We start from the raw sequence: 61,883 nt of genomic DNA, 5'->3' as shown, positions 1-61,883 counted from the left end.
GACGTCATCTTCTGCGCTGACCTCTCATCCCTTACACCCAGAGGTGGAAAGTAACTTTGTACATTTACCCAAGTACTGTACTTAAGTACAGTCCTCCTGAGGTACTACTTCTTTACATAAGCGTTTCCATTTTTGTATAGTCCACTACATCTCAGAAGCAAATATTCTAGCCTCCTTTTACATTTTTTTTGTTGCAGGCGATCTACAAGCTCACAATGTGTCGCACCGTGGCACTTGTACAGTAGAAACAAAAGTTTGACAAACGTTTTGCTACTTTAAATATATTTTGATGACTCAAGTACTCAAGTAAAGTTTGAATACAGACCTTTTACACTTAACAGACAACAGACAATGTTTAAATTGTGGTATTGCTTCTTTTACTTAAGTAAATAATCTGTCTGAGTCATCACAGAGCCTAGAGGTCGTCTCACAGCAGGACTTGCTCATGAACCTTTACTGGCTTCACTCAGCCCCACCCATAGCAAGCAATGGTGCAAAGCAATCGTGCTTATGAGTTTCAGGCATTACTATTTGTTTACCTACCTACCTGACACACCAGGGTCTAAACCTCTCAGTGGAAGAGTAGGGAGACCACCTCCAACCACTGCAGATGTGCTAGTTATATTGGATTGAAATGCTTTACCATACAAGTTGGTTAAAATAATGTTTAATTCATTCAAACAAGTTCCAGAATGCAGCTTTAATTATGATTAATGCCATTCAATTCTCAGTTTTTGCAAGCAGCAATGACTTTATCTATGATACTGCGCAAGAATAACACTACTTTTAACTGCTGTTAAAGCAGCATTCAATATCAGCATTTTTATAAGAAGCGTTCCATTTAGCATTCCATATTTTGCCATGAACAGTACAGCAAGGGATATTAGCAAAGAATTGGATTCCCTCAGATCCTCAAAGGGCAGGAAAATACTTTCTAAACAGGCTTTGTGCGCCCTCTGCTGTCAAGTTAGACACAGTCCCCCCACAGTTGAAATAAGTTTTCAGTGCCAAGATCCACTCAGCTGTGACATGATTTCAGCCCTTTCACCATGAGCTCACTGTCTCCTACTCCCTCTTTCTCTTCTACTGGATTCTGATTTGTAGTTATTATTCTTTATATATTGTTGCCTGTCTACGTGCTGAATGTCCTCTGAGATTAATAAAGTACGTACAATATGTACCCAATCCCAACACACAGCTCCTTGGCCAAAATAACATGGAATAATCATTTTTTATTGTTTGTACTGAAAAATATTAGCATGCAGTTTATTTTTGTTCAAAGGCACAAAACGGAACAGTGCAAAGACTAAGAATCATTTTGACATATTTATTGTTGGTCCAAGTAAAAGTCTACTATTTTTTGGGTTAAATACATTGTTAAGTGATCTTTATTTGGACTGAAAACATCACACTAAGGACTTGAACGATCCCTCTGTGTGCTTGGTGAAAGCAGAACGTGTGTGTGTGTGTTTTGTGTATGTTAGTGTTAGTTTAGTTCTTCCCCGCCCTCTCTTTGGTTAAGTAGCTGCTATTCTTTTAGATGTCTCTGAGAGGCAAGTGTAGACAGGTGCCACTGGCACGCTGTAGGCACACTGGCACCCTCGCCGCATCTGTACACCTCAGTGCCAGTCTGTGTGGGCACCTGCTGGGACGCCACTTGAAGAGCTGTGTGAGACAGTTGGGACATAAAAATTGGCACTAAATTAACGACATGGACAATCAAATCAATATCGTTGACCCTTACTGTGTAAACACCACAATTATCGTAATGTCACAAATGAGAACGTGTGCAGGTATTAATTCACTTAACACTGCATGTGAAGTCATTGCAAGTGAGAACATCCACTGTCAGAGACCACAGCACAGATGTGATAGAATTACTGTAGTTACATTAACCCATTAAGACCGGGAACGCACGTCATTTGGCTATATATAAAAATAGCAGATATACAAGATATACTAGCTCATAGCGCAGCACTAGCTCATAGAGTGCCACGCTATGAGCTTGTAGATCTGCTATTTTTAGAAAAATCATGAAAATTTGAGCAAATCTTTGAATATATATTTATATATTTTTAAAGCGAACATTTGTAACTCAAATCTTTGCTTCTGGGGATTCTACAAATGTCTAAATCCTAACAGTTTTCTGAAAAATGTATGTTGCTATAATGTCAGTGGTTCTCAAACTTTTTTCCTGTCAAGGACCACCCAAAATGATATGTATTTGGGCGCGGACCCCCATCTCAAAATATTTTGTTCTAGGCCCCCCCCCCCCCTCCAGAAGCAAAGATTTGCTATATATATTCAAATATATATATATATATATATATATATATATATATATATATATATATATATATATATATATATATATATATATATATATATATATGTATATATATGTGAGTCAAGTTGTCATGACAACATGTTTACCTAGAGAAACTATAGTTATTATTTATATTTATTTAGACTCCCAACATCACATATATATATATATATATATATATATATATATATATATATATATATATATATATATATATATATATATATATATATTCAAGAATCTACAAGCTCATCTATGAGCTTGTAGATCTGCTATTTTTGAATAGCCAAAGAAATCTAAAGTGACACTGATGCTTTCCCGAATTGAATGGGTTAATGCTAGATGACAGATACAGTATCAAACATCCCTCACATGAGCTCGGAGCCGCAGAGTCTGAGCTCATGGTCATGGCGAGGTTGCACTGACCCAGGGCCCAGGGCAGGTTGAATAAGGCTTGGGGCGAGAAGAACTGCCATGGACCCCCTGATGGACCGGCCATGGGTGAATAAAGACTATGAGCTCACCGCATGTTATTTAACTTATCTTGACAGCACAAGGGTTGTTACCCAGGAGGATGCTTGCTTTGTTGTGCATGTTTACCTTAAAGGAAGCACTTCACCCATTATCAACCTTATCTTCATATTAAAGGGATAGTTCACCCCCCAAAAAAACTCTTTTTCTATCGATATATTTTTTGTTTTTGTCTAGGGTTAGGGTTATACGCCAATAATTTGATGACCAGCCGACCGATAGGCAGTGGTTCCAGTGGAGACACAAAGGAGACTCTTTTGTGTCTCCTACCGGAACCGCTGCCGGTCATCAAATTATTGGCTTAGGAATTTGACAAAAAACAAAAAAATATCCATGAATTCAAGTCTCCATGGGGTGACTATATAATCGATAGGAAAAAAATAATTTGGGGGTGAACTATCCCTTTAATAGAGTACCGAAGACCTGACGTCAATCACACTACCCCTGGGTCACAGCGTTATTTTTTTGTATTGGATTTTCCATATGCAAATCTTAGATTGCGTCATTTATGATATTGAGTTACATTTGATAACGTCTGTGTTTGTAACGTAATCAAATTATCCAATACTTTGGATACATTTGAACGTTTTCACCGTCAGTTGATGCTTCATATATCCATATGAGTAAAATCGCCGATTTGTTTATTCCTGGAACACAGTTCTTATATGAACGCGATCTAAGATTTGCCAATGGGATTTCCAATACAAAAAATGACGCCGTGACCCAGGGGGATAGTGCCCTCTAGTGGCAGTGATGTCAGACCTCGTGCTCTATTGGTCCTCACTAATGCTCGTTAAAAGATGGCACAATTTCCGTCATCGACGGGGATTCCAGGCTAATGGAAAGTACTGCCTTTCTCCTCCTGGAAAGTTAGCATGCTGAAATAGAAGCCATTGTTCTTGCATTAATAAAATAAAAAGTTTGAAATCTTGTTTGAAATGAGTGGTTCTGAACCTGTGGGTCGGGACCCCCAGGGGTGTCCGCACATGATTTTTTTGGGGGGGTCCCCAGTGAATTGATAATTTAAGGACTTAAAAAACATAAAAAAAAAGAAAGAAAAAAAAAGACCATTACTGCATCAAAGTAATCAACAAACTAAAAACTATAGAAACTGGTCCATTATTGGCCAAATTGTCAAATAATATAAGAAAGAGTCCAACATTGTGAAAATAGCCGATCTACAAGCTCACAACGCTTATGAGTGCTTGTCAGGCTGGCCCAAATATGATTATTTTGGGGGGTCCCCAGCCCAATTATGATTATATTGGGGGGTCCCCAGCTCAAATATGATTATTTTGGGGGTCACAGCCTGAAAAGGTTGAGAACAACTGATGTACAGTATGTTTTGTAAAAATCTTCCAGAACCAGAACTAAACGAAGCACCAAACACAGTAACGCTGAATAGAAGCTCACCAGTGGGCACAGGAAGGATGACAGAGGTGAAGTTGCTGGGTAAACCTTCAAGTCCTAATAGCTGGTCCTGAGTCAGGCTATTATCCGGAGGAAGGGGAACGGTCAGCACATCTGGAGTGGATCCTGGGGGGTAGGCAGAGGAACATTTAACTCATTAATCTAAGGCCTGATTTATAATCGGTTGATTTACAAGCTCAAGTGTCACAGCGTGACATGTTGTGAGCTTTATGCTTCTTTGTCAAATTTGTGACTGTGGTTTTGTAATACTTTAATTCAGTGCTTTAAAAACAATAATATATATATTTGTTTATAAGTCGCTAGCTAGCAGTTTCGATTCCTGGCAGCACTGCCCCCAGCTTGGCCGGGTGCCTCCACAAACACAAATGGGAATTCAACTGACATTCGCTGTGGGAAGCCTTAGATGGAGCATGGCTTTGTTGCTGCAAATCCATGACTAACCAGCAGGGTGCACTAGCCCCCCTGCTAGTTGGTCAAGGTGGCAATTCGGCAAGAGAAACTGGGGGAGACTGAGTGAACCTCCGCACCTGTTCACTGTCCCGGTGAAACCCCTATATTTTCAAATAGCCAAAGTATAAAATAGAGATTAAGTGGTATGTAATCTATGTTTTGTAATAATAATCAAAATCTACAAAGTCTAGTAACTAAAGTTTTCAAATGATAGTGGAGTAGAAAGTACAGTAGCCTATTTGCCTCTGAGATGTCAGTGGAGTTGAAGTATAAAGTATCAAACAATGGAAATACTCAAGTAAAGCCAAAGCACCTCCAAAGTGTGCTTAAGCACAGTGCTTGAATAAATATACTAGGTTACTTTCCACCACTGGAGAGGAGCGACTGGTGACTCCATGTTTATCGGAGCAGAGGAGGCACGTGGTTGTCTACCCCTCCTCAGACCGACAGTAGGTGGGTTGTGCTGCGACAGGGATCACAGCTGGGGGGGAATTGGCAATGGCTAAATTGGGAGAAAATAGGGAAAATGCAGAAAAGGAAAAAAGAAGAAAGAAGTAGCTGACAGTGATTCCTACCTGTTGGTGGAGCCCGTTCCGCGGCCGCTTCCTCCCCAAGAAGCATCTCCTGGAGCAGGCTGTCTATCCTGGCGTCCCCCAGTAGCCGTGCGAGGTGGAGCGTCTCCACCATCTGCCACGCCACACTCTGTAGGGGGGGCAGCATTAACAGGAGCTCCCCGAAGCGACCCCGTTGCTCAACAGTTGCTTCATCCAGCAACACCTGGGCCTGGAAACGCAGATGCCGTACCGTCTGAGGGCTCTGTAAGCCTGGGCAGTCTGGAATGACATGTACACAACACAACAATACCACAGGGACGAGTGACGTTTTTATTAAGAATCTCACGGTACTAATCTATCTACTGCGGAATGGCAATAGAATGGACAGGAGGAGATGCATGGTGTACATGGATGTCAATGTAGTAAAACTATTATTTACCAATACCTACAAATCCTTAAAGAAAGCTTGGCCAATGTATACTAATATAGTAGACATGATTATCTACTGGGAAAAAAAGAAAGCCTTTGCGAGAAGCTTTTGTTAAACTTTTCTAGAGATACTGTATGGTCTTGGAGGACAGACATGTGTTTGTCTGTATTGTACTGTAGCTTAGGGGTGCAACTATCAATTATTTTCCTATCGGTTACTCTATACATTACCTTTTCGATTAATGAAATCATTGAGAAGCAGGCTTTGTTCGATAATGTCTCTTATTTTTTTATTTAGATAAATATATTTGACTAAATCGATTAGTCTGTGATGAACCACTTAAGGCCTTTTTTATAATTAAGTGTCGCACAAAAATAGCCGATCGATTATCAATTACTTTTTTATAATGGATTAAATGGATTAGTTCTAACTGTTGTACCCCTGCTGTATAGCTGTCATATTATAGCTGTCATGGTGTGATTGTGGGACTGGTTGTGCTGCTGCTGAGTCACATTGACCAGTTAGTTCTCTGGTCCTCCAGCTGTAATCACAGGACCAAGCTAAATAGGCCATAAAGTCCTGCAGGCAGCCACCTCTCCTCTGAAAGCCTGTCATCATCACACCCTCATATTATTATTAGATTCCCCCACAGTGCAGTGAAACTAGACAGCCCAGACTAATGTGCATGTTCCAAGGACAGAAGAAAAGATAGAGACCCAAGAGAAAGCTGGCTATAGCTAAAGATTCCTGGCAAGGTGTCTGCTTTTGTCTGGGAGACAGTCTCAGCCATGACAGTGGAGCATGACAGTCTGACAGTGGTTCTCAAAGTGGGGTCCGGAGCCCCCCCGGGGGTCCTTGAAGGCGTTCCAGGGGGTCCCCAGCAAAATCAGTTGAACCACTTTAACCCTATTTTGTGCTTTGGATATTCAAAAATAGCCGATCTACAAGCTCATATCGCGTCACATAATTCTTTTAAACACTAACCTTTTCCTCTGGGGGTCCCTGGCACAAAAATATTTTTAGATGGGGGTCCGCGGCCAATAACATATACATTTTGGTGTCCTTGACATGAAAATGTCTGAGAAGCACCCCAATATCAGATCAGTGACAGTGACCCGCATGTTGAATTACTGACCGGGGTCAAAGAAGACGATGGTTCTGAGGCAGGCCACCTCTCCGTCAGTGATGTCCAAGTCTCTGAGAGGTTTGACCAGCTCCTCCTGGATACGAACAGCCACTCTGGACACCTCTATCTCCGCACCTCCCACTGGGATTACAAAATCATTACCTGTCCACCAAACATAGAGAAAACATACTCTGTTGGACAATATAACAACAACATATAATTGTAAATTGCAGTATGAACATGGGATATGCAGTACAGTGGTTCCCATGTTACCCTTTCTGATCAGGGTGTACACGCACGCACGCACGCACGCACGCACGCACGCACGCACGCACGCACGCACGCACGCACGCACGCACGCACGCACGCACGCACGCACGCACGCACGCACGCACGCACGCACGCACGCACGCGCGCACGCGCACACACACACACACACACACACACACACACACACACACACACACACACACACACACACACACACACACACACACACACACACACACACACACACACACACACACACACACACACACACACACACACACCGTATATATTACATGCATATAAACCCAAATTATGATAGAACGAAGCCATCGTAAAAAATATCTATGTTACCTAAAAGGATGAGATTATTGTACGGTAGAGAGCGTCTCGCAACTCCTAGGATGAGATGTTCTGCAGAGTGGGCTCGTAACAGGGATACCTGCAAATGCACACATACTGTACAGTCAAATACAGCTGAACACTTTAGAATAGTTCGTGAACCTGAACATCGACTACAGCTGTAAAATGAAAACAAGCGTTCAACCAGAATAAATACAAATAATCTGACTGACTGTTTATGTAATACATGCATGCAGCAAAAAAAAAGCAAGCAAAAACAAATCTCTCAGCTGAGTATTTTTGTTAGGCTGTACCAATCTGTGATTTGTGTGAAAGGAGTCCTCCCGCACTGTGTTTCCCAAACAATATGTAGAATTATGATTTTCTAAACCTATGTTCTTGCTGTTCTACATACAGCCAACCAGTCAATCGCAGATTGAGGCTGTAACTTTTATGAAATCTCAGAGACCATTAGGGTTTCATAGAAGATGCTTCTGAACATCAATTTACCATTTTTAGCAATAGAATATTCGATTGCTAGTTTGACCCATTCTGATACTCTTTAATCTTATTTAACCCTTTAAGACCGGGAAAACATCATGTGTGTCATTTTAAGATTTCTTTAGCTATTCAAAAATTGCAGATACACAAGCTCATACGGTTCTGTCAAATGTCTCAACAAATGTCTTCATTGAAAAACTAGTGTCGCTATATCAGTGGTGCTCAAACTTTTTCTCGTCAAGGACCCCCAACATTATATGTTTTTGGCCGCCGATCCCCATCAAAATATGTTGTTCCAGGGACCCCCCAGAAGCAAAGATTTGAGTTAAAAATTCAGTTTAAAAAAAAGAATTATTCAACACAAATGTTCAAGATTTTTCAATAATAGCATTTACAAGCTCATACCGCTATGAGCTTGTAGATCTGCTATTTTGAATAGCCCAAGGCATAAAATAATGGTTATAGCCAAAAATCTAAAATGACACGGTATGTGTTCCTGGTCTTAATGGGTTAAAAATGGACTGAAATTAGTCCATGTGCATGTTAAGGTGTACAGTCAAATGCATGTTAAGGTTCTACAGTAAGTCGAGGCTTTCATACCCTGTCGTCTATTGGGAGGCTGCAAAACTCTGGGATGCACTTTGCCCATTCGACCAGCAGGAGGAGCTGCTGCTTCATGGACTCGAACACGTCTCCCACGCAGGCTATCTTCTTGGTGTTGATGTCACAAATCACTGGCAAGGCCATGGCTGGGAACTGAAAGTGGCAAATGAGAGCATCTCAGTGGGCCTGGGTGTTGGTGTGATGTGGGAATGAACTGGAGGAGAGGGTGGGCGAGTTGGGGGAATGGCAGGCGAGATAGGTGTGTGATCAGTTGTTGAAGAAGTATTCTCATTTTGGATTTAAGTAAAAGTAGCAGTACCACTGTGTAAAGATACTTTGACGTCAAAATATACAGTACCAAAGTAAAAGTACATTTTCAAACCTGTTCAAAAATAGCCGATCTACAAGTTCACAACGTGACACTTTGTGAACACTTTGGGAACTTGTAGATCGGCTATTTTTGAATAGCCGAAATTGAAAATAGGACTTAACTGTTTAATGCATGTTTTGTATTACTAAACTAAACTGCAAAGTAACTAGAATTATCAAGTATACGAAAAATGTACATACCGTTTCTCAAGTAAAAGTACCTCAAAATGTTACTGTACAGTAAATGGACCTAGTTACTTTCCACCACTGCAAGATGGGAAGGTAATAGTTATGGTGGGAGTGAAGATGGTACTTGGTGTGTGAGGTCGTTCTGTCACAAATAATTGTAACAAAATGTAGCACGTGTAGGAAGGAGAGAGCAGCACTGTCAGACAGTGATCAGAGTGCCTTGCTGACCTCAGGAAACATCACAGGATGGAACGTACCCTGGTCTCATTTACTGGTTCATTTGTCAATCATCCATTTCATTTCTGCGCATTCCTTCCACATGCAAAACGGGATATCTGGTTGTTATTATGCATCTGAAGGTAATTGAACATTGCTGCACAATCCCAGACCTAGCGCTGCAATTAAAGAGTCTCTGATTAGATGGGGTCCCTGGGCAATTTTATACTTTCTAAGGAGTAACTGAATCCAGCCTGGAGCTAGAATCTCCAGGGAATTTAATGGCTTGCCTGTCTAAAGTGCAGCCTGTATCCTCTCGATCTATGGTCCTTTATCTGCATGTTTCTCAGAAACAGATAAGGGCTCTCTCGGCCGGGCTGTGTGGGAAATGGAAGCCTATATGTTTCCAACATAAGACTTTGTATCTAAGAATAAGCCGAGTGTTTTGAAGTGACAGTGTGATACCTGATTCACGGTGGCCTCAGCTTGCAGCAGCACGTTGATGGATAGAGTGCACACCCCCTGTCCCTCTGCTCTGTAGATGCTGATGCGGTCGCGCTCATTCTGCACAGCTGGGAATAAAACAAAGGTAGGGACCATTAGGAAAGTCTCTGGGTACTAGTAGTGAAACAGTTAATCGAACTAATTGATTTAACCTTTATTGAAAAACGTTGATTATAATACAATTTTTAAAAAATGGGGGGGGGGGGGGGGTTCGGGGGGGGGGGGTGGAATATTGTTTGTTCAAAAGTTTTATTTTACAGGTATTTTGGAATTTATCTGTGACACCGTTGTACGACAAAGTATAAAATAGGGCTTAAGTTTTGAAATGGGACTACTGCAGCCCTGCTGGGTACACCCCGAAATGCCAAAGAAAAGCAAAAGTGTCTTTTTCCTCCCATGACCTGGACGGCAGTGTTTGCACAGTACCAACTGTTGGCTGGGCAATAAACCGAACATTATGTAAAAAAAAAGATATTTAGACCCAATAACCGACTTAATGTTGCTCATGTAGGTTAATCGAATATTCGAGAAGCAATTTAATCGTAATAACCGTTAATTAATTAATCTTACGAGGCAAAAGTTTGAAATAATGGTGATATTGATTTGAAGTGATGTTGCCTAGTCTTAGTACCAACGCCATGCTGGGAGCCCAGTCAGTAGTGGAGGAGAGGCAGTGGTGGAAAGTAACAAGTATATTTACTCAAGTACTGTACTAAAGTACTATTTTAATGCAATTTTTTCAATACAGGACTTTTACTTGTAACAGTGTGTCTACATTGTGGTAATCTGAGTACTTCTTGTTCTTCTGCAGATCTGAGTACTTCTTCCACCACTGAGGAGAGGAGGGAAGCTGCTTGCAACATCTCCTGAAAGGTGCATCCCACAAGTCCAAAAATACCTCATCCTCCTGTCCTCCACTCTCACCTTCCATCCTGTGTGACATGGACATTGATGTTTGTGTGACTGTCCCAACAGTGGAGGAGAGACAGAAGCTGCTTAAAAAGCCTCCTGAAGTCTCCATCAGCAGAGGAGGCTGATATGTAGGCTCTCCACCAAGTACAGGTATAACTGTTTAGAGCTGCAACTATTCATTGTTTTCCAAGCGAAAATTCTGTATATATATATTTTTAGGAATCAAATAGTCGAGAAGCAACTTTTTTAATTTATTTTTTACTTATCGCCTATAATCACATGCCCAAAATAATAATCGATAAATCCGATTAACTGTTGCATATAACTGTTTAACTTGCCCTTAGTTTCTTGATCGTTTTATTTGGTGGTGATAGGACATTTAACCGCTTAAAGCCCTTTATACTTATTTGAACAGGGTCACCCAGGGCTCTATACTCTCCTTGCTGAAAATAGCCGATCAACAACGCGTCTAAACTTGGCGCGGTTTGAGCTTGTATATCAGCTGTTTTGGCCAAATATTTGCCTCAGAATATGGACACTAGGCTTCCTGTGGTTAATTAAGAAAAACATTAATTTCACAGTTAAAATATGCCGTCAATATTGAAAAGATGCGTGGTATTGAGATGGGAGGAAATTAAAAGTCAGTAAGTAATTAAAAGTTTAGCAATAGAGCCTCAGTTTTCTTTGCCATTCCCTGCCTTGATTTAAAGTGGAAAAAGTTGAAAGGTGGCTAATGAATTCCCTTCTTTATTGTATTCAGCACATTAACGAACACAAACATTATTGTGAGCAGTATTTTGATTCTGCCGATGATATAATGTTAAATAAAACCTTGTTTACAAGTTGTATCTCCATCTCATGGGAGATAAAGCCTGGAAAAGGACCACCACCGCAAGAGTCTAACCGGAAGTACCCACAAAGTACAGAACGTACAGGGCTGCAGACTAGTACATGTTGTCACTTTTGGCAGTAGTAGTTGTCTAGCCTTTCATTAAAACGTATCACATACATTGACATGTGGAATATGCGTGTGGGGGCAGCTTGATAATGTGGATTGTGCTTCACAGCGGAGACACTCGCATAGTGTTGCTGACGGTGCAGAAACCTCGTATGTAGATCTACTATTTTTAAATTTTATTTTAAGGCAAAGTCAAATTGATGAAGTATGTCTCTGGGTTTTATAAATATTGAACCAACGAAAAGTATTAACGAGAGTGTGTGACTGAATAATAACTACATTGGATCGAATGGAATGCAGATTATTATAATTTTTTTCCCATCTCCTGAAAAGTAACAGCTTTGGACATACATGGTTTCCCCCCCGACAGCCACGATATTTGGTGACCCCTAAAAGAAATTCATTAGAAAGAGAGCAATGTGGATGGCCTCCGTCTGATTCCAATATGCCCCCACAAAGTCAGACAACAAGGCCCGGTCTCTGAGCAATCAGTCATCAGAGCTGTCCTCTCAGCAACCAATCAGGAGCCTATTAACCCATTCAATCCGGGAACGCATCTGTGTCATTTTAGATTTCTTTGGCTATTCAAAAATAGCAGCTATACAAGCTCATAGTGCGGCACTATGAGCTTGTAGATCTGCTATTTTTGAAAAATCGTGAAAATGTTTGCAAATCTTTGAATAGATTTTAAAGCGAACATTTGTAACTCAAATATTTTTTTAGGTCGGGGTCCGTGGCCAAATACACATCTAAAAATGTTTTCTAATCCTAACAGTATGTTGCTATAATCAATCAGTGGTGCTCCAACCTTTCCATGTCATGGACCACCCAAAAGTACGGATCGGAGTTAAAAATGTTCGCTTTAAAACATATATTATATATATTCAAAGATTTGCACAAGATTTCCAAGATTTTTCAAAAAAAATGCAGATCTATAAGCGTGTAGCGCGACTATGAGCTTGTCGATCGGCTATTTTTGAATAGCCAAAGAGATCTTAAAATGACACAGATGCGTTCCGGGTCTTAATGGATTAATCAAACTAGAGCAGCAGCGAGAACAGGAGAGTCCCTTTCTGCTCCAGCGACATGGCCCTGCGTGACAGTGTCACAAATGACTCTTCTATGATACACCAGTTGAGTGATAGATTGAAATAGCCCGATGGTGGTGAGAGAGAAGAGGCTCCAGTCCAGCGATTCCCAACCTGTGGCCATGGGCCCACTGGTGGGCCGCAAGGTCATTGCAAGTGGGCCCCCAGTAAAATTGTATCGATTATATGACATTAATATATTATGTAAAAATATAAAGAAAAAAACTTTTCATTGTGATACCGATAAATAGGAACTTAAAGTATACTATGTTAGTTCCATTGTTCCAAGCCGGAACACAATCGATTGATTGACCATTGAAATAAACATGCTCTGAAAATGCACGCAGCCCACCCATCTGACCATGTGACCATGAACGCTTTCGAGATTTTCAGGTGGGAACCACTGCTCTAATGCTTAATTGTCTCCGCCAGGTCCGAAGGCGTGACCGAGACCATGTTTTCGCCCCTGTCCGTCCGTGCTTCCTTGTGTGTGTGTTCGTCCGTCCGTCCGTGCGTCTGTGGACAGCTAATCTCCGGCACCGTTGACCGTTTGGTGTGAAACTGTGCTCACACACTCCCTGGAGGCCAGATTTTCGGCCTGTTATAGACATCTGATTTTTCATATTTCATCCTGATTGGCTAAGATTGACTTCTACTACCTGGCCTGGCGGAGACCTGTGCTCCAAGAAGCACATTTTTCTAGTTCATAGTCGTTTGATGGTGTCAAAAATAGCAGATTTACAAGCTCACTACACGTTGCATAAATCAGGCTTAAAAGGACTAGCATAAAAGGTCTGTATGTCTGGGGTGGCTTTGTTTCACTGTATGTGTTGTAATATATGATGTAAAACAAAACAGCTATTAAATCAAAGTGGCTGTCATAATTTACATGTGAAATGTCGCTGTGGTATTCAAGCCGCTTGACAAATTAGTGAGGCAGAAATATTCCTGGCCTTCTCTTCAGGGAGTTTAAACTTCGGTTTCTGTTTTATGTAACATTCCCCGGGACAGGGAGCTTGGAGTCGCATGTCTCTATTGAGAACTGCAAAACAAATATTTGCCCATACTCAGCCATGTTAATTATTCATGTGAGGAGGCAATCCATGGTTCCTCTAATCCCATCTCTCTTCCCTGGTTATCTGTGTCAGCTACTGGAAGATAACGCCCAACATGTGCATGGTGCACATGTAGGCAAAACGTGTTAAAAAAAGTATAAATATGTATACAAACTTCACATGTTATTTCCTCATGTGATGGTGTTTTCAGTTTTCACACAGTTAGCCTTTTCACAAGAAAATCAGTTTTGTGTATTTCACATTCCCATGTGATTATTTTCATACACATTGAGTCATCCTCAAACATGTTGAGGATGACTGGCTGGGAATGGCACACACTCCAGTGGAAAGGAACCTTAAAGACCATATGAAATATAAAATATGTTTTTCACACTTTTAGAGCATATCTGTGGTCTAACTAAAACCAGACTAAAAACCAAATCATTTCAGGTGACTAAAATATGACTAAAACTAAATATAATTTTATTCAAAAGACTATGACTAAAACTAAATCAAACCTGGCTGTCAAAATAACACTGTACAGAACCTCTGCAAACCTACTGTAACTTACTGCAGTTTTCTGTGCTGGTAATACAGGACCTCAGTAAAATTACATTCATCATAATGTTATTGGAGATTACTCCAAAATGCTATTTTTAATGGAGCCTTTGGGCACAACAAAATTGTAACCTTGCAAACATTGTAGACGTGACTATTGGCCATAATGGGACTTTTATGTTTATCTTTTTATTTTTAATAGAGCCTTTTATATTTTTATATGAAACTGGAAGTAGAAAGGTTTTTAATGGTTTTGTTAAAAGGACATTTATGGGAGATTGGAAATTGAGATCATTTTCATGATTGAGAATGTGGATTAAATGTTAAAATGGGCCTATGTCCATAAAGTGTTTTGCAAACATTAACCACTTGAACCCTAGCATTCCTATTCTGGGGGGGACATTAGTCGGAAATAGCAGATCTACAAGCTCGCAACACATCACAACGCAGTGAACTCACCGCATTGCGAGCTTGTAGATCGGCTTTTTTCAGCAAAGAGATGTGAGAGAGATGGGCAGGGAGAAAAAATAGTGACCATATACAGAGCTGACCCTGGTCAACTAAGTATTAGTTTACGAGTTTAAAATGTTCACAAACACTGTGAATTGATGTATACTCAGTGGTTGGCAGTAATGAAGCACATTTACCTGAGTACAGTACTTAAGTACATTTTGAGTGCAGTATCTGTACTTTATTTGAGTATTAATATTTTTGGATACTTATGACTTAGCTACAGTACTTTCTACCACTGCTTAAATCCACATGGAAAGATTATTGTTGTTCACATGTGATTCACGTGAAAACCCAACGTGTAAATATCACATATCCCCAAAAAACTTGATTGTTTCCACAAGCATGTGGTTTTTGGACACGTTTTATATGTTGATTTGTCCCATAATCTACATGTGAAAAGTTTTAATTTCTTGTCGTTGCTGTGGGGCAGAAACCTTGTTTTTAATTTTTTTCGACTTTGTTCGACTATGTTTTTTCCCCCCGTACATTTATGCCCTACTTTGTCGACTGTACCGCAAAAGTAATGAAAATCGTCCATCTACAAGCTCACAACGTGTCGTATCTCTATTAAAAAATATATTAATGTGAAAGTGAGAAAGTTTCTCTGTGGGTTTTATAAATATTTAACCAATGAAAAGTATTAACAAGAGCTTGTAAGTAATAACCACATTGGATCCATTGGAACACAGGTTATTTTTTCCATTATACTTGTACAGCATGTATTTTGCACATACTGTACAAGGTTTCCACCACACAGCGACAATGAAATTATAAAACAACATATAAAACACCTGTGTCCAAATATCGCATGTGCTTGTATTTGTTTCGATTTAGACCTCGAACCCACTTACGTAACTATACCTTTCAAGCCGGGAACCCCTTTTGGGCTTATTGTTGCTATGTACAGTATATAACAACATCATTTTTCGGTAATTCTTTTATAAATATTTACATTTTTTCAGAAATCTTAGGTCAGGATTTAGAAGGCGTTTTTAAAATCGGCCTAAGGTCTAAATGGGTTAAGCAAACTCCCCATTCAAAGTAATATAAGTCTTGTCTTGTCACCCGTGGGGGTGAACAGCTTGAAGCAGACTTTGGTGCTTTTAGACCAGTAAATGTGAATTTGCCTCTTACAGACCTGTACTGTAGTACTTGGACCTGCAGAGAATATTAGCTTCAACTGTTGGCTGGGATGGGGGCTAGTTTTGCTAGCATCTTGCTGCTAACATTTATAATTAACACATTATTTGATAATTTTTAGAGTCCACAGCGTTATTTGTGTTATTGAAAAGTGCACACTTACTGAACGGGGAAAATAATCCCTGCCTCGGGAACACCACTGAGGTCTCCTTACAGAAGAATTCCAAAGTGCTTGTCTTATCTTATCCTAAATGGTAGAGATACTGTTGGAGAAGTCCTGTTTTACCCTAAGCTACTGTATGTGAGACAAAGGGCAGTTAACGGTAATTTATTTTCCCACCGGTTCCACTTGTAAGCAGTTGAGCTAAATGATTTATATTAAGGTCCTAGTAAAGTCTATGTAATAATTAATAATAATTATATATATATATATGTATATGTATATGTATATGTATATGTATATGTATATGTATATGTATATATATATATATATATATGTATATATATATATATATATATATATATATATATATATATATATATATATATATATACATACATACATACATACATACATACATACATACATACATATACTTTTACTGTTCCTAGTATTGATGATCTCTTGTATAGTATTGTATGTCTTTATAATATAAAGATGTACAATACTATATCAATCAAGACATATTATGTCTTGATGAATTGAATACACAGGAAACAATTTCCACAAAGGAAACAAGCCCCCTTTTTGTGTTATCCTTTTAGCATTATTGTATAAGTATTCAGTCAATCAATAGGTAAGACGCAATGACGCAAAGTCGGGTACGACACAAGTTGGGAATACAGCCTCACTCAGTTATGCAATACCCATTGTACCCGACTGTCTGTCTGTGTCCCTTTTTATGCCCATATATGAAGATCTCTGTATCTGTCCTTGTCCCTCTTATGCCCATATATAGAGATCCCTGATGTCATCAAGTATATACCCATATATGGGCATATCGGTATGCCTATATATGGGGGGCATAATAACGTTCAAATCAGTGGTTCTGGTGGTCCTCGGCTACACGCATGCCGAGTTTGAAATCCGTCAGTCGGACGAACGGTTCATCCCTGTTGTCATCAGTATATGCCCATATATGGGCATGCCTATAGGTTATTGCTTGGGATGTCGCCACTAGTGGCCCCAACACTACAAGGACCTTAATATACATAATTCATTCCTAAATATTTGCGCAATCTCTAAATCAGAAATGGCAATATTTGCTTATGCCTCATGGTTGGAATAGGCACAAGATAATTTGTGATTCATTAGAATGTGCTTTTTACCACCGGCTATTCATTTTAGCGTCTGCTTTTTTATGGCCATGCTGTGTATTGTTCACAATGGTAAAAGTTACTGCAAAAGTAACTGCCTAAATTAGGACATTCATACATTATGACGCTTATGTAATAGCAAAATGCCTTTCTGTTAGGGATTACTACTCTTTCAAGACCACCAAGGTCAGTAAATATTAGCACAATGAGCCCTGGGCTGTGACCATAAACCTGTGACAGACTGGCTTTTAGGAGTTCCTTTAAAATGCCCCATACTTAGTTAATATTCTCTGTGGATCAAGTACAACAGGAATGTAAGATACTGTAGGAATTATACTATGTATGTCTACAATTGTCAAACTTACAGTACTCTTTCATGCAGTGAGATATTTGTGTTTAACCATTTTGGTTTGTATTTTAGTTTTTTTAGCTTGATCACATTTGGACATTGATAGATTATGTTGATGGACCTAATTTTAAATGGACACCTAGAGGTGTGCATAGAGTATCTGCATTAGCACCCTCTAGTCGACAAATGTATAGACAGACTGACAGTACATATATGCATACATACGTACGTATACATACTGTATACATGCATGCATGCATACATACATACTGTACTGTACCTTACATGCATGCATACATACATACTGTACATACATACATACATACATACATACATACTGTACTGTACCTTACATGCATGCATACATACATACTGTACATACATACATACAGTACATACATACATACTGTACTGTACCTTACATGCATGCATACATACATACTGTACATACATACATACAGTACATACATACATACAGTACGTACATACATACATACATACACGCGCAGGCATACAGCGTCTTATTAGTTGTACTGTATATCGTGTCTTTTTGCTACTTTTGAACATGTTTTGAAATTGTTTTAACATTTCCTTTTCTTTTTGGGAAATTTGGGTAAATGTTGCAGCTATAACGCCAGGTTGACGGTGGTTAAATTCGACTTGTGCGTCTCACCTTCCTTTCTCATCCCCGCTCTGAAACATTTCCGTAGCCTGCAGCAACGACACTGGTTCCTTTTGTCTTTGTCCACGACACATTGCCTGCTGAACCTGACAAAATAGACACACACACACACACACACACACACACACACACACACACACACACACACACACACACACACACACGCACAAAGTTCGTTATACAGTTCCTCTCATGGGAAAGCAAGAGCCCACAGCTATATCTCACCATTGATTTTTCAATCCTCTGTCATTGCATATAGGTTATTGCTTCCATGCCTGGGCAGATCCCAGTGACTATGACCCACAAGTTGTTTTCTTCTGTTCTCCTCTATGATGGATCTTTCACCTACTTGAATCATCACACTGTACAACTTAGTTTTTTGTGAGTGCCCGGGGTCAGTATTGGTTGTGTTTCATTTAGCTTCATAAAGCTATCTGTCATCGTTCAATTCAACCACTAATGGAGTTGTCAATTTGGTGTCACTATCTTGGGCATGTCATTATAGATGAAAATGTTCCAACATTTTCCAGAATCTTTTCTATGGATTTAAAAAAAGAATAATAATAAAAAAAGGAAAATAGCCGATCTATAAGCTCACAATGCGTCACGTTGCAATGCGTTGTGAGCTTGCAGGTCGGATATTTTTTGTGTCGCACGTCAAAGTATATAAGTGGTTCATTTCTTGACATATAATTTCTTGACAGATACAATCTCCCTAACCGATGTCCCTGTGTCGTGTGACATCTTACCTGCAGGTATAGGTGTGGTTTTTGCGGACACTTCTCCTGAAGAAGCCCTTACAGCCATCACAGCTGAATGCTCCATAATGCTTCCCGGTGGCTCTGTCTGCACAGATGGAACACAAGCTCCCACTGGGCTGCAGCAGTAGAGAGGTGCGTGCTGAAACGCTTGACTCTGTCAATTAACACATAATATTAGGGGTGAGACAGTTAATCAAACTAATTGATTGCATTGATTATAAATCACCTCTTTTTTAAGTTTTTGTGACAAAGCTTAAATGGATAATCAGTTTGTTGATATATATTAAAAGATATAACTTTTTTCTATTATTCGATCAATCGGAAAAGTAATCGATATAAAAGTCACTAACAACATAATCGATAGTTGCAACCCTACAAAATAACCACATCAAGACTTACAGTAGAAGTTATGATTTAATTGACACTATTATATTCTCTATGTGCATTTTAGATTGCTGGTTTTGAAGATTACTTACAGATTTTGATATTCCATGCAAGGTTCTTATTGATAGAATCTATTTATTATTATTGTTACGATGATGATGCCATCATGATGAGGATTATTGTTATATAGAGACAAGAAAGGTAGTGTAACAGGGGGTGGGGACACTGTATGACTTTTAAGACACGGGCCCCTTTTGTTTGGCTGCCAATGAATAAATAAACATCTGTGAGGCTGAACTAACAAGCCCCACAAGCATCTGAGACAGATCATTTAACTGAGAGAATGTCAGGATTGTGTGACAGCAGATAAGCACCAACAGTATCACTGGGCAGTTAACTGGAAATATATCGAAACTGATATTTAGAACCAATAACCGACTTAATCTTGCTCGTGTAGGTTAATAGAATAATAGATGTTTTTATAATCAGCTACATTGATTAGCCTGATTAACCGTTTACCTCTGTATTATACTTTGTTGTGGTGGCATACAAAAAATACAAAAATAGTGAAAATAAAAAGTTTGAAATCATGATATTGATTTGAAGTCATATCGTCCAGCCCTAACCTGCACAGTGGCTCTATTATGATCTCCTCTAGGCCAAAGGCCAGTGACAGATTGTGTGTGTGTGTACTGCCCAAGGTAGTTACGTTGATGCTATGCAGATCTGCTTATATTCCCAGTGCATGAAAATCGTGTTGATAGGACAAAAAAGAGTAGGCCTACAAACAACGGAAGTCCCGCCCTATAGACAATTTCTGCCATAGTTCTTTACCAGGCATTTTTTTTTCAGATGAGAAAAAGGAAACGAGGTTAGATTGAAACAACTCCTCATGTAGGCCACACACTAACCCGATTTTCCGCCATTTAGCATTTTCTTCAAAACAAACTTTTTGCTACTACTCTTACAGATTTAGTCTAAAACTCACACAAATCGCTGTACATTATCACTCTGAAGTCATGCGATACGCCATGTTTTTGCCGGCCTCCAAAATTGCTTTCACTTGCCACAAATGTTGAACCGTATGTCGTAAAAACTTTATTTCCCCCGTAATTTCCTCGGGCCCTGACGACTGCAACCCACAACTTACATGCAGCCGTGGGTAGCCTGCCCGGCCTGGCGGAGATATGCAAGATATCCTAGTTCATCACTGCCATGAGGCAGAATAATTAGCAGGCGCACAACATTCTCATATAGAAATGTGTTGGTTGTGAGCCTGTGGTTTACTATAGGAAGCATGAGGGCACTGTTTCACAAGTCTGGCACGGGCTGTACTAGGAGTGATAATAAAAGCAGGGTCATAGGTAGAGATATCTCTGTGGCTGCCAGACTTATAGCCCTCTGAGGAGCCCTGCTACTTATTACTCAGAGAGTAGTAGAGGAAGAGGAAACTCAACATTTAATTAAAGCAGTTAGAGGTCAGTAGTAAGCCAAAGTCCACAACCCTCCTCTGGCTAATTTTACATTGGGAGCTCTTTTTTAATTCAATCTCTCTCCATGTTGCTCTAAATTGCCTCCTGTCAGTATTCGATTGCTACAGGATTGTCTCTCTTATAACCACTGACCATCAAATACACTCCATTGGCGTAATGTTCCCGCACTTGCATGGACAATGGCTCCAGGCTGTAATGTATGTAAATTGCACACTTAGTTTTGGGAGACAGAGCAGCCAGGGATTACAATTTAACAAGGAGAATGCTTTCTGTGCTCAAAGATCGGGTAGATTGAATCAAGAGATTAGAATACATCTGCCTTGCAGTTATCTGCATTTGAAGTGCAGTCTACTGGTAAAGCATCTCCTTTAAAAGTGCCAAAGAAAGGCTCTGATTCAGCACAACAGAGCCTTAATGATAACTGGAAATTAGATTATGAGGGTTAGTAGAGGAGGGAGGAATGAGGTATTTCGAGCGCTCTTGTCCTTCTTGTGGGAATAATGATTGGTACTTTTGCAGCGTTTTGCGGAATGAGAGCTGAGGTCACTGCAAAGGCACATTTTTGTGTCTATGTCATGAGAATGTGGAATATGGCTGCTGTGTAAATTACTGTGTCTGTGAGAGTCCTATGGCAAAGCACCACTGGTCTGCACAACGCTTGCGAGCGGCCAATACAAACACACATAAAAAACAATATTCACCCATTTCAGATTGCTCCATTAAGGCCTGGACTGAGTGGATTTACAGTGCTGAGACAGCCTCGCATCACTTTACTTACTTTATTCATTTATTTGAGAGGGACAGCATATATTAATGAACAATGCAGGAACAGTACAGTACAGTTAAGAAAGCGGTGTGAATACTGCATATAAGGAGTTAGCAAGAATGCTAACCCTACATGTCCCTGACATGCAACAATGACAACAAGCATCATCGTTTGTTGAGTTCTTCCTCAGTTCTTGTTTTGTTACTACTTTTATTGGTACAGTATCTGATTAGGTGACAGTGAATGAGCTGAGAGTGTCACCAACGTACCTGCTATGCTTGTTTCCATGTGCAGCACTGTGAGGTTGTCAAATGCCACCACGGTGCAGGAGCCATCAAGGGAGCTGGTATTATAATCACTAGAGTCTAGTTTCAGCATAGTCCCAGTCAGCTTCATGGCTCTCATCAGTATGTTGACGCAGGCGGAACTAGAGCCAGTTGTGTTGACAGAGTTTTGAGATGGGCCGGCGTACTCCACTGACATTCACAGTGACGTCCAATTCACCTATTCAGTGAAGCTTCCATTTATCAGAGGCCCTCACGTTCTCTTTCTCTCTGTCTCCTCTTCTACACAGCTTTTTGGTAGTTTTCTTCTTTGTCCTCTTGATCTCGTTTCAGTCAGTTAATATAATAAATTCTTCATTTCATCATCTCTTAAACACTGTCATGGTGGATTGACAGACACTCACCGAGGCTCCACTACAGTGACCTTTAGTCTAGATAAGGGGCAGATCCTAAACTGTTCCCCTGAGGAATGAAATGAGGTGTGTGGGGGAGAGAAAAATACTGAGATTTGGCCCGCTGTCTGTTTGTTGGTCTCTTATCACAGCGAAACACAATAAAGGGGAGGGTTGGTAAACATGACTCACTCGCAGTGACCCAATGCAGCTCATATAGTAAGCTAGATCACAGGTTTTCATAGTGAAGGAGCCAGGGGGACCAAGTGTAAAGGAGAGGAAATGTAGATTTTTCTTTTGTTTTCAATTGAAATTGAATTCATAAGATAATTGTGGCAGTTTAGCCAGTTTCAACCTTGTGTCCTTATTTTGAACATGCCATCATTATCAAAATCTAGTGGCGTGTTGTGAGCTTGTAGATCAGAACATTTTGCAAAACTTTGAACAACACAAATCTTTGTGAGAACCACTGATGTAAATGAATGAGGGAAAGTATTGGACATGGCCAAAGGTCACTGATGTTACTGCAATGTGATATCTATAGTGTTTTAATCTCTTAAGCCTAATACGATCAGAGATCCTCTGCCTACTGATAAGTCAGGTGAAATCTAAATTCAATGTAGGGGCTCAAACTGGGTGGAAACAATTGTGAGATTAAGAAAATGGCTGGATTGAAGGTGAGCCAATGGCTAAGTGGTTAAAGCGCGTACCATAACGGCTTTGATGCAGCCTGACAGTGAGTCCTGGGTTCGATTCCTGAGCCCGGTAGACTTTAGCTGTGTGTGTTGCACCCCGACTCTCTCCCTGTTTCCTGTCTCTCTTCACTGTGGCTATCAATGAGGGCAGAAAAATACCCAAAATACTGTACATATTAAAAATATATATGCAAATTTAAAAAAAAATGGTGATTCTGTACAGCACAAAGCAGAGGTGGAGGCTTGTGCAATCATCGGTTCCTAATTAGTAAAGCTTTTAGGTTAGGAGAAACGTGTTATTGCACAGCAGCACTACACCTCATCACAAAAGGCTATGTGACATGTAGTTGAATTGAGAGGCTTAGTCTGTTGCCACAGACGTTGATAAGCACTACTTCTTTCACAATATGTGACGCTTCTTCGTTCACCTTTGCCCATACTGGGAGTGCCATCAGCTGTTTGGTGCTATTGATTAGACCTGAAATGATAATGCATGTTTGCAAACATAACTCTCCTGTGAACTTTTGGTACAGATACTGAACTGCAGCACTGTGGTCGTTCCCAAAACCTGATAGGAGTTCGCTTGAAAATCTCAAAAGTGTTCGCGGCCCACCCACCTGACCACTTAACACGGCAGCTATTTGGCTGGGTGGGCCACGTGGATTTTCAGAGTATGTTTATTTTAATGATCAATCAGTCGATGGAACAATGGAACTAACGTTGTATACTTTTAAGTTCCTATATCGGTATCACAATGAAAACAAAATTTCAAGGTTTCAAAGAAAAAATACCATAACATTTATTTTTACATTCATTTTGTAATAATCTCTGTGTAATTTTTGTCATTTTGCCAATTGATTCCTCCCCACATTTTGTGTGTTATATCCTACTCAGCCCCCACCGGGAGTAGAGCCTTAGTTCTACTTCTCCGACGCAACACTCCCTGCTGACAGGTGCTTCCCCAGCCGGCATGAACACATGCAATGGCAAATATCACCCTCCCTGTCTGGCTACCTTCCCCTGAACACAAGTCAGTTGTGTTCCTATAGACCAGTGGTTCTCAAACTTTTTCATGTCAAGTTCCCAAATTGACACTTATTAGCCCGCGGACCCCCATTTGAAAAGATATGCCAAGGACCCCCATAAGAGAAGATTTTTACGGCTCTATCAGTGCTTTTCAACCATTTTAATTTCAAGGACCCCAGGTTTGACATGCATTAGGCTACGGACCCCCATTTAATGCCATTTCTATCTCTGGGATCTCTGGGACCCCAATTTATGTTGTAACATCAATGTTAATTTAACTCTTAAGAGGGTAAAAATGGAACCAAATCGACAGAGTTACAGACCCATAAGTGTCAATTTCGTTCCTAACTATCTATCATTTAGCTGGGGACCCCCTGGAACTCCCTCAAGGACCCCTGGGGGTCCCCGGACCCCACTTTGGGAACCAATGGTATAGACGCTCGATAAAGCCGGATGCACCACGGTGGATTTGAACCTACACCCTCCGTGGTTGTGGGCACGCACTTTACCACTGCGCCACCCGAAAATCTCCAATAATCATGTTCCTTCGACACTGTATTCTAATAATCTAATGCTGTACAATACAATATAGTTTATATTATATTCAGGTTTAACTGTAACTTAACAAACTGTGCAGGCTGAACAGCACATTTTAGTCAGGGTTCCCCGTAGAGTCTACGGGGAACCCTGACTAAAATGTGCTGTTCAGCCTTCTCAGTAAAAAAATTACAGTATCATCTTTGAGGGTCTACGGCGTAGACCCTCAAAGATGATACTGTAATTTTTTCCAAACATGGGGACAGATGAACAGAATATTCTATGATCATTGTGTTGGGCAGAAGTTTTGAAAGAAGAAAAGAAAAAAAGAATAGTGATAAAGGTGAACGTGGGCACGCCAGTTTTACAAATTATAACAAATTATACGTCAGACCACATATGAGCTTTTCCAGTATGGATATCCATCATACTTTGGAGTAATGGGATTTCCTGGGTGAGCAGCACTCCTTCCTTGAATGTCACGCTAGGCCGCAGGTCAGACCTCCCCTGGCAGTGGCTCTTGCACTCCAGCTTTGTTTAGATGATTGATTGATCATAAAGACCTGTAAGTCATTGCAGGACTGTAGAATGGGCTTCACTGCCCAGTCAGATTATATTAGCTGGAGGATTCAAAATGACCCGCACGTTTTGATTGTGTTTTCTTTCCGATACGCAAGCACTGATCTCAACAAGAGAAATTGAAAGTAGTATTACTGTTATTTGTTGGGTTAATTTATAGATCTGGGTTATACGTTTCTTGATGTTTCTTGCCAAGCAGTTAGGAATTGATAAAGATAAAATAAAATCTAACAGTTAATTTATGGCTTAGGGTCCATGGGTTATTATGGTGCAAGTTATTAAAAAATAAAGAAATGCACAAATGCGCTGAAGCCGATGGTGTGATTTGTGCTGGCACCGTTGTAATTCGTCCATGAGTGTCCATTATAATATATATGCTGATGGCTTGCTGGCCGGCGCCGTGGGAAAAATCTGTGGGTGCTGTATGTAGCAGTGACATCATTCAAGACCAGAATGAACTGGCTAGTATTTTCTCTGTCCACCAGGGAGAGACAGAGTACAGTATTTGTAGCTAAACATGGCTTTAGTGTAGTCTGCAGAATTGACCAGAAGTCCCATGAACAATGAACAGTCCTACAAGCAACATGAGAGCTTAATAACTTAAATGTTTGTTGTGGCTGAGTTATATTAGGAAAAGCATCAAGCTTGTAGTTAAAAAAGAAGAAGAAAAAAAAAGCTCTATTCAAAGCCTGTTGGTGTCCATGTGTGTGTTGGAGGTAGGTTGACCTGCCCGTCTGTCTGTCGAAAGCTCTGATGGATGAGGACTGAGCTCCAGTATTTTAGGGTGAGGGCCTTTGTGATTTTAGAGGGTAGTGTAGTGAGTGCAGCAGAATTGGTCTTGGCCACAAATCAGCACTTCTGACTGTAATGTAGGTTGGGCTATTAACCTAACATAAATAAATAATGTCACTGGCACCTCTAAGAGTGGGAACCGGAAACTTTAGGCAGTGCACATCTAATTTTCTTGTCAGGGTGAGTCAAATGAAATTAACTTTTAATCTGAATCACTTGCATGGAAGGCTTAGTTTTGATGTCCTCTACAGTGCACAGACTAGCACAATAGTCATTGGAGATGCAGGATGCATAATAATAATAATAATAATAATAATAAACTTTATTTGTATAGCACCTTTCATGACATGAAATGCAGCGCAAAGTGCTTTACAGAGCAAGAATACAAATACAGTTACAACCAATTTAACAATAAAGCAAAAAAATAAAAAATAAAATACAGTAACTGATGCTTAAAAAAATAACCTAGGTTTCAGTAATACAGGTGAAATGAAATGTAGTCAGTTTGAGATAGCCCACCCCAAGAGTGTTGTTAAAATCAATGACTGCTTGGTAGAATAACCTGACCTCCACTCAAAATAGGAAAAGTGATTTCCCTGACTTATGTTGCTATGACCTAAGGTGCTCTAAGTAATGTTTCTTTTGTGTTATAAAGTTCAGTCAGTAGGCCTAACAGGGATCTCCCCATCTCTCCAGCTCTTTTGTAAACACAAATTATATTTATCCAATCAGGAGAGAGAACCCATTTCAGCTTCAATATTATATTCCATTTTTTTTACTTTAATAGTCATTGAACAGTAACATTCAACTGCTTAAAATTATACTAAATATTGATGACATTCAGTAAGTCAATATGAATTCTTGAAACATTCAGTTAGCACCACTACTTTGGGAAGAACACATTGTTCAGGTTTTTCTGACTCCTCAGTAACTGCAAATGGTACAATTACTTCTTGAATAATCCTATTTTCACAATGACATATTATTGTAGTGAGCATTAGACTAGGTTTTCAAAGATAAGAGCAACAACAGTGCTTAATTTGAAAAAACAACAACATATTGACGCTAAAATCTTAAAATATCTTGTAAAACTAGTTTTGCGTTGATTGTTGTGTGTAGTGGTACACAAAAGACCATCACTGAATCCATCAGTATTTTCTTGGATTATCAGATACCGTAAGAGATAGCAGGAGTGCAAATAAAGGTTGTGGCATTCGTAAACACTGAGCTACGCCATCCTTTATTACAGCAAGGGAGAAAAATCTGCCATCACTTCTTAAACCTTTTCTCTTCTTCCCCCCGTTCTCCCTAGCCTGTCATTCTGAGTTGACTGTCTGCCATGCTGTCTGCCTGTCAATCTGTGTTCTCTGAGAAACATCAAGTCTGGCCCTCTCTCACATAAATAATTAATATTATTCCAGAATTACAATAGACTTATTTCTGTATGCTACTCCAGTTGTTACTTTATAGGTGAAACAGAGCAGTGCTGCACAGTGGGTACTGGCAAAAAACGAAACTAAACAAAAAACCAACATGAATGAAAGCAAATACTGTAGATATATGAACTGTAGATTTGTTCTTTAGATAGAGCATTTCTCCAGAGCCTTTCTCCAGTCTATCACAATGAGGTATGACATATTTGTCTCAGTAAATCTGATTAATACGGCCAGATCCCAACACTCCATCTGAATACCAATGTGATGCTGTATCCTCAGAGATTACCATGTTCCCCTTTTATGAAAGGAAAACAAAGGGAAAGAGCAGTGTTTTGTAGTTGTAGTCCAAAAATGGAGGTAAAAAAAATAATAAAACAAAGCAGCAAAAATTGGTTATAAAAGCATGGTAAGCGTATGATTTAGAGGGGCAATAAAGAACGGAGAGGTGGTCATTCATCATAGCAGCTAGCTCACCGGGAGAGGGCCTGTCACAGACATGGCCAGGTCTAAGAGGCAGTTTGGAGACAACCTCCAAGAGAGCCTCCAACAGACCCCCGAAACCTACTTTATCCAATGCCTTTTCCAGATGGACATAGATAGACCATGGTTTGTCTTCAGCCAACCATCTCCATCATCACAATGCTACTCAGAACCACATAGTCTGTGCAAGAACCACACTAAAGAACCCACAACAAGGGCTGTAACAAGCCCTCTGCTGGTGATCCGTTTACACTGTATGAATAAGAGAAACATAAAGTGTACAGTACAGAGGATATGCAGCTTAGTGGTTAGAGTGTCCGCCCTGACACTGGGAGGTCGTGGTTCAGTCCCTGTGCCGAGTCATACCAAAGACTAAGAAAAGGGTATTGAATGCCACCCTGCTTAGCACTCAGCATCAAGGGTTGGATTTGGGGGTAAGTCCCTGCGATATAGCGCCATGTCCAGGGGGCGTACATGTACTGTACATCAATCTACCTCACGCTAACGAAATAGGAGATAGGCTCCTGACCTATGGGCCACATGGCTCGGGAACCATGCTGTAGATAGTTGATTGATATATGGAATATAATACAGAAATAATGCGAATACATTGTTCAGCAGATGCCTCAGATCATTTTGGAACATTATTCATGCTCTTCAGTCCATTTCAGCTTGTAGATGTGCGGTTTATAAGATTTTGTTTACATTTTTGAAATCCGAAAAAGTTGGTGCTGGCTGTGAAGGTGGATAACAAATTCCTTAAAGGCTATCAAATGTGTTGTGCCGGTGGGTATATAGCAAGAACAATAAATAATTCATTTTTGACTGGGCATCTGTTTGAGACTGGCATTTATTGAAAGATGTATACAGATAAACAAAGCACATATTTTGTTAAACAAAATCACATTTTTTTTTCATGTTTACATGAAAGCAATTTTATTTTCCAATTAAGATACGTATGATACATTGTCAGAGCTTTTCTGTGTAGTGTTTACACACTGGCAACTAGTGTGATAAAAGCATAAATGATGATTGTATATCTAATTACATAATTTTCTGTAGTTTTCCTGGACAAATTAGCCAGCAAAAAAGAAAATGCTTCAATTTACTCCAGCACCACTGGGCAGACTGTTTAACCACTTGAACCCCAGCATCCCTATTCTGGAGGGGAACATTCTCCAACAGATTCTACACCAGATGTGGTGTAGATGGAAAAAAAAGTGGTCCAACTACAGTTGCAACTCGGGTCCGTTTTACTGAGACTAGAGGGTTTAAGTGGTTAAGATAGCAAACTTTTTGATTGTTTCGATTGTTTATAAAGTTTTATACTGGGGCGCCAGACGGCTGTCAGGCTTCAGCATGTTGTTTAGAGATGCTGTGTTCCAGTGTGAATCCTTGTTGTCTTCCACAGTGACATGTCTATGTTCACTGTACTTCTATGACAACATGACAACACCACCACAGCAACAGAGAATTATACTCCTGTATATTCTACTTTAGGACTAGAATATCGTTGTTGTCAGGCAGAAACCTTGTATCTCCTTTTAATATGTTTTCATAAATGAATGCCCTATTTTATACTTCATTGTATGACGGCGTCGTGCAAAAATAGCCACAAGCTCACTACGCGTTGCATTGCAAAAGTTGTAAGCTTGTAGATCATCTATTTTTGCAAATGTGAAAAAAACGAATACATGGAAATGACAATAAGGGACACAAGGTTGAAAGTGGTTAAAAAAAAGTATTATAAATATTTAATCAATGAAAAGTATTAACAAGAGCTTGTGACTAAATAATAACTACATTAGATCCATTGTAACACAGGTAAAAAAGAAATCATATTTCATAAAAAGTAGCTGTTTTGGCCATACTGTGCAATGTTTACACTCGCCAGTGACGACATCAACCATTATATTTGAATATCAGTCCAAAACATGAGATAACTGTGAAGTACCGTTGACCCCACGAAGACCCTCTGAATTTTCTCACTCAATCATAGTGATGGAACAAATTGGATGTATGAAAACCCATTGTTTCCTCTTGGTGGCTCACAGAGCCGCCCAGCACAAACTCATGTTGACAGGATCTGTTATGGTGATTACGCCCATATGTAATATCCTTTAAAGTTGCCGGGTCACGGTGTCACAGACATATGCTAAAATGTCTGCAAGTGCTGTTCATTAAGTCTCATAATGTTGAGTTCACTACATGTGGGCGGAACAGACTGCTGCCAACAGAAGGTCATGAACGATTCCCCCTCTACCTCTTTCCGTGTCGGAAGTGGGAAAATATGTAATTTTGTGTCTCTCTGAAGATTCTTTCATATGCCACTCATCTGTTTTAGCTATTTCTTCTTTTTCTTTTGTTATGTCCGCAGGAAACGCAACATTCCAAACACTGTTGTTTAGGCCCTGTGTTCCATCTTCATTATCAAGTGCTAATAACTTTCATTTGGAAAACTTCCTTTATGTGCAACTCTCAGAGGAGTCGTTGGGTGAAATGTGGTTTGAATACTGAACTGGTGCAAGCATCTCACTCTTCTCCCTCTTTTTTTGTGAAAATGTACCTTTTGTGAGATCTGAGTGTGCCCATGATTGCTAATAAAAGGGAAAACATATGAAGATTTCTCTGAAGAAGGATAAAAAAAATCCCCTGTCCAAGGTCCTCTGTGAACCAGCGTTTTAATTAAAACCACTTGCTCCCAAACTTGTACTTAATGTTTCCCATTAGTCATGTTTGAGGGATTACAGACAGCTCGAATCAAAGTCAAGGACTAAATGGAAAATGCAGATGTGCGAACAATGTGTCTCATTCAATAGCCATCACAGCTGTTTAGTTCGCAATTATTAAAAAATGTTTTAACCTGGATTGACATGGTTTCCTAATCCCTCTTGCAAATAGAAATGAGTTTTGGTGGAAAAAGCAGAGATTGTGGCAAAACTGTCCTTTGTCCAAGGTTAGCAAGTGAGGAACATGGGAAGTTGACAATGTTGTTTTTGTTTTATATTTTTGTTTCCTACTTTTCCTACTTTTCCACATTAGCTGTATGACTTCATAAACATGGGACAGTCCCAGTCCTTCCTGTTTCATTTAATGTTATCTTCACTTATAATGGAGGTTGACATTATTTTCCTGATGCCCGCATATGCCCACTGATTACGAAACGATGTAAGTGGAAACAGAATATATATTATAGCATATAGCTTTTTATGAAAAGCCACCATGATAAATCTGTTAAAAGTGATCTACAAAACTGAACAATTTATTATTTTAACAAAAAGGCAGATCAACAAACGGAGAACACGTCGCATTGTGACACATTGTGAGCTTGTAGATCGGCTGTAGATTTGTCGTACAAGGAAGTATAGGGCTTAAGTGGTTAAGGTGGCTATTCTGAAACGGCACATGTGCTGGGATGTTTACCAGTTTGACCTAATTCAAGTCAACAGGCAGAGGAACATAAAAGAGAGAAGTGCTAAGCAACACTTTAATTGGATCATCTGGGCAGCGAATCACTTTCATATGGGCCTCATGCATGCATGTGATGGGCCTGCTATCGGGTTCAGCCTTCTGAGTAGATTTTGTCTTATGTGCGTTGTGAATTGTTAGTGTGACCCTTGGCCTGAGGTTATTATCCCTGACATAAAGGCCTCCTAGATTCTTCCCCAAACGCTTCAGGATAGAGGTGAGGGCAGGCTGGATTAACTCTACCCCCTCACTCATTACCTACTGCCCTGGTCTGAAACATCATATCCGCACATGCTGAACCTGGCAGAGGTTCAGTCCATTTGAAAAGCATGCCTGTACATTAATTAGGCGGGCCACGTCCAGGTATATGTCTTTAGTTATGTACCCCATGTTTGACCTTTACAGAGATTTTCTTTTTTGATCTAGTGTTTATTCCAGTCCAGTTCTGACTACCCCTGGCCTGCTGAGATTCACGAAATACACCAAATGATGCATCTGCAGAGTGATTCACTATTTAAAATGCAGATAGAAGTAGTGTTCTCCGCAAGCAGGGGCTGAAACATTTCTCTTTGGTCCTTGCTTCTCAAGGAGAGAGAAAGTGGAAGCAAGTGAGGGATGGAACAATAATTTATCCAGTACATTGTACCCAGCGTTTAATAAGAACGGAAGGCAAGATCAGTAATGGGTTTGGTCATTGGCCCAATGTGATTATTAAGAATGGTCGCTGATAACGCACATAGTATGACGTATTGGAATGATGACATTTGTATCACCTCTTTGCCTTTCTCCTCTCTTTATGTTTGCGAATTAGCCGCCTGCCAGTTCACCAGCAGATTTGTGGACAGGAGAGAGAAAAGAACAAAAAAAATAGAAGGGGAATGACTCTGTGGAAGAGGTTCACATCCAGGTATGAGAGTGAGGTCTTTCTTTTTTTCCCTTTTCAAGATTTTGGCATATTTATGGGGCATTACTGTAGGAGCGGGCTGTTTAATGTTATTTGCAGAAAGCACACATTGTTCACATCAAGCTTGCGAAAGCTGAAGGCACGGCCATGTCAGCCATGACCTCGCTGTTACAGGGCCCAAATGCATGAAGTAAAAGGGGATCAGTGTTTGTGAGAACTACACACGGTTAACAATGGGACCAGGTTGCAAACTGACAACTGTGGACTGGACTACCTTGTCCTGTGAAGTGTCCTAAGGCCTACTATTACAGAGAGCCTTGATATGAGACAATACCTTAATCCAGGGGTTCCCTACCTGTGGTCAAAGATTACAGGCCTCATAGGCTAAATGCTAAACATATTGCACAAAGTCATGTTATATTTTTGAGTCATTATAAGAGTGGGGGTGTGTGTGTGTGTGTGTGTGTGTGTGTGTGTGTGTGTGTGTGTGTGTGTGTGTGTGTGTGTGTGTTTTTTTTAATTTGTTAATGTATTTACTGGTATGTCATTTAGACTACTGATTTCCTATTAGCACATAGTCCTAAGTAATACTGTATGTCAAATCATTGCCAATAGTTCTACACACAGGTGTTTTGATACGTCTTAAAGCCACTGAGTAACAGTGACTCTTTTGGTTCAGATCAGTGGCTGTGGAATACAATTTTCCCCAATATTTTGTAAACGATATCACGCTATACAATAGCAGGGTCAATAGCGAGGTGTAAAGACGCCATCCTGAGAGCAGAAGTGCAACCACTGACCCTCGGGATCCACTTACAACTAAGACGTGGTGTGCTTTTACTATGGCTGGCCAAATGTGAAATAAATAAAAAGAATAGGCTATACCCTTGGTCCCTTGCTCTTTGTTAAAACCATATCTCTGCTGCTCCATTGCCCCCAGCTACATTAAATCCCATTAAATTCACCTTCATTAAAGCAGTCCTCTCTGCTCCTTGCAGCAGACCTAATGCGGGCCTCTCAAGGACAGAGCAGTAATGAGGGTGGACTGGATTTAACCTTGAAGACTACAGGTTTTCATTTCCAAATCAATAACTTATGGTTCAAAACCGCCACGAGATCCAGGCTGTAATTTTCAAGCATTAATTGTGTGGATTATGTTTCTCCTGCAGTGAGAAGGTATTTAACTTTAAACTGCAGTGTAGATATTGCGTTTAACTTTGAATCCCCCCCCCCCTCTCTCTCTCTCTCTCTCTTACACACAATGGGAAATGACAGCTTGCACATTTTCTATATCAGTGAGTTTATGTGCATGTGTACAGTTTGCTGCACAGATGGGATAGCTTAGACAGATTGTATTTCAAAGAGCCATTATGCTGTGTGTAAACAATTAGGCCATCGGTGCAATTTTCTTTCCTGAAGCCAAACAGCGGGCAGTTTGGCTGAAATGTCTCCTTCTCCTTCGTTTGAGGTTGCAGTCCAGTGTCGTCATTCACTCCGAAGTGGTGGAGACATCACACAACTCCATCACAGCCATTTTGATGCAGTCTCAGGCAGTCACCTGCTGTCAGAAGAAGTAGGAAGCTGTAAATTATGAATGAAACAAGAAAAAGCTAACACATGGATGATAGGCAGTGCTGGAAAGTAAATAAGTACATTTACTCAAGTACTGTACTTGGGAACAATTTTGTGGCACATTTAAATTACATGAGTATTTCCTTTTTTTGGTATACTTTCTACTCCACTATCTCAGACGCAAATATTGTAATTTAGCTACGGTTTATATGTTAAGCTCACAACGCGTTGCTCACAACGCGTGAGCTTGTAGCTCAGCTATTTTTGAAAAGGTTTGAACATTAAAAAATGTTAAAACAAGTTGTAAAACAGGCCATTTCACCGAATAGGCGAGTACTTTTAAATTGGTACTATACGTATATTTTGATTCTATGATACTTTTACCCTTTTACTCAAGTAACATTTTGATTACAGGAATTTTACTTTCAACATTGTGGTATTGCTACTTTTACTCGAGTGAAAGATCTGAGTACTTCTTCCACTACCGATGATCGGCAGACAGCAGATGGAAAAGAAAGAGTACCTGAGCTGGAGGAGGAGGAGAAGAAGGAGCTCTCCCCTCTAGGTGTCATTACTATGGCACATATTTCACTCTCCATAGTGGGACTTGCTGTCACTATCATGTGATCTTATGGAAAGCATTAATTTGTCCTGCGGTGGTAATTTCTTCTCGACATGTTCACAATATGAAATATTGGATCTTGTCACGAGACGGGGCGGGCGGTGGCTGGGGTGATCACTGGAGCTTAATTTTTTAATCAACTCCTCTCTTAAATGAGGCTTTATTAAATTACACAGCTCACACAATGGGAGTAGGGCACGGGCAGATATGGCACAGTGTAAAAAGAGCTTTGTGGCATAATTAAATAAAATTAATAAAAACCCTGGGCTAGTGCTGGATGGGGAGAAAGGAGAGGAGGGGAACCCAGTGGCCATTTTCATGCTCGGCTCCGGGTTTATTCTTGCTTATTAGAGTCCCGGGAAATCCTCCGTGCAGAATTAGAGGAAGAGGAATGCACTAGGATCTCTGCACCGTGTGGCAAGATTGTACATGGAAACAGAAGATTTTCTCCCTGAGAGGTTTCTATTGCACTTATCATGACAGAGAGAGGCGATCTGACTGCATGAGAATGGATCCAGCCATGGGGCCCCGGAATGAATGTCTGTACTCTTTTAAAGTAAATAACTAATTTAACCACAATAACCCTGGCATCCCTATTTTGGGCATGTGAGATGTGAACATTTTCGAAATACTTTTTAAATATGTTTTTTGACACAAATGTACTTTTTAAAAAATATTTTCAAATCACGTGAGCTTGTAGATTTGCTATTTTTAGCTATTTGTAAACGACAAAGTATACATACATGGTTTCAGTGTAAAGTTAATGAACCATTTATGCTGCAAATGATTACACATGTTAGAGAGGGTATATGTTAGGATTTGCTCCCAGCACACTCATCTCAGAAAAGAGATAGAAATACCGACTCATGTCCCATGAATATATGTACAATAAATTGATAAATAATATATTGAATAAATTGAAGATTACACAAACAACAACTAAGACATATACAGTTATAAAACACAGAAACAACAAAATAAAACCATAACAGAAAACTAGTTAGTTAAAAACAATTACATAGTGATGTAGGGATGATTTAAGAGCCGGTTATTAAATTGTTCATGGAATTAATTGTTAGCGCGAGTTGTAGAGTGTTCCATGAAACAGTATATACAATTGCATACAATTGTCTTCTAGAAAGGTAAAAGCTCAAACCGTTTAACAAAAAGACAAGTTTGCACCACTTCACAGCAGTTCCTCCCGTCATTTGAACTGGCATTTTCTGGGCAGCCACAACAGTAAAAGTTGCCTCTGGTACATGCTGACACTTACTATTGCCGTTTGAAGTTTTATGGCCTGTTGATCTCATTTTGAGCTGACTCACTTTGGGAAAGGTTGCAGCACACCTTGTGTTGACGCATTTCATTCGGATGACAAACGCCCCCCTAAACTACTGGGCCACATCATCGGTCTAATAAAGATCCATAAAGTCTATTGATTGGAATTTCAGACTGTCTGAACCTAAGACGACATGCCAGTGGGTTGCTTTTTCCACATCAGTCCGGTTCCACCCAGACCACCAGTGACACTGACCGGCCTACTGGCACTTGTCCCAGTGATCCAGATGGCCAATCACAATTTCCTATAAACGCTCCATCGGGATCACATGTGATTGTAGTAAAGGCATTGGCATGCTGTCAATATCGTTATGGTGTTTTTCAAAGCATTGCTCTTCACTGATGGAGCCTTTCTCATCCTGTGACTCAAGACACTGCAGTCACTGAAAGAGACAACACAGTCAAATCCTGTGTTAATACCACTTAATCCCTACTTAAAAATGTGTTTTGTTTCAATGCGTTCTGAACTTAGAGAACATAAGTATACATGTATATGTAGTATATGTATATGTAAGTGTGTATATATATATATATATATATATATAGTCAACTTAAATTTCATAACAGCTGTATGACCTTTTAAATCCCTCTGAGTGTACAACGGATGTACAATCACATCCTGTGATCTTGTAATGTGTCTTTTATTTGTTGTTGTTGTTGATGGAGATTATTGTAAACAGGGTAAACAAATCCTGATGACTGGATCTATGGCATGCCAAGAGACTTACAGCACTTAAGTGGAATAAAGGCAGACCAATTGAAACAGAGTGTCTGGCTGCAAACCTTTTTAGAGATACTTATCAGTGGTGGAAAGTAACTAAGTACATTTACTCAAGTAGTTTACTCATTATAGTTCTTCTCCACTATACTGTATCTCAGAGGCGAATATTGTACTTTTTACTCCACTATAATTATTTGAAAACATTAGTTACAAGTTACTTACTAAAACAACACACACACACACACACACACACACACACACACACACACACACACACACACACACACCTCTTTCTCTTTCTCTTTCTCTCTCTCTCTCTCTCTATATATAAAGGAAAACACTGTTGGTCAGTCAGTCTGATCTTCATTTATCTCCCTCAATGGCTTGAGCATTGATCTGAGCAAAGTTTCACGGCAATCAGAAACTGCATTCATGATTTGAGTCATTTTGTACAAAACGGGCTACTCCTGCAAACTTTGGAAGCCAATCTTAGTCAATCAGGATGGAATATGAAAAATCGGAGAGATCCGTCTTGATCACATGACTTTAGAGATACTGTGTAGTGATTTGTGTGATGTTTGGACAAAATCTGTAGTAATATAAAATAACTAAGTTTTGCAAAACCTCCTGGTGGCGCTATAACAGGCCGATGTGAAGAATTTGGGGCAGAGGTTCTTCCTTGTCCTCCAGGGAGCGTGCATGCTCGGTTTCACGTCATTCGGTCCAACGGTGCCGGAGATTAGCTGTACACGGACGGACAGACACGGACGGACACACACACGGACGGACAGACAGACACACATACGGACGGATGGATAGGCCTTTGTCATGTCAGATGTAAATTTGTGTGTGTGAATGGCTGTTTTCCCGTATGCATCGCAACAGGTGTGTCATCACACCTACAGTAGCTCAGAGTCAAGTAAGTTTGACTCAGGCCAGGTGGGACTGCTTGAAACAGCCATCACTGTCTACTTTTGGTAGGACTGTAATTGGTATAGCAGTGTCAACTGAGCTGTGTAGTACGCTATTGGTCTGCTTTTGTTGGGACACACCAGAGTGGTGTAAAGACAGAGTGGCGGTAACTCCGTTCACTCCAGTGGACCAATATTTTGTCCGTAACTTAGTACCTACTAGAAGCTAGCAGCAAATACTAGAGGCACAGTAAAGATGCAGACCATTGTGATGCACTTTTAAAAGATGAGACGTTTAAAGAATCAGATTATCATATCTGAATCAATCAAACATACATGCATACAGATACTGTACATACATACAGTACATACAGACCAACTCTGTACTACAGACCAACTCTGTTTTAGGGCATGGCCCATGGCACCTAGATTCCTTCTTATTGAGCACACAACATCTAATCAAGATTGTGTCTCAAGATTGTTTTGGACATTTGTTGTATTATTTTTACTGAAACACCAGATTCCTTGTAGTTAGTGGAAAAAGGCTGTGGTGCTATTTGGCACTCTCACTGTATGTGAAAGGTTTAATTGAGCATGTAACGCAACTAATTGGAGCAGTGATATATTGCTTTGGTTGAGATAATTGTCATAATTCTCAGGGGTCATGTTTATCTTCTTGCAGAATATGAGATAGGCATTTCGTCTTTATGAAGACAGCAGTTTGCTCATGTGTTTCCCAGAAGTGGGATTTACTATATCCTCCTCTGTGAAGTATTATCTGTGTGTTGTTTTGTTTCCCAACCAGCTGAACATGTTTGTGGCCTGCTTGCCTTGTTTTAATACCGCCTTTAACAGTTCACACAGCTGTCCTTGACATTTCCGAGAGTCTTATATGGTTATTTATAGTCCCTTAAATGGTCCCAAGTTGTGCAGTAGACTATTGTTGCAATCTCCCTCCTGCAGTCTCATTTAGGGGCTTGCAATTCAGCCATGTGTTTTCAACTTAATTCTCCGAGATGCAACTGATAGCTTAAGCTTAAGGCTTTGCAGAAGAAGAAAAAAAAGATCTCTGAGGTCCTGTGGTTTTAGGGGCAGATATCCCATACCCTGTTTCTGAAAGTGAATATGTGCCATGGAAACCGTCTGCTCTTAAAGCACACTGGACAGCCATAGCCATGAATACTTGCAATAGGGGAGCCTCTGTTTGAGACGCTTCTGTCTCTAGGGCACTTTGTTTGATGGGCTGCGGTTGTGTAGCTGCTTGGTTAGATTGGTTGGAGACTTTCGGTGGCTTTGAGGCGCTTGTGATATCTCATTAGGACAGCTTAGCGGTCCCCATTCCGACACCAGGGCCATTTAACTCTTTTCCTGCTGATCAGAGCTGACAGTGGAAGAGACTATGGGCCTTTTGGGTTGGTGTGGTTTCATAACTACCCTCAAATCAACCCCTGGTATAACCAGAGACACCGTGTTGAATGGAGAAACAATTAGAATGGAAAGCCCACTCTATTTTTCAGTTTAGAGTGTGAGTGGTAGTTGTGATGTGAAACCTAGGGAGTAATGTGAGTCAAAGGAGGGTTTTCTGGGCCAGGGCTCTCAGAGGGGTGGTTTGGTTGAAGCTATGGCTGTGATGGGTCTTGTTTGAATTAGTTCATGGCAGTCAAATGAAAGCACCCTACTGGGATGCAAAAAAGAGTGCCTGGAGGCCCTCTCAAACTATCTGTCCTTGGAAGACATATTTATGTCTCTCAAACAGGTTTTTAATCACTTGTGTTTTTGAAGGCTAGTAGTTCTGAGAGATCAAATAAAACATAATCTGCTGTAAATGCATTTCATAGATTTCTGTGTCCAGCCAAATGCCATATGGCATCGCCGTAATTAAAACTTTGATTCATTTTATTGGCAAGGATTTTGTATGGTCTCCTGTAAAAACTCCAACTTTTGACTATCAATTCTAACAGCAGATTAATATTCCCATATATCTTAGCATATTTTGTCACATAGCTTACTCTGTAGTTTTCAAGGTGCAGATTGACAGTAAAGATGAATGATATCTGATAGTCAGCTTACTGTGTACTGTATTGCTTAATAAATTGGTATGACAAAGTTTTTGCTCAGCACTGAGCTACCTCAACATTCTAAAATGTTGCCCTATATGGATAGATTTTTGGAAAGCTGTTAATTTTATAATAATAAATTGCAATAGAATTCAGCTATGCTGGAGCATTGTTGATACATTTACTATCCTGCTAGATAAACATTACATTGCATTCAGTGGATTTACTTCACACAGTTGATTTAATTGATTTTGGATGCGTTACAGTACTGACTGTGGCAGTCATCATGAAGTTATATTATGGGACACATCATTGCCCTGGAAGACATTTTGCATCACAGTGCCAAATGACATTCAAATTTACTGTTCGCTCAGTTGGTCTTTGATGAAAACACTTTATTTCTTTGTTTGTGTAGGCCTATTTTTCTTAAGTATAAGACCAGAAGGTTTGACTTGACGTGATCAGCTGTAAAGTTATACAACTGTCTATGCTATAGTCTCGGACAATTGAGTTTAAAACACTTTGTCCCACTCCCTAATCTATGATGTAATATGGTTTTACTGCTTCAGATAGAGAAGGATGGAAAATATGACATTATCCAGAATAATTTCGTGGATGATAATATCATTTTTCAGGGTTCAGAGCTGACCGAAAGTGATGGTGTATTAATCACATTAGGATGTTAATATACCAAAGTTGTCATGTACAGTATACACTACAGTATATATCCCAGAAAATGAGTGTACCACATGGAGCAAAATTAACACGTTCTTGTATTGTTCGGCACCTAGTTTATTTTCCTAGTTTTTAGTAACTGTTTTGAGCATTTCAGTACAGGTTTCATATTGTGAATCTAACACTTAGACATGCATTGAATTGAAAAGGAAAACACTTGCCCATTCATAACATAAAGTTTAATGTCAGTCTATGGCAGAAAGCCTATGGCAGAACTTCAAAGCCGAAAACATTGTAATTTATATTGCAGCACCTATGCAGTGCTTATCCTCACCACAAAGTGTGCAGTTTGGCTGATTTAGCCTAAACCTTTTCCAGCCGGGTCTCTGAAGTTTTACACCTCTGACCAGTATGATGTGAGGTTTTTGTAAAAGAGCTCCAGACATTTTTATGCCTCACTGTCTATCAAACTTTATAATGCTCTGATTTGTACCCCGCTGGCACTGTCCTTTAATTAGATTATACTGGAGGAATAACCAGAGTTCAAAATGCCAATTTGTGTCCCAGACGGTGTAAAATTTGCTGTTACTGCTGCCCAACAGAGCAGGTGAGTGCAGACAAGGTCCTCAGGCAAAGAACAGTCGACTTCTCTTCAAAACTCCACCCCCCACTAACATGGGAGGGTAGAACATACACATTGTTAGTGTCTACCAATCACAGTGAAATACAAAAATATTTAAAAAAAAAAATGTTTTAAGAGGCTCCAATGAGAGGGTGAGTAAATTTAAACTGTATGGTGTTATGACATGGTGTCACTCATTACATGGATCTCAACCTGAGCAAGAAGTCACTCCTTGTGAACCTGCGTCCAGAATTTTGGCACAAAAGCAAAATAATAGTATTTCACTCATAAGATATGTGGTAAGTTAAATACACGTGGAAGTGTGCCAGGAAAGATCACAATTGTCATAAAAAATCATTTCAAAATATCATTATTACAGTGAGCCATGTTGCTTCCCATAACAATGAGACTTTCTATTTAGTCTGTTATAGATCTTATAATTTACATTGAAAATAGGACCTTGTATTTGAAGGCAGGGGCCAAAGCAAGCAGTGGAGAAGTGAACAGCTGTAGGTAATTAGAGAGGGCCTACGAATGGCCAGGGATTCAAAGTAAACATGGACGCTTTCCACAGTCAACAACATTTACAAATGTAGAAGAAGGAAGCTACTGAATTTGTGAAGAATGTGCAGTGGGAATGGAAAGCGTAGAAGCATGAAGCCAGCAGATGGCGAAAATTAAATCCATGCGGCATGTGGCTAACAGGACTGTGAGCTTATTCTTCTTATGGTGAACCCTGCAGTTCTAGAGGGCCAGAGGACGCCTGTTCCAGGTTAATATTTAAAGGTTTACATCTAGCCATGCATTGCCAAGATTTTTTTTAAATGAATTTCCTTCAGGGCAAAAAAATAGGTTTTAGTTTTAGAGCTACGGCTTGCTACCGCTTCGGTACACATATCTGTCTAATTCCTTGAAATGAGCTGTTAAACGTCTGCAGATTTTCAAACGTTCTGTTTGTTGTCATCAGTGGTGCTATTTTTCTATACTTTATACTTCTACTCTTCTACTCTTCTACGCTACATCTTAGAGGCAAATGTTGCACTTTTTATGCGTTGTTAGCTTGTAGATCTGCTATTTTCTAAAACAATTTGACAAATTTAGAAATATCTTATGTACTTTAAGTACATTTTTATGCCAATACTTTAGTACTTTCACTCAAGTAAAAAATGTAATACAGGACTTTTACTTATTTTTACGTATTTCTATATTATGGTATTGATACTTTTACTTTAAAAAAAGAAAACGTTTTGTACTTCTTCCACCACTGGTTGTCATCAAAGGTCATGTGAACGATACAATTGGCCATTGAGCAACTTCAAAAATCGCTGGATGAAACCAAACTCTTGTACACTTCTGGCCCCAGAGAGCTCAAACTCTTGCAGGCGTGCCTGTGAAATATTCAAGCTCTTGACTGCCAAATGGCTCTACTTTAAATTGCTGAAATGTCTTTCATTGAAGGTGATTGGCAGAAGGAGCCTGTTCTTTTGTGGCTGCCCTTAGCCGGTCCTCCGTTGCTTTTAAGTCCCACACAACGCCCCCACCTGCTAAGATGTTCTCTGTCCTGTGGGGTCTAATGGACCACGTAGCTGTTTTTAAGAGGTCGGCATAGAGGAATGTATCATAAGGAAGATACATTTATTACCAGGGTGAGCTGTTCGTCTATAATTAATAGCACTGTAATATTTCACAGTAAAAGCCATTCTTTTTCCAGCCCCGAAGACATTAACTGGATTCTTAGTAGAGTGAAATATGAATCAAAGAACCCCATTCTTTGGCAAAAAGGGTATTTAACTCTTCCGTATGTTTTTGAAATATGACAATAGTTCTCCAGCATTACTTAACACGCCATCTGCAGATGCATTATATTGGTCCTTTGTATTAAGTTACTGACTGGAATATCTTGAAGCTATACATTATGCATTTAAACTTGTACCTTTTACAAAGGGTTGATGGAAGGACCAGAATGGAAGTATGTGTAAGATTTGGAATAGTTTGACGTTATGCTGGAATGCATTGTGTTCAGCCTGACCATGACATCCCTAAACCAAATATTAGCCCACAGGCTGGGCAGCCTGTGTGGACTGCCTCCCTGAAAGCACCCGTATTCTGTTTATTCCACATAGCTGCCTAAAATTATGGCAGCCTACACTGTATTTGAGTGTTTCTCCCTTCGTTCTGCTATGGTAGCAATGATGAACAATAGCATTTAAAATACTACTGTCATAAATTATGAGCACTGATGTGTGTAGGCAGTCAATTTGACTGGGTGAGACCAGCCTGGAGAGTGTAGGTTTTGTTTTTCAAAGCCAGGCACAACTTCAGAGGAATGAAGTTTAACATTTGCTTTTTGTTTAACCCCACCGCTTGAAGAAACAAAATACTGCCTTTCACTGGCAGAGACAGCACTTCATTCAGCCCACCATACGGTGTCCATTCATTTCACTGTTAATATTTCAAAATGTCACTAATGTGCATAGGTTGTCCTTTACAGTAATGCTTGAGTTTCCCTGTCTGAATTCTTTATGGCATGTTCTTGGAACCTATCAGAGAAAATAATCTATGCGTGTTATCACAGTCTCTTGGCCATATTCTGAAGGCATATGAAAGCGAGTCTACAGCATATGTGGGAAACCATTCTTAAAGTAGGTCTTCAACCGAATCCCAATTTATGCAGTTTTAAATCTTCTCATTGGTAGTGAAACTAATTGTTACATTTGTAGCACTAATTGTGGTTCTCTCAACCTTCATCAATTATGTGCATTTGTGAAAATGCTCAAAAATATGATCTTTATTAATAATATTTTTGTCATTAGAATTATTCAACATCAGACTATAACACTGAATAAGGAAAAGTTAAATCAGAATAAAGAATTTTTTGATCATCTTGTGTGCATGATTGTTGAATTGCTTAACATTTACATTTCAGGCTACTGCCCTTCAACTCGAATTAGCTCCACGACCTGTTCCTGGATAGAGGACAGAAGGCGATGTGCCCTGAGTCACGGCTGCCCTCCTTGCCTCTTGCCCTTCTCACCTCTTACCCCTTTGACCAGGTGGGTCTGTGTAATCACCTCACTCACAAATGGAGCTCGGGTGGTTTTATGACTTAATCACTGCTGTCACATCCCATCAAAGCCTAAAATGAATGTTGCCAGCTGTTCTCTACCTGCACACACAATCTACCGCGTCCTCTCCTTTTCTCTCTAGGTCTCTCTACCTGCCACTCATGCTCCACATGCGGCCTCATGGTGGTGATGAAGCTCCGTCCTTGGTGAGTACTGTAACAGTATACAGAATATATATACCCAGCAAAAACTTTATTAAACGCTCTGTAGTTGTAGATGCTGAAGTGCAGCACACTGCAGCACACAAAAACCTCAAAGTGTTCAAATACTCTGGCGTTCTTCATGGTGAGTTTGTTGTTGTTGAGGGAAGATTGGTTTTAACGTGTGTGATAAGAAGGAAGATGTTCCCCTGTGGGTTAAACACATGCTGCTCTGCTGTAGATTATGATAGTCAGGTGACGGACATTATATATCTTATATTAAATATCTTAAATGGAGCGGTGGGAAGAGGTGTGATGTTCAGTTTCTTCTGGCCAGGAGGATGTTGCCAAGGTTGGAGCCCTCCTGCTCCCCAGAGGTGGGCAGAGGTCATTAGTTTTAGTTTTTGAAGGTTTCGGTCTTTTGATGTTTCCACATTCTCTTTAGGCTGACTGGCCTGAAGGATATTTAATATCGCTCCTGCAAATTTCCAGTTAGGAATAATTTGAACTGAGCATCTGTCAAAGGGAACAGCCATTTAAATACATTGGTCATGGTTAAAAAGGCATAAAATGAGGCCAGATTAGCTGGAGCACCTTTCTCTGAAGGCTGGCTTTGGTCTTGTGGGGGCCACTCTTCAACCTGGGGTCCGCAAAAAAAGAAGGAAAAAAGCTCCTGTTTCCAATTCATTAAGAATAACGCTCCAACACCGCTGGGTTTCAAACTCTTCCTGCCTGCTCTCGTCAGGACCAGCCGTCTGCTTGCTGCTCCTGCTACTGTGGCATGGTGAGGATTGTGTTAGGGTCTCAGTTCCTTGATATTTTATTTATGAATGTTCAGGAGAGTTGGGGCTAGACGAGATCCCTCTCTTGTCTCTCTGATGCCCTGAGTAACGGGGGACTGCTTTTCCCTCCAGTGTCTCTACTTCAAAGGTCCCCCTTGTGTTTTCACTGGGTTGTGAAGAAGGACCTTTATCAGGGTATACAATCTGAGATTATGTTTTATCACTCTGAGAGCCATGAAAGAGCATGCATTACGTCCTCTGAAAGCAGCAGTCCGTTTTTTTATTGCATCTGGCTGGATCTGCCTTAGATGCTTCTCTTCTTGTGATTCCTCCATCATTCAAAAACCAAGGCACAGCCACTCCCTGAATCACAGAACGGTACATTATGAATAATGATTGTTTTTATTTTTTTGTAGACCATAATCCTGCCGCAGGAATTCAGTTTCAGCTTCACATAGCTGATGACTTTTTAGATGGTCATGATGAGGGCTCCGGGGGCAGTAAGGAGTTAGGGGTTAAGTGCAAGTCTCTTGCTCAGGGACACTTTGACACATATTACTTACCGTATTACAGTACCATAGACATTCCTTTACTGAATGTTGTAGATTGAGTTTGTTTTTTGGTTCTTGCATCTTACAGCAACGGTTTGTGTAAATGTTAGTTATGGCTATACTGTACTGTAGTGCCTTTATCCAAAGAGCTTTACAATGTATGTTTCATTCACACATTCACACACACATTCACTTACCGACGGTGGAGGTATCCATGCAAGGCATCAACCTGCTCATCGAGAACAGTTCCAAGACTACCTCTGCGTTCTTGACATGGCTAAATTATTGTGTGGAGTCAGGTTTCCTACTGTAATAGTGCTCAAAGTTTGTGGTTTTACTAATCTGCTAATAGTAAATAAATTACATTAAATATACAGTATAATAGGCCAAATATATGCACATATATATGCAATATATACACACACACACACACACACACACACACACACACACACACACACACACACACACACACACACACACACACACACACACACATATATATATAATATATATATATATATATATATATATATATATATATATATACACACACACACACACACACACACACACACACACACACACACACACACACACACACACACACACACTGTATGTGTATACACACATGTGTTTGTGTGTACTGTGAGAGAGAGTAACGGAAAGTTGGAAACACTAGAAGCACACTTTCACACCCCCCGCAGCACCCCTCACACACACACACCCCTGTCCCCATTCCTCTCTGTTAGCCTCCCCACCTGCAGTTTGGGGCTGGGGGTCTGCAGATGAAGACAGGTTGCGTGAGCAGAGAGCCTCAGACACTCTCTTTGGGGGGAAATAAACAACACATTAGTTCCAGGTCGTCTTGGACCAGTATGAAACAGAAGAATGGAGAGGAGAGGTTAGGGGAAGTCCACCGCAGGAGGGAAGCTGGGGAATATTAGCAGGCAGGGACATATTAAAACCTAAGTTTGCTCAAGTATCTCTCTCTCTCTCTCTCTCTCTCTCTCTCTCTCTCTCTCTCTCTCTCTCGCTCTCTCTCTCTCTCTCTCCCCCCTGTTTTTTCAACTCCTCTGCCATGTGCAGTAGATTAACTGCACCTCAGAACTCATTCCTTTCTGTGCTTTCCCTACAACTTTCTCTCTTCATTGTTTCAAAAGCAATGAAGTGAAATGTTTCACAACAATTTCAACTCCTCCGTTGATCCGTTTTTTTTTTTTTTTTTTTGAAGGACAAAAACATTGGACAGGTTTCGTGACAAAGGATTAATCGTTTTTGAGTCTTTCTCCAACCTCACATGGTTGTCCTTACTTCTCCCTTGCTCCGTTTTGTAGCTACATCACACAATGGAGCACACACAATTAACCTTACATAGACTTTTCATTTTAAAAAGCACCGTAGTCCCCAGAGTTAATTGTCTAAAAATGGTTAATTATCTTCAAGGTAAATAGACCCAGTGAGGGTCTGGCCAAACCACTAAGGAATACTGCATGCACTGAACTTTTAGTCTCCATCATTTCTCATCAGTGACCTCAACCTTTCATGATACATTTAAATTAAGAATGATAGTGCCCTATTTGTGTACATATTTCCTGTATCCCATACACATATGCATATTATTCAAAAGTCTTTGCAGGATCTTTAGACTGCAGTTGATTCAGAAGGCTGCTGCTCGATGCCTTACTAATACCAATAAAGTTGAGCATATCACTCCAATTCTTAGATCTTTACACTGGCTCCCTGTATGTCAAAGAATTGATTTTAAAATACTACTGTTGGTCTATAAAGCATTGAATGGTTTATGGCCAAAATACATTTCTGATCTTGCGATATCATGAACCATCCAGACCTCTCAGGTCATCTGGGACAGGTCTGCTTAATGTCCCAATAATCAGAACTAAACGTGGAGAAGCAGCAGTCAGTTTTTATGCAGCACATTTCTGGAACAAACTCCCAGAAAACTGCAGGTCTGCTGTAACTCTCAGTTATTTTACATTTAAAAATGTTTGTTTGCTGCTGCCTTTTATTGCGATGTTTTTAATTATTCTTCTGCAGTGTAATTTCACTCTTTAATGGTTTTGTTTCATTTCAACTTATTTTGTATAACTCTATTAATTTTCTTTAGTTTTTTTTCTTTTTTGTGTCCAGAATAGGTGTTTCCTATTATTAGCTTTTATTTGCTTAATGTCTTATGTAAAGCACATTGAATTTCCTTGTTGTTAAATGTGCTAAACAAATAAACTTGCCTTGCCTTTGGAACAAGCCATAGGCTTTCTTGGGTTTAAAATCCTCTTAGCAGACCTTGTATTGAACTGTACTTTCCTGTGCTTTATTTGGGGAAACTGCTAATAAAGTATTCAATCAATCAAAGCCTTTAGGTATACCATGGCTTTGTTAAGACTGCAGGCAAATCCAGTTTAGTTTCTCACTTAACGATCTTTAGGACTGGCTGGCCAACGTTTTCAGATTGGATTTATGTATTCAGACATCGTCGACCTACAGTATCTGCCATTGGTTGCTGTAGTAACAACATAAGCGTGAGTCCCAATGACACATTGCCAGCTTGTTGATCGGCCGTGTTCGGTGAGCGACACTGTCTTACGACGAAGTATAAATCAGGCTTCAGTGTCCAAGTGTCCAGACTGAGACGCCTCTTTAGAAATCCGATTGCATGTCTAATCACCTAGGAATGCAGTTCTTGTTTGTAAAAATCTGTTTCCATGTTTTTGTGTTGTTTAGACCAATTTGTTTGTTTAAAACCAATCTCATTCCAATCTGGAATGGCCAAAAATCTAATCTTGGCTGCCAGTCTGAACATAGCCCATGATGTTGGAGATCTGCTGGGCCCTTTATCCCTGTCCGAATGGATCAGATTTGGATTTCGGGTGTTAAAGATTTTAGCCCCTGGAGATCTGTGCTGAAATAATGCTCTGGAGGTTCTTCAGGTGTCTGGGAGATGGTTGGTGGCTATAGTGGGGTTTGCCACGCTGTGTGTGTGAGGTGATGTGCCCTGCACTGCCCCGTGCTAAGCGGCGCCCCAGGGGTCGTGGTCGGAGGGCAAGCCAAATTTAGCTAATTATCCAGAATGAGAGAGAGTGCCGGTGTGTTTGATGTGAGAGAAGCTCTGTTGCCGTCGCAGACTTTGAAGTTCGATTGGGTGTTAAATAACCAGGAAATGGGGAGTAGTTAATCTGAGTGAAGTTGTAACTTTCCTCTCTTTCCCTGGCTGCTCCTGGTGCTGAGAGGAGACGGTGTTGGAGGTTGAATGTGCTGTAAGTGTGGAAGTGCCCTGGAATAGGCTGTCAGGGTTCATTAGCCCGAGCCATCTCTATCTCAGGAGGAACTTGGCCAGTGGTTTAAAACCAATTTCCATTACCTGGCTTCATTTTTATTAACTTCCGTACCATTACCACTCTCTCTTCCCTTTGACGGTTGCTCCCTCTCAACCGTCTCCCACTTCTAAGAGATCCCAGTGGGATGGAGTTGCTGAGACGTGAGGTACCCTCTCCACTGTCTTCTCTTTAACCCATTAAAACCGGGAACGCATCTGTGTAACCACTTTAACCATTATTTTATACTTTGGCTATTCAAAAATAGCAGATATACAAGATCATAGCGTGGCACCGAGTGCCACGCTACAAGCTTTTAGATCTGCTATATATATATTTTTAATTGTGAACATTTGTGCAAATCTTTGAATGCTTCTGGGGATTCTACAAATGGCTTCTAAATCCTAACTGTTTGGAAAAAAAACACACCCAGTGTGAAGTGAGCGGTGCGAAGTGATGTGCTTACATTTTTTACATTATTATTAATTTCGTCATGCGTCTCGCTAGCCAATCACAGCGCGTCTGCGAACTTTGAAGTTAATTTCATCATATGTCTCGCTAGCCAATCACAGCACTTCCTGCATAGGTGTGAAAACTTTCACACCTACAGTATGGGCGTGTTTTCCACAGCATGGCGTCACAGCGAAAGACAATTTTTCACGACGGAAAGAAAAACTTTCACCACGGATGGGTCCTAAACCCTCTTATAGGAGCGGTTGCACCGCTCAAAAAACAACTTATGTTGCTATAATATCAGTGGTTCTCAAACTTTTTTCATGTCAAGGACCACCCAAAATGAAATATATTTGTCCGCGGACCCCCTCATCTCAAAATATTTTGTTCCAGGGACCCGCAGAAGCAAAGATTTGAGTTAAAAGTGTATATTATATTCCAAGATTTGCACACATTTTCACGATTCTTTTTCAAAAATAGCAGATCTACAAGCTCATAGCGCAGCCCTCTGTGCCACGCTATGAGCTTGTATATCTGCTATTTTTTTAATAGCCAAAGAAATGACACAAGATGCTTTCCCGGTCTAAATGGATTAATCGCTGTGCAACAGTGTCAGGGCTCCCGTCTGGCCTTGTGCATCGGGGCCAGCCTCAGAAACCCAGACATCAGAAGCCACGCATTTTGAACCTCTGTGGCATCCACACCAAGGACGAGTTGACATCAATATCAGATCTTAACTATAGTTTAAGACCTGTTGTATGGAGGGATTTTGTGAGAACAGGGAAAATCATCTCAAATGTTGAGAATAGGTCTCAGCCTACACACAGCTTTTTGATGGCCTCCAGCAGCTGACTTTCTTTTTTCCACTCATAAACGTGATGCTGGGGAAGAAGAACCATGTGGGAACCAGAGATGTGCAGTAAATGGTGGCTCTGATATCTATCCCCTCCCTGACCCCGGTCCTCCAACATTGATTGGATCTGTGGGGAGCATTTGTCCATGAAAAAGATGGGCTTTTCCAGCCACTCTGGAGAAGATGAGGAGTAAAGAAACCAGTGAGACACCACCCCCTCTCCAACACCGCCCCCCCTTTGACTGTCACAAGGGAGCAGGAGGAAATCGAGGAGGAGGAGGAGGTGAAAGGCCAGGTGTCTGCCACAGAATTTAATTAGAAAGATGGGGTGCTTTGTCCTCAATAAAGTTGCTTTAGGCGTTCTTTAATTGCCCCATACCCGTTTTGTTCAGCAGCCCCTTCTCCAAAGTTCATTAGCATTCGTCTTGAAGGCATGTGAGAAGGAGAGGGCTGAAAGATGTCTGCTCCTCACTCCTTTTTTTGTTAAACTTTTGGCGTGATACTCCCACTTCTTGTACAGGCAAATCTATTTTCACAATCACCCTTGTGTGATTTGATTCCCTTTTCAAACGTTGTAGTTTAAATTAGTTCGGTACACAGCAACATCTGCAGTGTTAATTTAACTCTGAAAGGGTAAAATGTTTACATTCTGGGTGTTAAATTAAACCTATGGATCTAACTGTGTAGATTGTCCAGTGCAGTAATTAACTGCAGTCATTGAAAAGTTCTTTGGTGGATTGGGGGGGAGAGAGAGAGAGAGTGCCCATCAAAATCATCAGTGTTAATTTAACTCCAAAGAGAGTACAAATGGAACCAAAATGGACCCACAAGGCTCAATTTTTCACTCTTTAGCGTTAAATTAACACTGATGATTTTACACTGTGGGGAAAGAATGGAGAGGCAGAGAATCAATACAACAAGTTCTATATCCTGAATGCTACTCACACTACAGTATGTATTCAAAAGGGCCGTCATTTTCAAGGATTACTCGTTTTGTCAAAAAAACGAAACAAATGAGTGGGGCTTAGGGCATTGGCTCTCAAACCTTTTTTATTCCAAGTACCCCCCATAACTCTGAGTGCACAGATAGATTTACAGACCTGTAATGGTCCAGTTTGAACCCCCCAAGGAACACTGAGGGTCCCTGGACCCCACTTTGAGAACCACTGGCTTAGGGGGGGATGCAGCACACACTGGCCAGCTACATGTACAGATGTTTGTGGCCCCTTCACTCTTGAGATTGTTCAGATCTGATTAGCTTAACCGCCTGTGTGCCTTAGATGATCCTTACACTCTTATTTGGTCTGACTTGAACCAGGTTTGACCGGGGGCCTCTGCCGAGCACACCCAGCCATTGTTTACTGTCTTCCTGAGAAAGGTTTGGTAACTGTTAAGAGTGCATCAGACGGAGACAATCTTCAAAGAGAACCCGGAGAGGAAGGTTGACATCAGGGCCATACCTGTCATGTTCACAGAAAAGGACTTCATAATGCTGGTTTTGCAGCAGTAGACTGAAACAAGCCAGATCAAACGCAAGCCAAGGCACAGGATCATTCAAGAGCGCAGTTGGTCATTAGCCGACAGCTTTGAGTAAGCCAGTTACTATGAGAAATGTTTAGATCAATCATGAATTGATTAAGCATTTAATGAAATCCAGGAGGGGGATTTGATTGTTTTGATAAATCTGGATTCATGTAATAGGCAATTAACTTTTAAATTCTTATGACTTATACGATGGCATTGTCGAATAAGTTGAAAGAAAAATAGCTTTGAAAGAGAGGTAAATTGAAGGATTTTATCCATCGCCAGCCTTGAGCTTTATCAGCAGTGTTTAGCCCAGCTACCAGCATTAAAAAAGAGAAAGTTGAGATTAACCCCGGCAATAACACTGCCCATCGCTCATTAAAACTGTAATCGTGCGTAAAATGAGATTGATGGAAATGTATCTAAAAGGTTAAGGAAAGGGAATGGAAAGGGAATTTTCTAGCCTGACATGGGATTTAATGGACAGGATTTTAATTCAGCCTCTTTACACAACACCGCAAGGATCAAAATCCCCCCTAGGCAAATTATAACCCCTCATACCACCAGACCTCCTCTCCTCTCCTCTCCTCTCCTACAGTTTTTGAATAGTTATCTGAGTGGTCTAGTTTGATTAACCACTTTCAACCTGGCGTACCTACAGTACAGTATGTAAAGCGTCATTTTTCTAATATTCTCAGAGAAAAAATAAAGTAAAAATAACAGATCTAAAGCTCACAACACGTCGCATTGGGATGCATTGTAAGCTTGTAGATCTGTTATTTTCACTGTGTGACACCATCAAACGACAGAGTATAAAATAGGTTTAAATGGTTAAATGTATTAGCATATGTTTTGTACATGGACTGTTACATCTGTCGTCACCAAAGAGGAAATGCATATATGTCCAAGGCCTCTCCATGGAAGAGAAGGTCTTCATGATGACAAACCACGCACGCGAACACACACACACACACACACACACACACACACACACACACACACACACACACACACACACACACACACACACACACACACGCGCCAGAGGCACACATTCACACACATCTGTGGCTACAGTGTAATATCTAGTTGCTGGGAATAGTTAAATCCTTCACAGGGGAACCACTCTGTTGGTAGGATTACTTCAGCATTTCTCCCCTTGCTATCACCTTTTATTCTAAGCAGGCGAGTTTAAATCCAGTGTTTTAATGTTCATCTCCTATTCAATCCCTAGCTTTTACACTGGATCAAGTATTTATTTTGGTTAATCACTAAGTATCGCCGAGCGCAATATCCTCAGCGGGCAGTAACAGGATTGGATGCATGCGAGTTGAAATTGAGGGCAGGCACACACTTTTTATATACTGTATTAAAAAAACTTTTTAAAGTAATGTTTTTCCCTGTAAATGCTCTTGGCTGTTAACAGTATTTGTAGTTCATGGCTATTTCACCGGCTCCTGCGTGGCATGTGAATTCATCCTCAGTTAGTACTTAACTGAGGATTTGATTGCTTATTACACTATACATGTCTCTCTTTAAAGCATTACAAGTGTCTTATTACTAGACTGGTGCCCTTTGGGCACTGGCCTACTCGGGGACCACGCAAGTTGGGAACGATGCCTGCGACGAATGCATGCCCAACCCAGTTATGCAATACCCGTATTACCCCTCTGTCTGCCTGTGTCCCTTTTATGCCCATATATGGACATCTCTGTATCGGTCTGTCCATGTCTCTTTTATGGCCATATACTGTATGGAGATCCCTGATGTCATCAGTATATATGTGTAGTAACTATCGGTCGATATAACAGCACAATTACTGTTTATACAGTTTCCACACTTACAATATTGAATGAACAAATGGACACAGCAAGTATTTCTAACTGTCTGACACTGATGGCTCAATCTACATCGTCATAGGAGCCTCGGCTGCACAAACTGACCTATTGACCCTCAGGAATGTTCCACAGAACCTGGACCATGGATACATATGACAGTTGCATCTCATTTTGCAAACGCAAGGTTTGACTTTTAAGAATGATTGAGAACTCGCTTTGAAGGTTTGCGAAACTTGGTCCATCCTATTTTCAGATGTTTGTCTCCAAAGCAGACTCACTGGAACCCTACAGACTCAGAATCCTGAATGGATATGGATTCTTGGATTATAATACTGTTTCCCTTTATTGGATTATGTTATCATCCCACAGATAACACTCTGACTTATTGACAAGTAACCATTCATGTCACCACTCATGTCATAATGTTTGAATGTTTCATTCATGTAATCATTCCAATTCATTAATCATGATTTTGATTGTAATTATGACATATATTATTTGCACCATATTCATCGTAGTTTACTGCACTGGATTCAATGGTTTGTAATAACTGTGTAAATAAAATAAACACGACATTTGCAGAATATGTGTAATTTAAGCCATGAGCAATGCACGAGTGCATGACTTCATCTTCCCAAGAAGGACATCTTTCTGGACAAGTCTTTGCCTCAAAACAACAACATATGTATTTTGGAAGAACATGTGTGTTGCAACAGCCTCACGTTACCTCATCGCAACGTATATAAGCGCTGTGTGTAACCCCCCCACTTTAACTTTGAAAACTTCGGGGGACCTAACCCCTCTTTGCGAGGAAGCAAGGGACCGCGAAGAAGAAGATGCCCTCCATGGCTGATGGATAGGAAGCTCTTCACACCGCACCTCCGTGACTGGAAGGCCTGATTCTCCCACAAGCCAGACGCAACAACTTGGGGTCCCCCAGACGATCTGACCCTGACCAAGTTGTGTCTCCGCTGCTTCTCTTCTGCCTGGCCTAGGCATCCCTAAAGATAGTACAGCCTGCCACAAAGCTCCTGACTGGCCCCTGCTCAACGCTACGACGACTGTGTTCTTGCCTGACCATAGGTACATCACGTGGGCAGCATTCTGCCACAACTGGCTCCTCAAAGGACTGAGTGAGACAATAGGACGGATCGACAACTACAACTTCACGTTTTCACCCTAAAACCAGCGTGAATTCCACCACGTCGTCACAAACAGACAACGTTCATCACTGGACATCGGACACATCACGTGACAACTGTGATGTGCGGTAAACACAGGAACAACTCTTAAATAAGATCAATTCAGCTGCTCATGGCATATCATTCTTATTTAATTTAACTGTTGTTTTCTTACAGGATTTTAAGTTAGGTTTAGCCTCCATCTGAATCCAGTTAAAACCTTGATTATATTTAATGTTGAGATTTTCCATTTTTATTAAATGTTGCATGCCTAGCTTAGGTTTGGTTGAATAAATTCATATATTTTTAATATCAAATCTAGTTTGGTCATTGCTCAAGTTGAATTATTATTCCTTATAGAACCTTGACATATGTTGACACACATCTTAAGAAGGCTCTGCCGAGAAAAGAACGTTTTCCCCTTCAGATCTTGTAGATTTATTGAAATGAAATAATAAGTGATTATTTTATAATCTTTCATTATTTTATTGGTGGTTTAAAGTTAAGGTTAAATACAAATTAAGCTTGTGTTTAGTCATAAGTTGATTTTCATGGTGCCTCGTTAAATTTTGACTCTTAATTTTAAATACTCATAATTCCAAATTTATAGTTATTAATTTGATTATCCTTAAGATATTAAGAAGTCCTCACACTACATTTTTGGTTATTAATAATACCACCGATATTGAAATTTACACACTCATGCCTACTACATTTTTGACGCCCCGTGTGAGGCATCGAAAACCTTGATTTGATGTGTCATCAACAAGTTTTCGTTCTATAATAATTCAACTTTGCTTAAAATCCTCAGTCCTTCAGGCAGCCTGTGAAACCTGAGCCACTGTCCAGCAGCCAAACAGTTATCCTGAGCCACTGTCCAGCAGCCCAAAGAGCTATTCTGAGCAACTGTGCAATCCCACAGATCTGCTGTTTCTAATCTTGAGAGTTTAAGAGCAGAGAAATAAATGCGAGCCTAAAAGTCATCAATTTGCGTAAAGTTAACGTTAATAATCAATTGTGTTAAGTCCATTAACGTGTAAAAACGCAAAAATAAGTTACTGTATGCTTAATGCGTGAAAAGTCCACTGACGTCGTGTGAAAGTGCAAAATAAGCAATTACAGTTCCATAGTATCCCTCCAAAATTATCAAACATTTATTGGAGGATGCGCTAAGCCAGGTGTAACTTAATGAAATATAGGCATAGCTAACCTATTTCATCACCTGGTAATATTTGATTTGGTATAAGTTAAGTGTAAGATAGTTACTAACTACACTCCTTGTGCTTAAAACTTAAGGGTTGCGTTCCTCGCTAATCTAGGCCTATTTTGCGAGTCGAGGTAAGTCCCCTTATTTAACCCTCTCACTTTCAGTGTACGGGTTGGACATCATTTATGTGACAGCTCACAGTGTATAACTATGGGTTACTTCCGTAACCCCGGTTTTGTAAGTTGCGAACGAGTTGTTCACACAAAACTAGCCTTAACCCAATGTGCTGCACATTCTTTGTCCTGTGACGCTACTCCAGAAAGTGAGCCATCGCCACCATCTTAAGAGTACAGTGTCCGTTCCAGACCGCCATCTTGGCAGTCCAAGTTGTGACGTGAGTAGTGTGTCAAAAAAAAAAAATCTATTCCAGTGGGTCAGCCTGCTTGCTGAAACCGGACCCCACAGGCACACATACCACTCACACACCACACACACACACACACACACACACACATACAGCATCACAGAGCTCCTCCGCTCTCCTGCTGTACCCATATTCTGTGTTAGTGTGTTATCCTTAAGTAATCTTAGGAATCTATCAAATTTTATCCTTGCTTGTTTAAATCTTCAAAATAATCTTGCATTACTGCAATCCTTTCAGCTAAAGCCTTCTCATTTTTGTTGCTGTAATAGTACCAGATTTTCTTTATCTTTGCGTATTCTCTAATCAATAATTTCCAAAATGCCTGACACATTAACTCAGAGCACTGATGTCATGGAATTGGTGAGATTCCTGCAACCATTAATGATTTCAATTGTAATTATGGCTAATATCAAGCCATGGTTTCAAAAAGTGCTGCATGCACTAAAATTAATCACTGAATTTGGACTAACAATCATTGATTCAAAGAATACACAACCGTTAGATAAAGCAACGCAGAATTCTACTCATGTAAATTCTGATAACGATCTGAGCCAAATTTTGACATCCAAAAAGAAACTGTCACAGCAACAAAATTTGAAAGAGGATGCTGCGCAAAATCATATCATGCAGCTCACTGCCATATTAAATTCAACAATGAATATGATGCATGACACCAACGAAAACTTTAAGGCCCAAGTGAAAGACATGAAATCATGCATCACTTCCTTTAATGAAACGTTGAATGATGCAGTATCTCAAATTGCCATGTCAAAACAGAGCATTGACATACTGCAAGATTCAATCAGAAGTTTGACAAATGAAATTAAACAGCTTACTGTTAAGAGTAATCAACAAAAGCAAGAGATTATTTCACTTAAGGAAATGATTCCTAATAGCCATGTAAAACATCCAGCTGTCAGCTCTAAAGACACTCAGTGTAATCTGATAGCTCAGGGCCCCAACACAGTGCTTCTGCCTGTGCCCGGTGTTTTGCCATCATGGTCCCCTTCTCTGAGCAATGTTCCTCTGAACTTGAAAGCTCAACGCAATGGCATGCCCAACATGCCTTACCCAGGCATCTCGGCTCCACCTCCCTCTGATGTGATGCTACATCTTAGCCAAGATAGCTCTGGCCCACCATTCAAAAATCTATCTCCTCCAGTTTTGACTAGAGATGTATTAGACAGAATCGCTCACAATATGTCACGATTTGATCCTAAACCTGGCCAGGATTGTGGCGTAGTTGATCATTTAAGAGACATTGATTTCTTTCTAAAAGATTTCCCAAATGCTACCACAGAACAAAAAGTTCTCCTCATAGGTATTACTTCTAACTCTGAGGTACGGCGATTTATTGAACGTCAATCATCTGATGTTGTCAAACAATATGACGTTCTGTGTCAACACCTGATTGATGAATTCAGGAATCTTAAATCAAAAGGACTGCACGCATCTTTACGGCTTAGACAAACCGAAAAAGAAAGTCCTAGCACTTTCTTTAGCCGTTTGAGAAAAGTGTGGTTTACTGACCAGAATAGTCTTAATATGGAAGAAGATAGGACATTTAAAGCCTTTTTCCTTGACCGACTGCATCCCTGCATTAGACAGCATGTCTGCGTGATAGTTCACCCAGACATGCATAGCAGTCAGTTAAGAAGCAAAGCAGACCGAATTTATAATAATTTCCTTGAATTTAACAGACCTGGTTATCTTCAGGAAAATTATTCTCAGGAAAATCATGCTAAGGCAGCCCGCTCTCCATCACCTGTCTTATCGCGACGGCAAAGAGCCCGGCTAAAACGTACCTGTAGTCCCGCGCATGATTCTGACAATTGGCGACATAGGTCTGATGCTTAAACCGTGTCCCTATGTTCCTATCATGCTAAACTGCTAGTGATATTTCATAAACTGGATGTAATTAATGTAATAAAACCTAAAACCTGTTTTATTACGCTAATCAATACTAAGGACTAACTATGGTATTTCTACCTTGTCAAATTGATTCAATGACAAAACATTTTAACTTCTAAACCTGAAAACTATATGCTTAACCTAGTGTCATTGATAAACCTGTATCTGACCTATGAGTCCCTCATACAGGCCATGTTAGACAGCTGCTGACATCCCTGGCACATCTAGAAATGAGGGTCCATGCATTATGTTCCCGAGATCTCCCACACAGGAGATATGCAGTAACTGCACAGCACATGAACAGGTTTTTAATTTGTTAAAATGAGTCCTTAAATTTGCGCTAATCCAGATGAAGTAACATATTCTATGTTACCCCTTTCGGTACTCTATCACTAAAATTCAATTAATCAAAATTGAATGTAGTTAGCTATATACTTTTTCTGTAACTCTGTTTTACAGATCACCACCCCAGACCCAGTGGGGGTGGCACTCGTCATGATATACTATTTTGTATATTCCTACATCGTTGCTATTAGGCTCTCAAGATCGACCTGCATGCTTATCAATCTGCTGTCGCTCAGCCTATTATAGTCAACTCCTTTTAAAGACCTTTCTAGTATTTACAAGTTAATCAGTTCTCAACTGAAGATTAACCAGTTTATACTTTTTCTACATACAGTACACTAGGTCTCAGTGCTATTTCTATCACAGACCTGAAATAGTCACCTGCATGCTCACCAAGTACGCATGCATCCCTTCTAAGTGTAGGGAAAGAATAGAAGAATAGGTGATGTTAGATACATCTCACCCTCCATGGAAGTTTTACAAATAATTCCTTCCCATCTTTTCTTTCTTTTCTTTTCTTTTCTTTATTTCAAACGTATAGCCTTATCAGTCCACGACCAACGTGATGATAGAAAATCTAGATTTTCTTATAGGCTAGACAGCATAAACCTCAGTGGTGTCCATACACTGCATGCAAGCTAGTCTTATTCCTTTGAGAAATAAGTTTGCTATATTCCCTCAGAAGGTTTTTAATTCATGAAATCAAACTTTAGATCATTAGCATAGACATAGCATAAGACATGTATTATGCCATGAACAACTATTGATCTGTTGTCCTGAGTTCAACTCAATTGTGCTTTCATCTCCTCATTCTTTTCACCATCAAAAGATCTTCATTAACCTTTGACCTTTTCATGCTGAAATGGGGGATTATGTAGTAACTATCGGTCGATATAACAGCACAATTACTGTTTATACAGTTTCCACACTTACAATATTGAATGAACAAATGGACACAGCAAGTATTTCTAACTGTCTGACACTGATGGCTCAATCTACATCGTCATAGGAGCCTCGGCTGCACAAACTGACCTATTGACCCTCAGGAATGTTCCACAGAACCTGGACCATGGATACATATGACAGTTGCATCTCATTTTGCAAACGCAAGGTTTGACTTTTAAGAATGATTGAGAACTCGCTTTGAAGGTTTGCGAAACTTGGTCCATCCTATTTTCAGATGTTTGTCTCCAAAGCAGACTCACTGGAACCCTACAGACTCAGAATCCTGAATGGATATGGATTCTTGGATTATAATACTGTTTCCCTTTATTGGATTATGTTATCATCCCACAGATAACACTCTGACTTATTGACAAGTAACCATTCATGTCACCACTCATGTCATAATGTTTGAATGTTTCATTCATGTAATCATTCCAATTCATTAATCATGATTTTGATTGTAATTATGACATATATTATTTGCACCATATTCATCGTAGTTTACTGCACTGGATTCAATGGTTTGTAATAACTGTGTAAATAAAATAAACACGACATTTGCAGAATATGTGTAATTTAAGCCATGAGCAATGCACGAGTGCATGACTTCATCTTCCCAAGAAGGACATCTTTCTGGACAAGTCTTTGCCTCAAAACAACAACATATGTATTTTGGAAGAACATGTGTGTTGCAACAGCCTCACGTTACCTCATCGCAACGTATATAAGCGCTGTGTGTAACCCCCCCACTTTAACTTTGAAAACTTCGGGGGACCTAACCCCTCTTTGCGAGGAAGCAAGGGACCGCGAAGAAGAAGATGCCCTCCATGGCTGATGGATAGGAAGCTCTTCACACCGCACCTCCGTGACTGGAAGGCCTGATTCTCCCACAAGCCAGACGCAACAACTTGGGGTCCCCCAGACGATCTGACCCTGACCAAGTTGTGTCTCCGCTGCTTCTCTTCTGCCTGGCCTAGGCATCCCTAAAGATAGTACAGCCTGCCACAAAGCTCCTGACTGGCCCCTGCTCAACGCTACGACGACTGTGTTCTTGCCTGACCATAGGTACATCACGTGGGCAGCATTCTGCCACAACTGGCTCCTCAAAGGACTGAGTGAGACAATAGGACGGATCGACAACTACAACTTCACGTTTTCACCCTAAAACCAGCGTGAATTCCACCACGTCGTCACAAACAGACAACGTTCATCACTGGACATCGGACACATCACGTGACAACTGTGATGTGCGGTAAACACAGGAACAACTCTTAAATAAGATCAATTCAGCTGCTCATGGCATATCATTCTTATTTAATTTAACTGTTGTTTTCTTACAGGATTTTAAGTTAGGTTTAGCCTCCATCTGAATCCAGTTAAAACCTTGATTATATTTAATGTTGAGATTTTCCATTTTTATTAAATGTTGCATGCCTAGCTTAGGTTTGGTTGAATAAATTCATATATTTTTAATATCAAATCTAGTTTGGTCATTGCTCAAGTTGAATTATTATTCCTTATAGAACCTTGACATATGTTGACACACATCTTAAGAAGGCTCTGCCGAGAAAAGAACGTTTTCCCCTTCAGATCTTGTAGATTTATTGAAATGAAATAATAAGTGATTATTTTATAATCTTTCATTATTTTATTGGTGGTTTAAAGTTAAGGTTAAATACAAATTAAGCTTGTGTTTAGTCATAAGTTGATTTTCATGGTGCCTCGTTAAATTTTGACTCTTAATTTTAAATACTCATAATTCCAAATTTATAGTTATTAATTTGATTATCCTTAAGATATTAAGAAGTCCTCACACTACATTTTTGGTTATTAATAATACCACCGATATTGAAATTTACACACTCATGCCTACTACATATGCCCATATATGGGAATATCGGTCAGCTCTGCGGTTCTGGTAAACCGGATCTCCATATATACCTATATACAGTATGGGCATATTGGTCAGATCTGTGGTTCTGGACAATGGCTGATCCGACTGACTTCACGCCACCAGGCACCACCCTCCCTCGGGTCCTCTGCGATACACACACTGAGTTTGATCGGCTATGTACAGTACTTGTGCTTGTAGATCGACTATGTACGACATAGTTAAAATAGGTACATAAGTGGTTAATGTGTGCGTGAGTGTGTGTGTGTGTGTGTGTGTGTGTGTGTGTGTGTGTGTGTGTGTGTGTGTGTGTGTATTTGTGTGTGAGAGAGGGTGCATGTGTTTCATGTGGCTCCTCTTTGGTTGCTAGTGTACATAAAATGTGTGAGGATAAGTGAATGGTGTTTGTTATTGAATTTTGCTCTAGTTTTTACGTTTTTTTTCTACAATCTCGT

The 61,883-nt window shown here is 40.2% G+C and overlaps 1 protein-coding gene across 1 annotated transcript; it reads right to left on the bottom strand.

Annotated features, from left to right (window-relative positions):
• Positions 1-1,528: 1,528 nt before the first annotated feature.
• Positions 1,529-34,603, bottom strand: hnf4b (hepatic nuclear factor 4, beta; the record flags this gene model as incomplete). Its single annotated transcript, XM_084054674.1, has 11 exons — positions 1,529-1,665; positions 4,271-4,393; positions 5,314-5,571; positions 6,858-7,010; positions 7,470-7,557; positions 8,559-8,714; positions 9,801-9,907; positions 18,403-18,497; positions 19,161-19,326; positions 22,085-22,291; positions 34,504-34,603. 11 exons carry the CDS (start codon positions 34,601-34,603, stop codon positions 1,529-1,531), a joined length of 1,590 nt encoding a protein of 529 aa, XP_083910800.1.
• Positions 34,604-61,883: the final 27,280 nt, after the last annotated feature.

This window comes from Gymnoscopelus microlampas (genome assembly GCF_963454915.1).
Source record: "Gymnoscopelus microlampas genome assembly, chromosome: 1".
NCBI classification, from domain to species: Eukaryota; Metazoa; Chordata; class Actinopteri; order Myctophiformes; family Myctophidae; genus Gymnoscopelus; species Gymnoscopelus microlampas.
The sequence above is the reverse complement of the archived record's forward strand: the minus strand, read 5'-3'. Positions and strand labels throughout refer to the sequence as shown.